Consider the following 72089-nt stretch of genomic DNA (forward strand, 5'->3'; position numbering starts at 1 on the left):
CGAAGGCAGACGCTTAACCATCTGAGCCACCCAGGCGCCCGACACTAACTTTTTCTGATAAGAAGTCAGTTGCCATTCTTTTATTCTTGTTTCTCTCTACAATGTGTTTTTCCTGTAGCTGCTTTTTTTTTTTTTAAAGATTTTATTTATTTGACAGAGAGAGACACAGCAAGAGCAGGAACACAAGCAGGGGGAGTGGGAGAGGGAGAAGCAGGCTTCCCTCTGAGCAGGGAGCCCGATCCCAGGACCCTGGCATCATGACCTGAGCCGAAGGCAGATGCTTAATGACTGAGCCACCCAGACGCCCCTTCCTGTAGCTGTTTTAAACATTTTCTTTACCTCTGGATTTCAGCAATTTGATTGATGGGCCTATTTAACGGTTTTCTTTGTGTTTTTCCCTCTGTAGTTGGCTAATCTTTCTGCTAATGTGGGTTGCTATCTGTAAACAAATTTGGAAAATTTTTAACCATATCTTTCAGATAGTCTTTTCTGTCTCATTCTTTTTCCTCTCCTGGACTCTGATTACAGATATGTTAGATTGCTTGACATGTTCTCTCAGGTCATTGAGGCTCTTTATAATTTTTGCAAACTTTTTTCCTCTTAGTGCTTCAGTATGTGAAATGAATTTACATGTCTTCAAGACTACTGGTCTTTTTTTATTGTGTCCAATGTGCTATAAAAATTATCCAATAAAATTTTGTGTTGTATTTTTCAGTTCTATTTCCATTTAGTCCTTTTTTATAATTTCCAAAGATCCTGAAATTATTCATCTTATCACCCATTATATCCATTTGGAATCTTTATCCATTTTGAATCATTTTAGAATCTTTAAATATTTATCATAGTTATATTTGGTGACTACAAATTTGGGGGTAACTATCAGATCCAGTGGTGCAGGGGGTATAGTTGATTGATGACCCTCCCTACTATATACTGAAAATCATTACCTTGTTCACACTGAAGGCACAGGTCCTATGGGACAGTCCATATAATAATAGCTAAAAAGGAGAAAAAAGAGCAAACTTGATTTATAGATAGATTCCTTGGCACATGGTTGCAAGGCTAAAACAGACAGAGGTTTCATTATAACCACATTTAAGAGCTTCTGTGAAAGAGAGCAAGGAGGAAAAATCTTTCTAAAGAGCAGAACTGCAAGTGTGTACCTAGTCATCCACTTTGGTTGAAGAGGTGGCCCAATATGAGAATATATATATATATATATAGTTTCCTGGTTAGGGCATTTAAAGGAAAATGACTAGAATATTGGAGGTGAGAAGATATAGAGTATATAGGGTCATTTGGATGGACATATGGGGTGGTCGGTCATGAAAAGAGATTTTTGTATCCTATGTGAATACCTACCAGAAAGAGCCCAGCACTGAAGAAACATTGATCAGTGATATATAGATCAGTTGATGTAAGCCAGCCTTCATCATTGGTCCAAACCAGCATGATGGACATATGAATGCAGTGTCATGGTGATAGACAAAGAAACTTTTATGAACCCAATGCCATGGGCTCTCATTAAGGCCTTCTTGCCACTTCTGCCTATGAATGTTCATGTTAGCAACAGTGAGCAATGTGGCACCTCACATATGACACAATTCCTCAAGGACACCACTTGGCCACTGGTAGCAACTCAAATGCACAAGGTCCTTTTATTCTAGAAGGACCAGCAGTTCATACTCAAAATGATAGATTATCATTTAGGTATGATTTCAGGTATGAATTTTTTTCCCCATCTACAGAACTTCAGTCTATGTAGGGACTTATCAATCTTCACATAGCATAACACGTGACCCAGGGAACCCACTTCAAAGTGAAAGAGATACAAGAATGGATACAAGACCATGAGATCCACTGATTATAACACATATAGCACCACCCAGAATTGGTGGTGCTCATAGAATGCTGGAACAGTTTCTAAAGGTACAACTATAACACCAGCTGAATGACAACAATATGAAAAGACAAGGTGTACTTCAGAATGTATTAAATCAGAGAACTTGCTATGACACTGTGTCCCTAATAAAATAATACATGATTTCAGATACAACTAAGAGATGAAAACAAGAGTAGTCTTTCTTACCAGTACTCTCAGTGCTTCACTGGGAAATCTGTGCTTCCTATCCTGATTGTTCTGGACTCTGTGGTATTAGGGGTTTTGTTTCCAAAGAAATTATACTCTTGCCAAAGGACATAGTTAACGATCCTATTGAACAACAAGTCAGGCTGCCAGTGGGGCACCTGTTGTATCCAGGCAACAGCAGGTAAGAAGTTACCATAACGTCAGAGGTCATTGACTCTGATTGGCAGGACTAGACGGGCTGCTTTTATATGAGGACAGAGAAGAATAAGTGTGCAACACAGGTGGTTAATTTGTGTTTTTGGCAATCCTTTTCCCAAATGACACTGTCAGTCAATACATACAGCTATCTCAGATTGAGAAAAAAAAAGTGATTTTCAGTGATTCAAAAGCCTTAGGATTGAAGGTATGGATCACATGATCAATTAAGCCAACTAGACTTGCCAAGGTGATAGCTGACCATGAAAGGAATTTCAAATTTGAGTGTAAAAGGCAAAGGATGAATATTAGTTACAAGAATGTATCAACTACAATGACAGAAACTGTAGTTTGGGGGCGCCCGGGTGGCTCAGTTGTTAAGCATCTGCCTTCGGTTCGAGTAATGATCCCAGGGTCCTGGGATAGAGCCCCACATCGGGCTCCCTGCTCCTCGGGAAGCCTGCTTCTCCCTCTCCCACTCCCCCTGCTTGTGTTCCCTCTCTCACTGTGTCTCTCTCTGTTAAATAAATAAAATCTTAAAAAAAAAAAAAAAGAAACTGTAGTTTGTCCTGCTAACTAATTTTCTCCTCGAGAGAGGTGGTATGTTAGAACCACGAAGGAGCTGCTCTTCAAACTTATGTGGAGAATTAAATCTCTGTGTGGAAGAGTGGACTGTGGCAGCCATGAGAACATGCTACCCAGATCTCTGACTGTGAAGAGTGTGATAGATTTCCTACAAGTGGCTCCCAGCCAAAGACTAAGCATGACAAGGTGTTTTAAGGGAGACCTCTCCTGGCATGTGCAAGGCTCTTCTAATGGGCAAATATGGCTGGAGGACAGTCTTCCTTAGAACTTCACTTCAGTCTAAAATACCAACACCCAATCTTTCCTTCTCTCTCTCCCTCCCTCAGAATCAGACCTGCATTAATCTAGTGGCTCTCCCAGGCTTTCTCAATTATCTCCTTTTTTTTTTTTCTCCTAGGCCCTTCGTTTAATAAATTCCTTTCTCGTTTAAGTTCATCTTGGTGTTTGCTTGATAGAGGACCCAGACAAACATATTATTTCATAGTACTTGTACACTTCTTCTAATATCTGGGTTATTTGTGGATTTTTTAATGGATTCTTCCCTTAACTATGGGTCATATTTTCTGCTTATTCACATATCTAGTAATTACTTCATTATATACTTATGCATTAGTCATAGGTTGTAAACACTCTGGATTCTTATATTTTCCTCTGAAAAATACTGAATTTTGTTCAGTGGGCTGACCAATAACTGATGGACTGCCTTGAACATACAAATGTGTAGTTTTATGTTCTGCTAGGCAAGTCAATTTTTGTTTTGCTCTTAGTCTTACGGTGAATCCTTTAGTCCTGAGAAATCGTTTTAAAGTATGTCCCTTCTGGAATATCAGTGGAAAACTTGAGGTGCTTATAGGGTTTCTCTAGTTTGGCAAGACTTGAGTTTACTACTCTTGTCACCCTTGTGGTGGGGACTAACTAAATTTCCTCCTCATCTCCATCAGTCTCATAGCTGTTGCTTTCTGCTGGGCTCCTTGGAATCCTGTTTGCACAAACAAAACAGTTCTGGAGTTAGCGAAGAATTTGAAGAGATTTATATGCAGAATTTGGGACTCCTCCTATAAGGTTCCTTTTTGTTCTAGGATTGTACCTTTCGGTTTTTAGTCATTCTAGCATCCCTGAGCTCCATACTCTGTACAGTCAGGTCTATAAAAGCACCGCTTTCTGCTTAAGCTTTATCAGCTATTGCTGGAGAGAGTACTTGGGTGAAAATCTCCCCCATGGTGTTTCCTTTGTTGCCAAGGTTGGATTCTATTTTCTGGCTGATTTTTGTCTCCAGGGCTTTCAGTTGTACTTTATATTATTTTCAGAGTTGAATATTGCTATTTGTTAGAGAGTTAATTCAATAACAGGAACTCCACAATTACTAGCAGCCCGAACTCCTAGTCAGGTTGTTACCTAGGGCAGCTCAAACCTAGGGCAATGCTTTTTTTGTTTGTTTGTTTAATCACTATCTTATGGAACAAAGTTGTTCAATATACAATAGGTGCTCAATAAATATTTGTTGAATTAATAAATATGACTGGATATTCAAGGATCATTAAACAATTCTTTTAGAAACCAAAAACATGAAAGAAAATCAACACAATGACAAGAAAAGAGCCAGGGGAAACAGTACAGGTTGCCAAAAGATAAAGAGAGATAGTGTATCTATAAAACAAGAAAAGCTATACATGGAACCAGTAGATAACAAGATAATAAGAAAGAATTCTTGGAAATTTAAAATAGGTAAAGGTACTTCATCCTTACTGCTGGAAAACAAACTAAAGGAGATCTTCTAAAAATGGAATAAAAGGAAGATGTTAAAAATGGACAACAAAGATGACATTTAAATGATCAATTTAGGATGTTCAACAGCTTACTAAACAGTAGGATAAAGAACAATATAAGGGAAAATAAATAATGGAAATAAAGGAATGAACAAAAATAAAAGTGAAAGAATAAAACCCAGAATGAAATGACATAAAACTTTATATTTAGTAAGCTGCTGCCTAGAACAATAAATGGGGGGAAAATAGACATAATCCAAGGCAAATCCAAGTGTAATTTAGAGTGCAAGGATTAAGGCATTCTTAAATCTGCCAGAGAGAGAAAAATAAGTTACATACATGAGATCAATAGTTCAAACAGCACCCAAATTGAAAGCTATAATACAATAATGGATTATTTCAAAATTCTGAGTGAAATTATTTTAAATTTTTATTTATTTAAATTCCAGTTAACATACAGTGTTATATTAGTTTCAGGTGCACAATTTAGTGATCCAACATTTACAACACCCAGTGCACATCACCACAACAAGGGCACCCCTTAATCCCCATCACCTATTTAACCCATCCCCCAACTCACCTCCCCTCTGGTAACCATCAGTTTGTTCTCTGTAGAAAGAGAAAGAGTCTGTTTCTAGGTTTGCCTCTCTTTTATTTTCCCCATGCTCATTTGTTTTGTTTCTTAAATTCCACATATAAGTGAAATTATATGGTATTTGTCTTTCCCTGACTGACTTAATTCACTTAGGATAATGCTCTCTAGCTCTATCCACATCATTGCAAATGGGAAGAATTTTCATTCTTTGTTATGGCTGAATAATATTCCGTTGTATATATACATCACATCTTCTTTATCCATTCATCAGTAAATGGACATTTGGGCTGTTTCCATAATTTGGCTATTGTAGGTCATGCTGCTATAAACATTGGGGTGCAGGTATCCCTTCGAATTAGTAGTATTGATTTACTTATTTGAGAGAGAGAGAACATGTGAGTGGGGGAGGGGCAAAGGGAGAGGAAGAGAAAGAATCTTATGCTCAGCACAGGGCTCTATCTCACAACCCTGAGATCATGACCTGAGCCTAAATCAAGAGTCAGACACTTAACCAACTAAGCCACCCAGGCGCCCCTGAATAGGAACTTTTGTATTCTTTGGATAAAAACCTAGTAGTGCAATTGCTGGATCATAGGGTAGTTCTATTTTTAACTTTTTGAGGAACCTCCATACTGTTATCCACAGTGGCTGGACCAGTTTGAATTCACACCAACAGTGTAAGAATGTTGTCCTTTTTTTCTCACACCTTTGCCAACACCTGTTGTTTCTTGTGTTGTTAAGTTTAAACATTCTGACAGGTGTGAAGTGATATCTCATTGTAGTTTTGATTTGTATTTCCCTGATGATCAGTGATGTTGAATATTTTTGTATGTGTCTGTTAGCCATCTGTATGTCTTCTTTGGAAAAATGTCTATTCATGTCTTCTGCCCATTTCTTAACTGGATTATTTGGTTTTGGGTGTTGAGTTTTAGAAGTGTTTTTTAATATATTTTGGACACTAACCCTTTATTAGATATGTCATTTGCAAATATCTTTTCCCATTCTGTAGGCTGCCTTTTACTTTTGTTGATTGTTTCAGTGTGCAGAAGCTTTTTATTTTGATGAAGTTCCAGTAGTTTATTTTTGCTTTTATTTGCCTTGCCTTAGGTGACATATCTGGTAAGAAGTTGCTATAACCAATGTCAAAGAAGTTACTGCCTCTCTTCTCCTCCAGAATTTTGATGGTTTCCTGTTTCACATTTAGGTCTTTCATTCATTTTGAATTTATTTTTGTTTATGGTGTAAGAAAGTGGTCCAGTTTCATTCTTTCATATGTAGCTCTCCAGTTTTCCCAACACCATTTCTTTAACAGACTGTCTTTTTACCATTCAACATTCTTTCCTGCTCTGTCAAACATTGATTGACCATATAGTTGTGGGTTCACTTATGGGTTTTCTATTCTTTTCCATTGATCTTTGTGTCTATTTTTGTGCCAGTACCATACTGGGTTGATCACCACAGATTTGTAATATATCTTGAAGTCCGGAATTGTAATGCCTCCGGCTTTGCTTTTCTTTTTCAATATTGCTTTGGCTATTTGGGGTTTTTGTGGTTCCATACAAATTTTAGGATTGTTTGTTCTAACTCTGAAAAATGCTGGTGGTATTTTCATAGGGATTGCATTAAGTATGTAGATTGCTTTGGGTAGTATGTGCATTTTAACAATATTTGTTCTTCTAGTCCATCAGCATGGAATGTTTTTCCATTTCTTTGTGTCATCTTCAATTTCTTTCACCAGTGTTTTATAATTTTCAGAGTACAGCTCCTTTCTCTCTTTGGTTAGGTTTATTCCTAGTTATCTTATGGGTTTTGGTGCAGTTGTAAATGGGATCAATTCCTTGATTTCTCTTTCTGCTGTTTCATTGTTGGTGTATATAGAAACGCAACAGATTTCTGCATGTTGATTTTATATCCTGGGACTTTACTAAATTCATGTATCAGTTCTAGCAATTTTTTTTTTTTGGTGTAGTCTTTTGGGTTTTCTGTATATAGTATGTCATCTACAAATAGTGAAAGTTTTCCTTCTTCCTTACTTATTTGGATGCCTTTTACCTCTTTTTGCCATCTGATTGCTGAGGCTAGGACTTCTACTATGTTAAATAACAGTGGTGAGAGTGGACATCCTTGTCTTTTACTGACTATAGAGGAAAATTTCTCAGTTTTTTCCCATTAAGGATGATATTAATGGAGGGTTTTTCATATATGGCCTTTATGATGTTGAGGTACGTTCCCTCTAACCCTACTTTGTTGAGGGTTTTTAACATGAATGTTGTTGTACTTTGTCAAATGCTTTTTCTGCATCTATTGAGAGAATCATAGGGTTCTTATTCTTTCTTTTATTAATGTGGTATATCATGTTGGTTGATTTGTAAATATTGAACTACCCTTACAGCCCAGGAATAAATCCTACTTGATTGTGGTGAATGAATGATTCTTTTAAAGTATGGTTGGATTCGGTTTGTTAGTATTTTATTGAGAATTTTTGCATCCATGTTCATCAGGGATATATGCCTCTAGTTATCATTTTTAGTGGAGTCTTTGGTTTTGGTGTCAGGGTAATGCTGGCCTCATAGAATGAGTTAGGAAGTTTTCCTTCTTTTTCTTTTCCTTTCTTTTTTTTTTTTTTGAAATAGTTTGAGAAGAATAGGTATTAATTCTTCTTTAAATGTTTGTAAGATTTGCCTATGAAGACATCTAGCCCTGGGCTTTTGTTTGTTGAGAGATTTTTTTTTTTTTTATTACTGATTCAATTTCTTTGTTGTTTATTGGTCTGTTCAAGTTTTCTATTTCTTCCTCTTTCAGCTTTGGTAGTTTATATGTTTCTAGGACTTTATCCATTTCTTTCAGGTTGTCCAATTTGTTGGCATATTATTTTTCACAATATTCTTTTATAATTGTTTGTATTTCTGTGCTGTTGGTTATCCTCCTCTCTCATTTGTGATTTTATTTATTTGGGTCCTTTCTCTTTTTGATAAGTCTGGCTAGGGGTTTATCATTTTTTATTTTTTTCAAAAAACCAGCTCCTGGTTTCATTCATATGTTCTATTACTTTTTTAGTTTCCATATCATTTATTTCTGCTCTAATCTCTATTATTTCCTTCCTTCTGCTGGTTTTAGGCTTCATTTGTTCTTTCTCTAGCTCCTTTAGGTGTAATGTTAGGTTGTTTATTTGAAATTTTTCTTGTTTCTTAAGGTAGGCCTGTATTGTTATATACTTCCCTCTTAGGACCATTTTTGCTGCCTCCCAAAGGTTTTGGATCATTGTATTTTTGTTTCTATGTATTTTTTTTTTAATTTCTTCTTTGATTTCCTGATTCACTCATTCATTCTTTAGTAGCATGTTGTTTAACCTCCATGTATTTATGGTCTTTCCAAATTTTTTCTTGTGGTTGACCTCAAGTTTCATAGCACTGTGGTCAGAAAATATGCATGGTATGATCTCAATCTTTTTGTACTTGTTGAGCCCTGATTTGTGACCTACTGTGTGATCAACTCTGGAAAATTCCCATGTGCACTTGAAAAGAATGTGTATTCTGCAATTCTTGGATAGGATGTTCTGAATATATCTGTTAAGTCTGTCTGGTCCATTGTGTCATTGAAAGCCATTGTTTTCTTGTGGGTTTTCTGTTTAGATGATCTATCTATCCATTGATGTTAGTGGGGTGTTGAAGTCCCCTATTATTATTGTATTATTATAATGAGTTCCTTTAGGTTTGTTAGTAATTGTTTTATATATTTGGGTGCTCCCATGTTGGGGGCATACATACTTACAATTGTTAGATCTTCTTGTTGGATTGTCATCTTTACTATGATACAGTGTCTTCCCTCATCTCTTGTTATGGTGTTTGTTTTAAAGTTTAATTTGATGTAAGTGTTGCTACTCTGGCTTTCTTTTGACAGCCAGTTGCATGATAAAGTTTCTCCACTCCCTCACTTTCAAACTGCAGGTGTCTTTAGGTCTGAAATAAGTCAGCATATAGATGGGTCTTATTGTTGTTGTTGCTACAATTTTTCCCATTCTGACACCTTATGTCTTTTGATTGGAGCATTTAGTCCCTTTACATTCAGAGTAATTATTGATAGATAAGTATTTATTACCATTTTATTACTTGTTTTGTCATTGTTTCTGGATATTTTCTCTGTTCCTTTCTAGTCTTTGTTGCTTTTGGTCTTTCCTTCCCACTCAAAGAGTCCCCTTTAATATTTCTTGCCTGGCTGATTTATTGATCACAAACTCCTTTAGTTTTTGTTTGAATATCTTTCTCTCTCCTTCTCTTGTGAATAACAGCCTTCCTGGATAGAGTATTCTTGGCTGCAGATTCTTCCTATTCAGTATTTTGTATATATTATGCCACTCTCTTTTGGCTTGCCAATTTTCTGATGAGAAATCTGTAGCTAGCCAATGGGTATTCCCCTGTAAGTTAGGGACCACTTTTGTCTTGCTGCTTTTAAGATTTTTTTCTTTTTCACTATATTTTGCAAATTTATTTATTTATTTATTTTTAATATTTTATTTATTTATTTGACAGAGAGAGACACAGTGAGAGAGGGAACACAAGCAGGGGGAGTTGGAGAGGGAGAAGTAGGCTTCCCGCTGAGCAGGGAGTCCGACGCGGGACTCGATCCCAGGACCCTGGGATCATGACCTGAGCCAAAGGCAGACGCTTAACGACTGAGCCACCCAGGTGCCCCCGCTATATTTTGCAAATTTAATTTAATATATCTTCATGTTGGCCTGCCTTTTCTTCTTCTGTGATTTCTATAATATGAATGGTATTATGTTTGATGGAGTCACTGAATTCCCTGAGTTTATTCTTGTGTTCCATAATTCTTCTTTCTCTCTTTTGCTCAGCTTCATTATTTTCCATTATTTTGTCTTCTATATCACTAATTCCTTCCTCTACTTCTTCCAGGTTGCTGTCCACTGCATCAAGCCTATTTCCAATCTCAGTTACTGCAGTCCTCATTTCTAACTGATTCTTTTTTAATTATTTTATCTCTGTGCTAAGGGTCTCCCTCTTCCATTCTTTTCTCAAGCCCAGTGAGTATTCTTATGATTGTTGCTTTAAATTCTCCATCAGGCATGTTACTTATATCTGTTTCATTTAGATATGTGGTCATGACCTTATTTTGTTTCATTTGGGATATATTCCCCCATCTTGGCATTTTGTCTATGTCTCTGCCTTCTCCTGTGTGTTAGAAAAACCCATTATGTTTCTTGCTTCTGAGAGTAATGGCTTTATGTAGAAGTAATATAATGTCCAAGGATGGGCCCTTCAGGAAATGTCTCTGGTGTGTGTGCTGTGTGCACCCTGCTGCTGTGTTTTGGCTGCTCTCCCCCTCAGGTCAGTCCTCTTCAGAGTTTCTCCTTGCCTGCCTTGCACTGCAGTTGCAGTGTTTGGTTCTTGGCCAGAATGTGGTGAGTTTTATAACTAGGTGTGCTCTGTTCTGTGTGTGTGAAATGAGACCTGATACTCCTTCCAGTAGAACTGAAGCCCTGAAGAACTCTCTGGTTGGGAGAGGTGGTGTGGGCAAGGGTTTCTGCTGGTCTTCTGGGGAAGGGACCCACAGCAATGGGACTGAGACAAGCTTGACTGAGAAGGGCAGTCCCATCAGAGCACTGGGGTGTGTGACTTGGTGTAAGCAAGTTAGGCAGCCAGTGTAGGTGCTGAGCTGCTTCCCACAGGTGGCTCTGTGTTTATGCTGAGGGACTTGGGAGGGAAATGGTGCCAGCCAGCTCCTTTGTTCCCAGAGAATGTCTCTGTGAATGCTGCCTCTCAGGGAAGTGCTACAAGAAGAGTGAGTAATGTGCCCCCTTGAGTCTCAGGTATTTTTCACAGATCACTATTTCCACACTCTGCCTCTGAGTTGTTTGTCTGCCTTTTCTCCAGGAGCAGCACAGTGCCCTCTGGGCTCTACCCCACCCAGCCCTGCTGACTTTTAAAACTCCAGGCTTTAGGGATGTGGTTTGGGCAGGGACTTGTGCTAGTATTCCAGAGGAGGCGCCCCCATATTGGGACTGAGGCAAGCTTGACCAAGAAGGGCCATCCTGCCAGAGTGCAGGGGTGTGGGCCTTGGTGTAAGGCAAGCTAGGCAGCTGGTGTCGATGCTGTGCTGCTTCCCGCAGGTGACTCTGGTATTTATGTTGAGAGGTAGGGTGGGGAAATGGCACCAGCCAGCTCCTTTGTCCCTGCAGAGTCTCCATGAATGCTGCCTCTCAGGGAAGTACTCCAAGAAGAGCAAATAATCTCCCCACTGTGTGCCCCAGGTGTTCTTTAACTTGTTCTCTCCACACTGTCTGTCCCTGGGTTGGCCTGACTTCTCTACAGGAGCAGTGCAGCTCCCCGAGGACTCTCTCCCAGCCAAGCCTACTGACTTTCAAAGCTCTAGGCTTTAAGCCCTGCTGGTTGTAAGAACTCACAAAAATCAGTCCTTCTCATTTTCCCAGCCAATGGCTTTGGGGAAATGTTCTCCTTGTGCATTCCCCTATGTGCTCCTCTCTCTCTCTGTCTTTCTCTCTCTCTCTCTCTCTCTCTCCCCCCACTCCTTCTAGACCTTCTTTATGACCATGGCTCCCTCCCCTCTGCACCCTCTGCAGCACCCACCATCTCCATTTCTCCCCTGAACCATGTCTCTGCACTTCCTATGTTCTTCCATGTGGTTTCTTCTCTCCCTTTAGTTGTGGAGCTTGTTCTGTCAGTCTTCAGGTTAGTTTCTGTTAGTTAGAATGATTTCATAGTTCCCTAGTTGTGTTCATGAAACAAGATGACCCTAAGGTCCTCCTACTCTGCCATCAACTTCCTCTCGGAATGGAGGTTCCTGCTTTAATAATTGGAGTGAAATTATTTTCAACATAGAGTTCTATACCTATCAATCAAATATGAAAATAGAATAAAGCATTGAGACATATGATGACTCAAAATGTTTATTTTTTAATGTTCCCTCTATTGGGAACCTGTTGAACAGTGTGAATCATAAAATGAGGATATAAAATTTAGGATTTGGCAAGAAAAGAAGTCTGTCACAGAGGCAAAGATAATATTCAGATGGTGGCAGTTGAAGAAGCCTAAAACATAACCAGTCTAGATTGGAACTGAAGAAAAGAAGACCATTGGAATGATGACTCCAAGAAAAGAAAACAGAATTGGAAGATGGCATATGGAAAATATTTTAAATAGGGAGGTGGCAGAACATTTTGGGACTTGGAAAATTATAGTGGGTACATTAACAAAGTAAAAAAGAAATGAAATAATTGTTAACCTCAGGGGAAAAAATTAAATGGTGCATAAACAGGAGGCATAGACATAATTTATTCCTTGACTCAAGAGTAGAAAAAATATACTGAGGAAGAGAAGACAAGATGGGAAATCTACACCTACAAGATGGGAAATCAGGAAATAATGCCTAAAATACTTTTGCCAACATGTGTCAATATAAACATTATTTAGAAAAACATTTGTAAATGAGAAGTGCCATATGAGTTGAGGATGGTTTATGCTGGCAAGCAATAGTTTGGATGAAATAGAAAAATGTAAGAGATTGCTATTTTCACATTTTATGTTCTTCAGCAATATTTTAAGTGTATTACTTTGATAAAAATTTTGTATTTGAAAACTTTGTTTAATTAAAAGAATTGGAGAAAAGGAGTAAGTGCCAAGGAATTGGCTATGGAAAGAACGTTTTAAAAGGCAATGAGGGGCACCTGGGTGGTTCAGTCAGTTAAGCGTCTGCCTCTGGCTCAGGTCATGATCCCAGAGTCCTGGGATCAAGCCTCACATCAGGTTCCCTGCTCAGTGGGGAGTCTGATTCTCCCTGTCCCCCTGCTCATGCTCTCTCTCCCTATCTCTCTCCCTCTCGAATAAATTTTTAAAAAACCTTAAAAAAATAAATAAAAGGCAATGAAGATATAAGCCCGATAGGAGTAGTAGATTTGTGTGTGTGTGTGACATAGTAGGACATTGTGTTGGAAAAGATACCAAGCTTTCCCTTGCCAAGATGAACTTCATCCTGTAGCATGGATGGGCAGCTAGTGATCATTTCTGATCAGAGAAGTTGTTCAATGAACTTAAATGGGCACCACTGTGAAATAAGAACAAACTGTAGGCAACTAGGTGTAAGGTCATTGATGTAAGGATTAGATTTTGGTTTAGAAGGGAAGAAGTGTGTCTCAGAAAATAGGAAGGAATAACCATCAGACAGGACTTGGATGAATGGGTTGACTATTAGATCTAAAGAAAGCATGAGCAAAGAAGATCCAGAAATCTAAGCTTAAAGCAAAAATACAAATACATACATGCGTTTATCACACATACATACAAAAAAAAAAGCAGCTGGTCTTGGATGTAGCAGATTCTGTTTGGATTTTCAGAGTGGAGACTGGGATAACAGAGAACTATTCAAAGAAGCATTTGTTCGAATAGCTTAATGCATACTTAAAGCAATGAGGTGACTTAATATAACAACTTCATTGAATATTTTAAAATAGCAAAAATAAATAGCTAATGGGTTTAGTTATTTCTCCTTCTAATCTTCCCTGTCTTTATATTTACTGATGTAAAATCTTTTTTATTCTCTCATTAAAAATATGAAGAAGAGTTCTACACAAATATAAAAGGTATCCCCTTGAAAGAAAAGAGCATCCTAAAATGTCTTTTTATTGCTAAGAGAAACAGTCTACATTTAAGCCAATAAAAAAATGAGATAAATTTAGTCACTAAGTGAATTTGTAAACATGAGCTATTCCTAAACGGAGTAGCTAATGCTCCATAACTATCACAGTTCCATCAAGTGCTATAGTCTCAGATAAACCTAGAGTTATCAGAACACAGAAAAGATCCATTTCTTTCCTCTTTTTTTTTTCCAGAGTGAGATAAGAGAGTATCTGATTGTTTATGAGGAGGTCAGGAGTCAGTGAAATCTGATATGCCTTTTTTTATTTAGATGGATTAGTCTACTTAAATTCCAAAAGAATGCCCTAAAACGAAATGGCAAAGCCTGGAGTCAGGCAACACTAGCTGTTTGTCCTCTTAAAGTGAAAGCACTTCTGAAAAGTGAATGATACATGACAGCAAATGAAAGTATAAAAAAAAAAAATAAAGGAAATTGAAAATGGATTTTTCAATAATTGCCTGAGAGAATACTGAGGATAGAAATAATATGTAATGGTGAAGTCAGACTTGATGAAGGGCCAGGATAAAATTGTCCTGCATCCCTGGGTTGCTTGCATATATACAACAATTTTCAGAAGGAAGACAAAAACAATAGCTGTGCAAGGGCTCTCAGTACTACTAGGGGTCTATATACAAACAAACAAAAGACAATTTTTGAAAGAAAAAGAAAGGTTATAAGCAAAATATAAAGGAGTACCTTCCATTGGTTGCTAAAGCTTTACACAGAGCAGTTTTTCCATAATTTTCATTGTCTGCTGTCTGCTAAGTCCTACATCATGTCTAAGGGCATTATGATTGCTAAGATCGTATTTTCTTTCTGCTCAAAATGGCATTCCTGGTCATGTTACCATCTCTGAGCACATGGATCTCAAACAAAGGAGTCTTATGTTAAAGAGTTAAACTTGTATCTCCCATTACATTTCTTAGAATTTCATATTAACCATATATTTGGAACTCAATAAAATATTGTTTTGACATTTTTCAAATTGCAAATGAGACAATATTAAAAAGGGGAGAATAATAAAGTACTACACATAAATTTCTAGAAAGGAAGTAGCACACATGTATTTTTTTATGTTGACTTCATTACCTAAAACATAGCTATTTAACTGACAGTAATATCCAAGACAATAAATAATGCTTTGGAAAGAGTTCTAAATTTTAAAGCACTATTCAAACAGAAGCTGTTAATAATCTACCAACCTATAAATAACTTGGTTTGGAAAACTAGCTTGTGATTTTGTGATTTTCCGTATTAAAGAATCAATAAATATTCAATCAATTTTAAATGCTATGGTATAGGAAGAGAGCTATCGGGCCTATTTTGAAGGAATCGTCTACAAATTATTACACAGGAAAATAACCAGCATTCAGGAGCTATGTCAAAAGGACACAAATCTTTTACTCCAAGAGAGCCAGTTCTTTTTTGTTGAGCTACCCTTGAAGAAACTGTCCATTACAATGCTGGTATTCAGAATATGAAGATCTAAACCTTAAGAGAACCTGGAATATGCAGGGTAAGGAAGCAGAACATTTGAATTTAGCAAGTCCTTCTACAGTCAGGGGTATGGAAGATCAGAATCAGCAGGGCCAAAACAAAAACAAAAACAAAAAAACAATCCTGGCTAAAGTTTACTGATTCTCAATACCATTGAATACTTCGGCAGTGCAAGACCAAGGCTTGTACGTACAAAAATAAGCCACTGAAGGAAGTAAAGTAAGGAAGTGTTATAGGAAACTCATTCTTGCTGCTTTAGGAAGTATGGATCGGAAGTGACAGTATGAAAGTGGTCAGAAAAATTTCCACTGTAGTCACCCACATGAAATGGACAATGGTTCTTCCACTCCAGTGTCTGTATGTTCTCCTTCTTCCTTTCTGGTGCTCCCTCTTCACTTTGCCTTTTAATTTTGGAGGATCCTATTACCTTTTTTATTTACACTCACTCTTCAGATGATGTCATCAAGCCCCAAGGTTTTAACTATCAAATATTTTCCAATAATTCCCAAATGTATATTTCCAACTCAGACATGTCACCTAAATTGCAAGCTCATCTATCCAAATGCCTACATGACATATTTGCTTGGAGATGTAATAGATGTCTCAAATCCGAATGCTTAAAATGCAACTCCAGGGGAAAGGACAGTATCTTCAGTTAATGGTGCTGGGAAAACAGGACAGCCATAAGCAAAAGAATGAAACTGGATCACTATCTTAAACCATAAGCAAAAAATAACTCAAAATGGATTGAAGACTTGAATGTAAGACCTGAAACCGTAAAAATCCTAGAAGAAAACGTAGGTGGTGAACACTCTGACATAGGTCTTAGAGATGATTTTTTGGATTTGACACCATGATCAAAGGCAACAACAGAAAAACTAAACAAGTGGGACTACATGAAACTAAAAAAAAAAACTTCTGTACGGGAAAGGAAACCATCAACAAAATGAAAAAGTAACCTACTGAATGGGAGAAAATATTTGCAAATCAGATATCTGATAAGGGGTTAATATCCAAAATACTTAAAGAACTCACACAACTAAATAGCAAAAACAAAACAAAACAATCTGATAAAAAATGGGCAGAGGCTCTGAATAGACATTTTACCAAAGAAGACACAGAGATGGCCAACAGACACATGAAAAAGACCCATAATATCCTCCCATGCAATCTGACTTTCCATTGAGCTGTACACAGTTGAAGATCAAATGCCACAAGGCTTCATTCCCCGATGAATTTTAATATTGGTTAGTATTAGTAATCTGTTGCTACATAATAAAGTAGCCAAAACTTAGTAGATTTAAACAACAAAAGTTTATTATTTCACAGTTTCTGTCTGGAGACTGCTTAGCTGGGACATTCTGGCTGAAAACCTTTCCTGGAGTGGTTGTTAAGCTGTCAGCCCTGGCTTCAGAGCCAGCTGAAGAAGGATCCATTTCCAAGATCACACATGTCTTGGTTGGGAGGCCTCAATTCTTTGCGGGTTGTTGGCCAGTCATTTCCTCACCACATGAATCTCTTGATAGGCTTCCATAAGTGCCCTTGTAAGATAGTATCTGGCTTCCCGAGGGCAAGTGATCAAAGAGATGGGGAACATGCAAGAAGTCCCAAGACAGAAGCTTTAGTCTTTTTATAATGTACTTTTGGAAGTGACATAACCTCAATTCTGTTGTATTCCATACTAGAAGCAAGTCACTAAAGCCAGCTCACATTGACGGAGAGGGGAATTAAGCACCATTTCTTAAAGGGACAAGTACCGGATTGGCTAAGTGGTAGTCTCAAACTTAATGGAATCATTGTCTTTTTCCCATGGTGGAAATATTCCTCCTTTTAGAATTACAATTTCTAAACCAGATGAGTCTGAAGTAGTAGGGGCAGGAAATAAAAATTGTCAACAGTAAGAGGAATCAGCCCCGTTGCCACATTTTTGACTTTGAAGCTATGAGTGCTGGCTATGGAAATAAGTCTTAGTAGACATTTAATTCTTGAACAAAGGAAACAAAATTGCCATAAGAGCTTCCCATCAAGAGTTTGGTGTTTATCGGTCCCATCAAACTATAAATTTGGTTGTATGTAGCAGCAATCCTTCACCAAAAGGAAGTGGTATATACAAGACATGCTCAAACAGGTCTTTAAGGAACAAGTACATTGCATGACGAAGTGGCTCAAATACCATTAGCCCTTTTGTTAGCTACACATATTACTGTTTTTCTCCAGTGCTCTCCTATTACCTTATGAGGAATTCTTGATAACCAGTGACCGAGGAAGCAACAAATCAGGCTTGGTTTACAGATGGTTCAATACAGCATGCCCAAACCATCTAATAGTGGACAGCTGCAGCATTATAGTCCCACTTTTTATTGTTGTTGTTGTTTTATTTAAATTCAATTAGCCGACATATAGTACATCATTTTTTTTGGATGTAGTGTTCAATAATTCATCAGTTGCATATAACACCCAGCGCTCATCACATCATGTGCCCTCCTTAGTGCCCATCACCCAATTACCCCATCCCCCCACCCACCTCCCCGCCAGCAACCCTCAGTTTGTTTCCGAGAGCCAAGAGTCTCTCATGGTTTGTCTCCCTCCCTGATTTCTTCCCATTCAGTTTTCTCTCCCTTCCCTTCTGATCCTCTGTACTGTTTCTTATGTTCCACATATGAGTGAAACCTTTTGGTAATTATCTTTCTCTGATTATACAGTCCCACTTTGAATTGGCCTGAAGGACAGGAAATATTCACTGGGAAGAACTTTATGCAGTGTATCTGGTTGTTTATTTTGCTGGGAAGAAGACATGGCCAGACATATGACTGTACATTGGATTTTGAACTGTGGCTAATAATTTGGATGGATAGTCAGGGACTTCAAAGGAACATGATTGGAAAATTAACAAGTAGGTTTAGGGATGAGATATGTGGATAAATATCTCAAAATGGTACAGAATGTGAAGACTTTATGTCCCTAGTGAATGTTCATCAAAGGGTGACCTCAGCAGAGCAGGATGTTAATAAGGTGGATAGGATGGACATCGATCAGCCATTTTCCTCACCTACTCCTGTGACTGACCAATAGTCTCATGAACAAAATGGCCATAATGGCAGGAATGGAGGTTATGCAGGAGCCCAGTAACCTGAACTTTCACTCACCAGGGCTCATCTGGCTACAGCCACTGCTGAATATCTAATCTGCTAACAGCCGAGGCTAACACAGAATTCCTAGTATGGCACCATTACCCAGATGAATCAGCTAGCTACCTGATGTCAGGTTGACTAAAATTGATTGCTTCCATCATAGAAGGGGAAACACTTTTTTTCTTACTTGAATAGATTTATTCTGGAAATAGTTTACTTGATCATGTTGCCTTTGCCGAAACTACTATCCATGGGCTACAAAATGCCTTATCCACCATCATAGTATTCCATTCAACATAATTTCTGATCAAAGAACCAATTTCACTATAATTGAAGTGCAGTATTAGGCTATACTCATAGAATTCACTGGTCCTTACCTTGCCCTGTCATTATTAAGCATCCAGATTGATAGAATGGTGGCTAGCCTTTTGAAAACTCAGTTACACCACCAGGTAGGTGGCAACACTTTACGGTGCTGGAGCAATATCCTCTAGGTTGTGGTCAGTATATGCTGTAAATTAGCATGGAATATGATTCTCCCTTGGCTAACATTCATGAGTTTGGGAATCAAGGAGTAGAAATGGGAGTGACTCCTCTCAGACTCCTCACACTAGTGAACCACTAGCAACAGTTTTGCTTTCTTTCCCCAATATATCTGTATATGGTAATATACCTGATGTATCTGTATATAGTAATATACCTATATATAATAGATTTATCATATATATGTATATATATATATAATGTATATATGTAAATATTACTAAATACTAGATATATCCTATACAGAAGCCAATGGTCCAATAGAGTTTAGGGTCTCTTGATTACTAGGAAGGGAGGGGTGATTTCTAGCAGCTCTGAGTATACTAGATCGAAGATATTTCATGTGTACCTCAGCCAATATATTCACAGGGATTAGTTTGTTTTGAACCTTACATTTTCCTGAGATTAATTTCCCAGCCAAAACTATGGAGATGCATCACTTCTATACCTATATGCCTTCTATACTGTACTTCTTTGTATTAAGTGTGATGTTGGTGTAACGATATACTGTGGCTGGTCAGAGCCCTGTGTCTTCCTTCAAGTCTTAACAGAGAAATGTTATAGCAGTTAAAAATAATGATTTATTACACTTTCAAGGTCATAACACAAATGGGTATTCAATCTCCTCTTGGTTAATTAATTTTGTTCCTGGTTCATTACATTCATATTCACCAGGATGGGGAAGGAGGCATTGATTCACTCAATTGCAACCCTCCCAGTCTTGGTGATGTGTAGGGTTGTGACCTCTGCAAGGGCAACTTTGGTTAATTCCCTGTTTGCTTTGTTTCCACATTCAGGCAATATGCCTACAGCCCAAAGTTCCCTGCACTTCTACCATAATAAAATGTATTAATTGCCCCTTCTCTTTGATCATATGTTTGCAAAATTTAGGTTTCCAAGCACAGCTTCTAACTTCTCCCACTGGCTGTTTCCTCATCTTTGCCTTGTTCAACACTCTTATGATAATCTCCCTGGGGATAATTAGGTCTCCACCTTTTTTCTTTTCTTCTGGCTTCAGACAACCCAACTGCTTATATTACCTGAAAGGGCCTTAGGTTTGTTGCTATCAATGGATGACTGAGGTTAGGCCACTGTGAGATTCAAGATCTCATACATACTTATACTTTTTTAAAAGATTTATTTATTTTAGAGATAATGAGAGAGAGCTTATTATCGAGCAGTGAGTGGGTGGGGAGGGGCAGAGAGAGAGGGAGAGAATCTCAGGCAGACTTCCCACTGAGCACGGAGCCTAACGCTGGGCTTCATCTCAGAACCCTGAGATCATGACCTGAGCCAAAATCAAGAGTCAGATGCTCAACCAACTAAGCCACACAGGCACCCCCATACTCACACTTTTTAATCTGTGACCTCTTGCATCGATTTTCAAAGCTGGTATTTGCCATTATCTTGTTTTTGACACAAGTAAATGAGACTCAGTGATGATTGTGTGTAATAACATTCTATCACACAAAATTTATTTAAATTGCATCTCTAGATGAACAATAAGTTCAAAGAATCTTATTTCAATAGAAGATAAAAAATGATACTGGCTGATAGATGCTTAATGAGTGAAATTCTGGAGTCCCTCCCAATCCCGTCAGAGGGAAGTCCTTATAATCTACCCATATTGTTCAGAAATTCCAGAATTAGTTACTTCCTATGATTGCAAATATTGTTTTGTTGAGCCACATTACCCAGTTCTAACTTCTTGGTTGTTGGCATTTTTCTTACCAGTACCACATTGCTGGTTATCTATAGGTTATATAATAATCTCCAGACATCACAAATAGCTGCTAGGTTGGAACTGTAAAATTAACATCTGTCTGTACAGTCATCTGTCTATGGAGCCTAGGACAGGGCACAGCTGTCCAGCTCTTGACCGACCACTGTGTCCATTCAGATTTGATTTTCTGATATATAGCGAGAGAGAGAGAGAGAGAGAGATCACCAAAATATTAATCAAGGTCACTTTTAAAATATTAAATAAAATCACTTTTCTTCCTTAAAAAAAAGATATTTGTAACTGGAGGGTGTTATGCTGAGTGAAATAAGTCAATCAGAGAAAGACATGTATCATATGACCTCACTGATATGAGGAATTCTTAATCTCAGGAAACAAACTGAGGGTTGCTGGAGTGGTGGGGGGTGAGAGGGATGGGGTGGCTGGGTGATAGACATTGGGGAGGGTACGTGCTATGGTGAGCGCTGTGAATTGTGCAAGACTGTTGAATCACAGATCTGTACTTCTGAAACAAATAATGCAATATATGTTAAGAAAAAAAAAAGAAGAAGAAGATAGCAGGAGGGGAAGAATGAAGGGGAGTAAGTTGGAGGGGGAGACGAACCATGAGAGACGATGGACCCTGAAAAACAAACTGAGGGTTCTAGAGGGGAGGGGGGTGGGGGGATGGGTTAGCCTGGTGATGGGTATTAAAGAGGGCACATTCTGCGTGGAGCACTGGGTGTTATGCACAAATAATGAATCATGGAACACTACATCAAAAACTGATGGTGTAATGTATGGTGATTAACATAACAATACAAAAATTAAAAAAAAGATATTTGTGGCACATTTTTCTTTTCATTCAACAAATAAGTAATGAGTATCTTTTTAAGTACCAGGCACTGTGTTAGAGGCAGGAGTAGAGGAGTTGAAAGGACAGTTCAATGATAGATAAGAGAGCCAGTCTCAGCAGCTTTCATGAACTTTACTTTAGCTGGAAAGAATAGAAGCAAATATGCAAACTACAGTGATAAATGGTGATTGCAAAACTCGGCTTCCTGCCACCAGGAGCACATCTGTAGTCACAACTTTCCTGTTTCCCTTGAGAATAATGATCTCATATAAAAATAGCTCATGTTTTCAAGATATATAAAGATAAAAGAACATCTTTAAGATAACACTGAAGGAAAATCAGAGTGCACAATAGATTAGACATTAGGAAACTTGTGTTCCAAAAAGTTTTCTCCTTTAATCTCATTGAGCACCCCTCCACACTTTTTTTTTATTTTTTAAGAGACAAAATACAATCTTAATTTTTTGAAATTTTCCTTTTGATGAAATTTTGTGGCTAGGAAGTATGAAAAAATGAATTAGGAATGAATTAAAATCAGATATTATCGCTGCTATTTACAAGTTACCACAAATGTAGTGACTTTATTTTCTTTAATATTTTATTTTTTTACTTGAGAGAGAGAACGAGATAGAGCATGAGGGGGGGGAGGGTCAGAGGGAGAGGCAGACTCCCTGCTGAGCAGGGAGCCCGATGTGGGACTCGATCTCCGGACTCCAGGATCATGACCTGAGTCGAAGGCAGTTGTTTAACCAACTGAGCCACCCAGGAGCCCCTGTAGTGACTTTAAAAACCACAAAAATATCATCTTACATTTCTATAAGACAGAATTCCAACACAGGTCTCACTGGAATAAACAGTCTTAGCAGAGCTACATCTTTTTCTATAAGCAACTCTAGGAGAGAATCTATTTCCCTGCCTCTTCCAGCCTTTAGAGGCCTTTCTGTTGTCTTTCCACATAAACCCCTACCTTTCAGAACCAGCAATGAGATATCAAATCTCATTGTTTATTTAAAATAAACATTTAAATTTGGGAATCAATTAATCAATACATACAGAAATAGAGGATATTTTAAAATAACTCTTCTCAGAATCTATAGTCCCCATGATAGGCCAATAATAGCCCTCCAAATAAGTCCTCATCATAATGTCAGCTCCAGTTTGGTCATATACTCTATGTGTGGCAATGGATTAGTACCACAAGTTCAGACACCAATTTCTTTCTTTTTTTTTTTTTTTTAAGATTTTACTTATTTATTTGACAGAGAGAGACACAGCGAGAGAGGGAACACAAGCAGGGGGAGTGGGAGAAGGAGAAGCAGGCTTCCCACGGAGCAGGGAGCCCAGTGCAGGGTTCGATCCCAGGACTCTGGGATCATGACCTGAGCCGAAGGCAGACGCTTAACGACTGAGCCAACCAGGCACCCCCAGACACCCATTTCTAACAGCCCCCTGATATGATAGTGTCCAAATAAAAGCAAATAAAGGTAATATTAATGTTTACCAATTTTTAAGTAAATATGAGAAGTATTAATTATTTAGATTGGCTGTCTGTAACAGTCTGTCCCAGCAAGCTGCCAAATCTACCACTTAATTCTAACTTTTGACAGGAATGGTAGAATACATAAATTAGTCACTTTCTCTTCATTTTCTAAATCACAAGGTAAATGGTACTTTTCTTTTTTTAATAAAGCATTTAAAACTGAGTCTGAAATTTATCTGGTAATGGAAAATAAATAAGTCAAATTAGCAAATGTTTATTGAAGCTCTACTACCAGGGAAAGGCATTTGCTTGACAGTTAATTAAAAAAAAAAACTGTATTATGTGTCACACTTAGAACCCATAATTAATATGTGCATATAGTACATGTTTTATTAATAATAAACTGTTTTATCAAACTCTTTAGTCATCTTCATTCCACAAGATGAATGTAGAAAACATGGTAATAGTTGACTATGAGACCAAATTTGGTCTGCATAGCTATCTATAGTTCTGAGGATGAATGGCTGCCATATGCAAGGTCAATTTGAAGCAAATCACAGATGAATGACCTGGATTTTTCTTTGTTTTTGAATTCTAATGACTCACAGACGGAAGTAATTGTTAGGCCCTGCTTTTTATATAGAATGTGAAGAAAGCAGAAGAGCAAATTCCTTTCATCTTCTTTCACCCACCTAGACCTACTTCTTGGTAGAGTTCCATATCTTGTATATTTTGGTCAGAAATAAAATGTCTATGTGAAATAAAATCTAGCTTTGCATAAGCAATATGGCCACCAAATGATCCTTCATATGCTTGTTAGTTTCATGGTAAGTCTGCTTTGTCCTGGAATGGTAAAATTTATGCAAGGCTACCACCACCGGGAAGCTCATCAAGCTGTGTTCACTGTAACTTTTGATCTTTTAAGGTCCCTTCATTGGGCATAATCCCTCTAAAGTTTTCAAATCAATGTTTTTACAGTTGCCAACGAAGAAAAGGAGATTTGACAGTAAATGAAAAAATTGAAGCTATGATTATTCCTAATATTCTGACTGCTCTAATCGGTTGTCCCAGGAAATGAAAATAAGTGAACATATTGGTTGTGAAGCATTATTGTTTGTTAGCTTTAATTTTTTCCATTTGGCCAGTAAATCAATTGCCTAAGATTGGAGGTGTAATTCTAACAGTGTTTGGGGAACTATCCTGCAGACATGTGACACATTGCAAAAGCTAAGAAACCTTTAGCCAACAAAAGGGGCATGAGAAAGAATAGTTAAGTGATATAATTAAGGAATGCACTTAGAAAAATATTCACAACTTAACCCAACTTGATATTTTGAAACCCAAACTTCTAATATTTCAGTAAAAGTGCAGTTAATACGGGATCTAATGATCTACTTTTTTTTTGAGTGTGTCCAGTTGTCCTTTTGATTTTGAGAGCAACTTATACTTGCTGAACTTTTCATTAAATGGACTATGACTTAAATTTCTAACTTTGGACTCTCATTACATATATAAATATTTTTCCTCTTGATCTCTCTTGATACTCTAGCACAGTACTTTAGCATGAGGCATATAGATCATGTTACTCTGTGTATTAAAATAAGCCGACAATTCTGCATTGCTTAATGCAGAGATTTTCTACATCAACTGTATTCAAACTGAAGGGAGGTGGGATGCATGTGGCTCAGTTCTACACCAGTGCTGGGCTTATTTGTCCCTGGAATATTCCTCATGTTTTCCTGCTATGCTGGCTTCCACACGTCATAGGAAGCATTTCCTAGACTCAAGTCAGCTGCCTCCTGGCACTGTTTAGCCTATTGGAAGCACTGGCAGGAACTCCTGGCAAAGGCATTCTACTGCAAAGACTTTTTTTTTTTTTAGTTACAGGTACACAGAACAGATTCATCTGGTTTCATATTCTCCTTATACTGCTGGCTCTTTGGTGCCACCTAACACCACCTTCTCCCTTTTGCTTCCAGTTCTTTGTCCTAAATGTGATCATGGTTTCCAAGTAGCTTCTAGGTACTCCTCTATCCCCTCTTTGAGACTCAGGTTTTCAGCACCTGTGTATCAAATCCCTGCACCATGTTCACTCTATTAGAAATATTTGCAGTGTATTCACCTTTCCTGAGTAGCCTTTGATACAGGACCCTTGCATGCTTTGTAACTAGATCTGCTCCTTGTTTACACATTGTGATGCTGGATTTCTAAGGAATCCTTTGGATGAAAAGGGAGTTCTGAATCCACATAAAAAGTCTGAAACTCAGTTTAGATGCAAAATCCAAATTCTCTAAGAATTCAACACTTCTAATCTCCGTTCCCATCCTGATATACCATTCTTATTCCTGGTTTCTGCCTGAAATGTACTCCAGGAACTCTAGCCATATACTTACTTGCCCATGATCATAATTTTGTTGATACCATTTTCTCTTACCAAATACCCTTCCTTCTCAACTATCCATGTTAAAATCCTACCCAAAATTCATGGGCATGAACAATTCTAGTTTCTCAGTATTTACAGATTTCATATTTGCAAATTTTCCTACCCACTGTCATTTATTCATAATCCCCAAGTCACTCTCACTGTCATTTGCAGATAGGTGGAATAGGGAAAAATTTCCCACTATGTCCCAAAGGCAGTGTTCCTAGCTGAGGTAGAACAAAGGTGGTGTTCTGCCTTCTTATTTCAGTTCTCCTACTATACAGAGAGTCCTTTTCATAGTCTACTTAGTACCAGGCTTTTCACATTTTTTGTGCTTTTTTGTTGCTGACTTTACTATTTAAAATGGCCCTCAGGTGTAGTGCTGAGGTGCTGTCTGCTGTTCCTAAGTGCAAGAAGGCTGGGAGGTGACGCATAGAAAAATATGTGTTATATAAGCTTTGTTCAGGCATGAGTTATATGCTGTTGACCATGAATTCAGTGTTGATGAATCAATACATAAAATAAGGTCCTTTTACTTAAAAAAAAAAAAAAAGATATTTATTTATTTATTTTTAGAGGGAGGAGGGGCAAAGGGAGAGGGAAAAAGAGAAATTCAAGCAGACTCCTCGCTGAGCACAAAGCCGGCACAGCTCAATCTCATAACCCTGAGATCATGACATGAGCCAAAATCAAGAGTTGGAGGCTTAACTGACTGAGCCCCATATTAAATAAGGTGTTTTTAAAAGGAAATACACATAAAATAAGATTATGTATTGATTGGTTGACAAAAATGCCATGATTAGATGCTTAAACTAACCCAGTTTTCTCCTAGAAGCAATGTTTTAATTTTTGCAAATTCATTGCTCTTGGTGACTCTATAGAGCTAAACAAGAATAACTAAACAAGAATAATGTGGATCTACTGTACTCCCCTGTCTAGGAAGTTTCCTCCGATCTCTCTTCCTTCCAGTTTCCTCTGTTTTAATTTCCTATAACCCTTTTCTGTAATTCCTTCCCCTCTTCTGACTAAGACATGCTTAAATATTCAGGGTGAACAATAGAAATATCTCTTAACAGAACAAATTCAAAGATGAAAGGCAAGCCAAGAATAGTGGGTAGCCAAAGTCAGTAAACCAGAAAAAGAAGGGTAAGTACTGTGTCAAAACATGGAGGCATGATGAAAGATGGAAAACAAATCTGTGGCCAGAATTAAAGAAAGCTCAGAGCAAATAGCAAATGAGGATTCCAGAAAAAAACCTCCAGTTGGTGGTGTTGTGTATGACCAGCTTTTATGTATTCACTATAAAATGGTTTTGAGGAAGAGTGACTGCATTGAAAGTGCCAGAAATTAGGCAGACACCTGCCATCACTTTGTGCCTTCTATTATGATTCTTTATGGCCATGCCATAATCTAGTAAGCTCAGGATCTGAGTATGATTCATTTGTGTTAATGTCTAATAATCTCCCACACATAATCACTATAAATATTTCTTGAATAAGTACATGCAAAAATAGATCCTACTGTATCCTCCATTAATGTAAACACTGCAACTTTACTTAATAATAATCTGATTTTCAGGGTGAACTTTGTATTGCTTACGTGTCAGTCACATAGCTCATGATTATTTTTCTTTTAATTTTTGAAAGACTAGACAAACTCCTTGTGTAACCTAATATAAATCAAGTGTAATACCACCAGTATGAGTATTAAATAAATTGCAGTTGTTGTGTTATCAGTGTTACAGGATTTTTGCAAGAAGTTTAGTAAATATAAAATGTATTATTATTGTTAGTAGATAATACTTTTTACAGAAATCATGAGTTTAAAGTTTACGAAATGGACTTCAAATAACTAACGTGTTCATAAGGAAATGACGCTCTGTTGGCCAATGCCATTACTTTATATTCATACCTATCACATTTTCTCAAAAGTATTTTTGGCTTTAGAGAATATAAAATACTAGGTATAGATTGAATTTTAGCCTAAAGGTGATCATTACTAAGAAGATTATTACTTTGGTTCTTAGTCATTGTACATGTCTCGTGTAATAAAATGGTAACTTAGCATTAGTCTAAGTCTGTTCTTCATAAATTTTTTCTAAAATTTTAAAAGACCTTTCTTATATGTTTGGGCCAATATATTATTTATTATCTCAGACATTTCCTAGGGGAAAAGATGCCAAATTGATTTGAAAACAATAATTCTCATAGAAATACATGGAATTGGCATAGTCAAATATTCCTTTCTTATTCTTTCTTTACTTTGAATAATTAACTCCAGTAAAAAAGCTGTTATGAAACTCCATCTGCTTATTTTAGTTCTAATCATATTTGTGGAAACTAAAAGTTGAAAATTAGCCATCTTACAAATCAATATCTTTATATCTAGCCATCATTTTCTTGGTCTAAATGATAAGGTTTTCCACAGTAGAAAAGCTATAAGCCATGCTCAAAAAAGCTCTTTTCTAGCATTCTTCTGGTTTCAAAAATTATGATTGGATCTTTTTTTCAATTCCAACTTCAATGGGCCCTTTACATTAAATTGCTGCGCTCAATAGCATAGAAAGAAAAAGCTTCATCAAGGAGATCTTTTGATGTTCATTCCCTGAAAAGCTACATTGTGTCTTATTGCTACTTAGATTTGCTGAGGAACTAAATGGATTGTAAGGTGATGATCTGGAGAGATGAGAGAACTAAAAATAGTTCTTTCCCATTATAGAATAGGAGAACATGAATTTATTTGGCATTTCTACCAAGGCAAATTATATGTGGTTCTACTTCTAGCAGCCATACATGTTTTTGCAATTTTAATCATATTCTGCTTCACTGTGCAGTATTGTCAAATGTTTCACTGAATCATGATCTGTAATTCTGGGAAGGAATCAAAATGTTCTATGAAAAGGCCTCTGTTCATTGAAAAGCACAGATATTGTTAAATAAATCAGAGTACTTCATAAAATCATTTGATTTTAGAAATCCAAAACTCATTAAATAAATTAGGGTACTTCATCAAATCATTTGATTTTAGAGATCCAAAACTCATTTTATGACAGATTCAACTATCATTGCTCTTAAACCTCTTTCTCTCTCTCTCTCTCTCACACACACACACACACACACACACACACACACACACAGGCTCATTGTTCTTAATCTCTCTTTAATGATTCCAGCAAATAAGTTTTTGTGGAACATGGAGGGAACAATGATTTGCCTGCCTTTCCCCCCATTTCCCACCTCAGAACCTAGAAGTAAAAGGAACATAGCTGACATTTGAGGAATGAACAACAAATTTTTAACTCATCATAATGGAAGACTCAAACCATGGAACTGTAACATGCACCTAACCCTAGATCAATCTGTGATATGTTAAAAGATAGGGAACCAAAAAGCAACAGTAGGGTTGGCAAGATAAAATGTGATGGTGTAGATCAAAGCATCGGCCGCAGTGGCACTGAGCCTGTGAGAACACAGTGAACTAGATCACAAGAAAGGAATTCCATGTGGGGAAATGAGATATTTTATCAAGTTTTATTCTGGCCTTGATAAATAGGTTCAACACATTTACCTTTGCTTTAATTCTATGCTTATTATGCTTAAACTTCTCTGCTCAGTTAGGTAGATTCTCAGGCATCTTATAGAAGAAACAGGAGAAATGTTGTGCTCTAGAAAATGGATGTGAGCAGCCTAGTGACTAGAAAGCTTTCGTCCCCATTATAAATTAATAAAGACACCAGTGGGTATTAATTCTATACTGGCATCAGGTGAATATAATTATTATTGGTTCATCTCCCTAATAACCAAATTATTTCTAGCCATATTGATAAAAGTTCTATTTCCTACTTATAAGGATGAAGACCACACATTAAACCTTGGTAAATTTAGCACAATAATGCCATTCTTTGAAGTCTACCTACTTAGATAAATTATGGCATAGCTACATAACTGTCTGCCAGACATTAATGACAAAAATAATATCTAATAGTAAATTATAGGGATGCCTGGGTGGCTCAGTTGGTTAAGTGTCTGCCTTCAGCTCGGGTCATGATCCCAGGGTCCTGGAATTGAGTCCCGCACTGGGCTCCTTGCTCAGTGGGGAGCCTGCTTCTCCCTCTGCCTGCCATTCCCCATGCTTGTGCATGCTCTCTCTCTCTCTCTCTCTCACACACACACACACACAAATAAACAAAAAAAAATCTTTAAAAAAATAGTAAATTATACAAGTTATTTCATAACATATGCAATAATTTTAGTCATTTTCTTTACATTAACATGAGAAAACTGCTCTTAGTTTTAACTCTACGACCTTCCAATATTAGATATGTTTAACCTACAAATAGGCAATTTCACATGATTTAAGTTAAAACTTAACACCATTTAATTAGTCTCACTCAACATGTTTTGCAATGATATATCTTTTCTTTGTTCCTTAAACTTCCCTCCTCTACTTACTTGTCCATCTTTTCCGTTTATACCAGAGATCATTTTGCACTTGTGGTGCCTGGGCCTTGTTTGCTCTAAGCTGCATTTCCTCCCCAATTACACTCTGATGGCAAAGAAATGATTTCTGGACCCTAATTTCCCCAGGCTCTCTTCTCACCTGGTTGCCTGATGCGTTTGCCAGTGAGAGGCACTGGTGGAAGGGTGGACGAGCAAGAAGGAAAAAACTAGAGCCCTTCCTCGTCTCCTCTGTCTCTATGTTTTGGGGTGTCTCTGGCAGCAGCTCCACCTCCTCCTGTGCCCACTGGACAGGCTTGCTCTATTTCTAGCTTCCATGGGATGACTTCAGCCTGGAATCAGTAACACCTCCGTTTCTCCACGACCTTCCCATTTAGGGGTATAAAAACGATTAAAGAAAACCTCACTTAAAATGAAAACAGGAAGCCCTGACGGGGGTCCTGTCACACACTACCACTTGCGGCTGTTCAGAACGTCCAACAGGAAGAAGTATACGGCACATCCCCCAACAGGAAGAAGCTTAAAGCACCACACTCAACCAATGAGAAGCCAACACCACCCTGAACGCTCATTCTACCCCGGTGAACTTTCATTCTAAACAGCCCCTGTCAACTCCCCTGTTTTCTCTATAAAAGAATGTTCCTCTCCTTCGTTTTTCAGACTTGCCTATGGTTCACCAGAGTTTGCTTGTCCTGAATTGCAATTCCTCTGCTATTCCCACTGTCTCAGAATCCCTACGCGGGGCGGGTGCTCTGCTGGTTCATCTCCTGCATAATTCTCTGCATTGTATTTTTTCTGTTGGAAACCTTTGAAGTGATTTCTCTTTTCTTCACTAGGCCCTGACTGATAAAATACCTAAAGAATACAAACTGATAGATTTGAATCCCATTTTATTCTCATCACCAAATCTACAAAATAGGAGTCTGAACTCATCTTCTTCTCCTTTCCTACTAAAATAAAGAAATTGCCCACCTATCAAGGCAAACTCCTCCACACACCCTTGGTATCCTGTCTCCTCTGCTTTTCTCAATTTCTTATTTCTAGTTTAAAATATTTAATTATGCATACAGTTCATAAATGTGATTAGTTCCTAGTAGAATCATTTCTCGAAAAGCCCTTCCTTGGCTGCAAACTCCTATCCAACAACTGCCTCAATTTCTCATTCTTTTCCCAGCAAATCTAACCAAAAAGTTGTCTAAACTGATTTTGTCTACTTCCTTCACTTATCAGTCTATTTCATACTGATATCCATCCTTATCACTCTACCTGAAGCCTGGTGTCAAGCTGGATCAACCTTTATTTTTTTAAATTTTTTAATTAATTAACCTCCAAGTTGGATCAACCTTTATTTTTTTTAATTTATTAATTTATTTTTAAAACCTCCAAGTTGGATCAACCTTTAAATGAAGAAAAGTGAACACTTTTTTGTCCTCATTTTAACTGCCTGCACAGTAGCTATTAACAAATAGCCAGTCTCTCTTTCCTGAAGGCTTTGGTCCCTTGCAGACTCTCAGATTCCATACTCTTCTGAGTTTCTTGTTTGCTTGCTTACTGATCTCATTATCTCTGTTTCATTTGCCATCTCTAGCTCCTCGATTTTACCTCAAAGTTCAGGATTTCCTAAAGGCTTAGAACAGGTTCCCTAAACCTCCCTGACCTCATCTTCTCACTCGGGGATTAAATCTCTTTTTAAGGTTTTAAGAGTCATCTCTATAGTGATAGCTCTGAAAATTTTAACTCAGTTAAGTCCACTGGTCTGAGACTCATATCCAATTCCTGATTGAAATCTCTACTTAGATATCTCATGGACATCTTACATTTAACCTGTAACAATTTAAATTTCCATGTTCCCAGTCTTACCCTGTCTCACTTGTTTCATAAAATAAAATCAATATAAACCTAGTAGGCCTAACCAGAATTTTCGGAGACATATTTGAGACCCTTCTAATTTCGATGCATTAGCCATAGAAGTAACATTTATGAAATGTGTATACTGTGCTATGCATCATAATAGATTCATTACAAACATCATTTAGTTCTCATAACCTACAAGCGAGGTATATACAATTACTTATTCCGTTTTAATGGATGAAGAAATTATATCGGAGAACGCATAGGTGATGTACCAAAAGACACGTAGCTAGTAAGTGATATAGCCAGGATTTTAGGACAGACCATCAGTTTTTGAACTCATGTTTATAAATATTACACTATATCTCAAATTATAATAAAGCCATAGTTAACACATTCATAGCACTTATTATGGCATAGTTGTGCTTTAGGTATATTAAATCATTTATGAGGAGCATACTGTTGTTATGCCTATTTTGTAGACCAGGAAATAGAGGTTAAATAATTTTCCCAAAGCCAGTAAAGTATAGAACCAGAATTTAAAACTGGCTACTCTGGCTCCAGAGTCTGTTCTCTTAATTACCATGATATATGTCCTCTTAATCATCTTGTGGCTTTTACCTGCAAAATAAATTTTTATGTTTTTTCATGGCTGAGGAACAAAACCATGCTAAGATTCTTAGAGAGGAAGCCAAAATGCATGACTTGTTAGGGATCTGAGATGACAATCAATATTCTAAGTTGGGTGAACTCAGGCTACAGAGTGCATGGGTACATTTAGGATTATTGTTAATGTGTTTGGATCCAGACAATTGACGAACATAGGCCTTAACATGGGAAAACCCATCACTAATTCTTCCAACAGGCAAGCTAAACATTACAGTTAGGCCAGAAGCAAGCAGAATGTCTCTTTTAACCATTATGAGAATGCGGTATGGATATGGCAGACAGGAATACCCATAATTTGTAGCCTTATTTTATAAGAACCGGGGAGGTTAAAGGAGGCATCTATATTGTTAAATTAATTTGCAATTGCTCTGAGACTAACACCTAGGTCTTGTGATTCGTACTCAAATGATCGTATTATGTCATGTGGACTTTCCTGTGGTCCCTTATTGGGATTTTTATAATAAGCCAAGAAATAAGGCAATAGGTTTGAAAGCAACAAAAATACATGAAAAATAGGGGCACCTGGGTGGCTCAGTCAGTTAAGCGTCTGACTTCGGCTTGGGTCATGATCCCAGGGTCCTGGGATCGAGCCCTGCATCGGGCTCCTTGCTCGGAGGGAAGCTTGCTTCTTCCTCTCTCTCTGCCTGCTGTTCCCCCTGCTTGTGCTTGCTCTCTGTCAAATAAATAAAATCTTAAAAAAAAATAATGATTTAGGAGTTTAGTATTTAAAAAAAAAAAAAATATATATATATATATATATATATATGAAAAAACAATGCCAGGTGTCAAGAAACAAGGGAATTGATATCTGGTAAACATCCTACCAGGGAGGAAATACTAAAGGTTAATGTCAGTACTCATAGATTTTGTGAGATATTCTTTTAAATAAGTTCATATAATTTGGGGGGAAAGAGGAAAGAAGTAGTGACAGAATTAACTTTAAAAAATTCTATTTATGTCCCATTTAGCTGAAATGTTTTAAACCAGGATACTGACAAGAGCTACCAAGGATATTTCCACAATTATAAAAATACATAATATGTGGGACCAGCTCATTTACATATGATTTGAATATGTCATGAGAGAGATGATCAACAGAAGATTTTAAATAGAAGTATCAGTCATACTAGTACCTAATTATAAAATCAAGATTTAAGCAGAAAAACTTAAGTGTCTTTGTACATAGACCACATTTTTTAACGAGTTAAAGTTTAGCAAAAGGTACATATGTTCTCAAAGTTTAATTTTTACATTGCCATATATTGTGAATGCTAAAAGAGTAAAGTTCTTGGTGCCAGAATTAGATGTAGCTGCCCTATGCAAAGACGGATGGTATTGGAGTTGTCATGGCTCTACAGAGCACAACTTAATGAATGCTTTGTTATCATGATCATCCTATTTCCTCAAAAATAATGAGGAGAGTGCTGTTGCAGGACAAGAATCATTTATCCAAAATGGTTGGAACAAGACAGAGAAAGACAAATACTGCGTGGTATCACTTATATTAGGAATCTAAAAAAAAAAAAAAACTGATTTCATAGAAAAAGAGAATTGAATGGTGGTTGCCAAGGGCTGGGGGGAGGAGGAATTAGGAAGGTGTAAGTCAAAGGATACCAATTTTCAATTATAAGAAGAAGTTCTAGAGCACCTGGTGGCCCAATCAGCTGAGCCTCCGGCTCAGTTTTGGCTCAAGTCGTGATCTTGGGGTGGTGGGATTAAGCCCCATGGGGCTCTTGGCTCAGCGCGGAGTTGGCTTGAGATTCTCTCTTCCCTCTCTCTCTGCCCCTTCCCACCTTTACGCCTGCTTTTTCTCTCTAAAAATAAATAAATAAATCTTAAAAAAAAAGAATAAGTTCTGAGGATCTAGTGTGTGGTATAGCATGATGAAGATAGTTAATAATACAGAAATTTACTGAGAGTAAATCTTAAGTGTTCTCACCGCACACACACAAAGAGGTACCTATGTGAGATCATGGATGTGCTAATTATCTTGATCTTAGTAGCCATTCCACAAGGTGCATGTATATAAAATCATGATGTACATTTTACGTATATACAATTATATTTGTCAATGATTTCTCAATAAAGTTGAGGAAAATATGTCTTAAAAAATTATTGGGCCAGATGTTTTCCAAAATCATAACCTGTTGTATTTGAGAAATGTAATGTGAAGCATATTTCAAGTGTTACAAATATTACATAACCCTCCCCGTGGGTTTTGGGTAGCACCCAGTAATCAATCATTGATATTTATACTAAGGGGAAAAGGCAGATTATAAATAGTCTATTGTCAGATCAAGTCCAATTTTGTCACAAAATAAGTTAAGGCCAGGTCAGGTTTTGCCCTTCCAGAATACATTTAAGGTAGTTCTTGGTTTTCTGAGATTTTGGATTTCAAAATTGCACATAAGGTTTGTGGGTTTAGCCAAGAGCATCATGGTGATTAAGAGCGACATCTAGTGGCGAATACATTGATCTCCATTAAATAAATATTTGCTATTAATTGTAATGCTGGTAAAATGTTAATCAAGCAAATAAGCAAGTATTTTGTGTCTTATAAAATACATAAGGCATATAAAAATACATAAGAAATTTTCCCTACATTGAAGAATTCTTGTCTACTATTGTATGGAGTCAAGTACATATCCTGTTAATACAATATGATCAGTGTAATGGAAGAGGATCACAGAGAACAGACCTTAGGGGTAGTGGTCAAAGAAGACTTTCTGGAAGAGTAGACACCTAGGTAAGGTCTTAAAAGAAGAGGGATAAGATTGTTTCTGCAAAGAAAATGCACAGAGGAAAGCAAAAGCAGGAAATTGAAATTGGTACAGGTACTGATATAAGATGCAGGGAAATGATTCATGATTCATTTCTAGTAGCATCCTGAATACCAAATGGTAAACATGTTTGTTTATTTCTATTTTTGAGTATTTTTTTAATGTGGCTATGAGTTTTTTTCTTTAAATTTTTTATTGTTATGTTAATCACCATACATTACATCACTAGTTTTTGATGTAGTGTTCCGTGATTCATTGTTTGTGCATAACACCCAGTGCTCCACGCAGAACGTGCCCTCTTTAATACCCATCACCAGGCTAACCCATCCCCCACCCCCCTCCCCTCTATTTTTGAGTATTCTGTTTAGCTTAATTTCATTGCTTTTTCATTATCAACCTTTAATAGAAAATAAAATTAAAACCACATATTATGTCCTATATCTATAAGACAACCTCAGATTTTTTTGGATATAGAAAGCTATTATTTAGAAATAGGGGTGCCTGGGTGGCTCAGTTGTTAAGCATCCACCTTCGGCTCAGGTCATGATACCAGGGTCCTGGGATCGAGCCCCGCATTGGGCTCCCTGCTCAGCGGGAAGCCTGCTTCTCCCTCTCCCACTCCCCCGGCTTGTGTTCCTGCTCTCACTATCTCTCTCTCTCTCTCTGTCAAATAAATAAATAAAATCTTTAAAAAAATGAAAAAAGAAAGTTATTATTTAGAAATAGTAAAAATGATGTAAAGTTATATTTTAAATAGGGGCGCCTGGGTGGCTCAGTTGGTTAGGCGACTGCCTTCGGCTCAGGTCATGATCCTGGAGTCCCGGGATCGAGTCCTGCATCGGGCTCCCTGCTCAGCGGGGAGTCTGCTTCTCCCTCTGACCCTCTTCCCTCTCGTGCTCTCTCTCATTCTCTCTCTTTGAAATAAATGAATAAAATCTTTAAAAAAATTAAAAAATATATTTTAAATAATTATTTGCCACAAATAATATACACTTTAAAATATGGTGAGTAATCCAGGCACAAGGGTAAAATGGCCCTCACTAAAAGAGGTGGTCAGATTATTGTGTCATAACAATTACCATTAAGCTAATTACACTACTGATAAAGTACTATACATTCTTATTTCATAACTTCTCATAAGAGAAACTAAACCTCTTTTTTTCCGTTTTATTTCCTACCACTTTTATTGAAACACATTTTACCCTCAATTATTTTGAGATGTTATGATATTTGGACATTTTGGCCTATATTTCCCAAATTATAGCTTTATTTTCCATTTTTGATGTAATTGGATTATTCCTTTTTCTATTTGATTGAGAATCTCTCAGCTCATTGCTCATGGAAACTTGGTTCCTTTACCTAGACATCTATGTGGGTTAAACCAGAATGACTCAGAATCACTGCAATTCAATGGACCCTTATTAAGTTAGAAAATTAATTGTCCACACTACCTGTACACAGACATTCACACATGCACATTCACAAATGCAACTTTAGTTTGATCAAATAATATTCACACTTACTAGATACATTACAGTTTGATATTTGGGATTCTATTTTTCCTTTTTGATTTTCTTTCTTTTATTTTTACTTGGTTGGTTAATGCAAATCACTGTCCTCTCTGTTGATTTCATGATCCACTAATAGATATTGATTGGGAAAATATTGCTCCAGAAGAGATGTTAATTTGTTTGAAAAGAATATATATACACATAAAATATTTGAATAATAAAACTGATATATAGAAAATTATGGTTTGGGGTTCAAAAGAGAGAGGTCAGAAAATGATTTTATTGGAGAAAATAAGTCTTGGTGTTAGCCTTGATAGATGGCTGAAAATTGGATGTACAGAGAGTGGGGTAGTATTGCATGAAGGATCCACCTCTTCTCAGTGAAGAATCAGCTGGGTTGAATTGGTATGTTTAGAGGACCAAAAGCAGATCAGTCTAGATAAGTGTGAAGAAATTTAGCAGGACTGGATATAGCTGATGACAACTATTCTTTCCGATTGCTTTTCTAGTGATTGGGATTTTGAAACACACATTACTTTATCTTCGCATCCACCCTGTGTGGTAGGTGTTCTTGGCCTCATTTTATATAGAGGAGGAATAAGACATTTAGAGGTTAAGTAACTTGAACCCAGACCTAGTAAATGATAGACTGCTATTTAAGGTCATTCTCTGATCCTAATGTCTATAATCCTAACTACTGAAATAAAGGCAGATTAATTAGGAAAAATGAGCTACTTTGTAGAATATCTAAAATTCTGAGATGAATAGTTTAGATTTTTATTTTATAGTTAGTTGGGATTATTAATAGCATTTAATTATAGAGTGATATAAAAATATTTTTAAAATATGTATTGCCAGAATGATGAACTTAGGTATGAGTCTAATGTTATTAAAGCATTATTAGATATTCTAGAGTTAATATGATAAGAATTAGACTGTAGTTCCTAAGAAGTCATGGATGGGCAAAGCATTATTAAGAGCATCACCAAACCAGAATGGCTACAGGAAGAAGGAAGTATTAGAGCTTTTTACTCTTATTTAGGTCTAAAAACAGATGGCAGGGTCTGGGATTTGAAGACTTAAGTTTCTAGTTTCCACTTTTTGAAGTACAGTGTATCCATAGCCAAAACAAGAAAAAAGAGATTCAGACTTCCAGTTTTTGCATGAGATTTAAAATGGCAGCAAATTTAAAAGACAAAGGGGTTACTTATTAATATTAGAGAGATTATATTATTTACCATATAGTAGGTTTTTAGTAAGTACTTGAATGAAGAAACAAGTTGATATTCAAGTTTTTAATTTTAATTTTTATGAATTAAAGTGATAGAGAAAATTCAAATATAGATAATTCAGTTCAATTAAAAATATGTTTAATCTATCTCTGGCCTAACTACAATTTGTATGTGTGTTTCACAAAATGTGAAATCAGTAAAAAGAAAGAATTGGAAAGAAGCATAAATCTTAAAACAAAAATTTCAAAGAGAAAAACAAATTTTGCTTGAACTTAATTCTTGGTAAGGAAGAATGAAGATACTCCAAAAGAGAAAAATAAATCAATTGCATCTCACTCTACTTATTGACAGACCATAAAAACCTTAATAAGATGAAGTCTTCCTAATTGTGAAAGGATTCTTCCAAAATATGGACATTTTTATCTCTTGGCATAAAAATTTTGTGGATTTTTAGAATTTCAACTAACATGCTAGTTTGATCACTAGTTTTCTTGCCATCACTAACAATGAATCCAAGATGACATTGAAATTTGGAATTTGACTGATTAAATTTCCACTATGGATTCTTGGCAAACTGGTGATATCAGGATATCAAATTATAAATGACCAGTAATTTCCTGAAAATTCAGGTCTAGATCTCAAATATGTTTTGCTCTTATTTTTGTCATAGTCAAGTTAAACAGTGATTCTTTGAATTGAGACATTACATCTATTTTATTAGCGTATTTCCCCCATTTTCTATCTGTTGAAATTGTAATTATGCTTCAAGAGCCACTTTAACGATAGACATTGATAAAGCTCTTCTTGCAGACTTTTACCACAGTTTTCAAAATGATCTCCTTTCCATATTCTTTTTCTACTCTATCCTCCTCAAAACCACCATAATGTGGATATCTATGAGCTTTGAGAATATCCAGTTAAAAGGCAGAAGACGGAAGGAGCAGCCAGGGTAGTGGGATCTAAAAGGATTGATAAATAATCCAGGGAGGGAAGTAATTTCCTAAAGCACGTGATACCAAGAATGCCATGCACCTTGAATCAGCAAAGAATGTTAAGTTTAGTAGAAAAGTGGGAATCAGAGCCAGACTGCAAATAGATGAGAAATGTCTCTTCATTCCCATCATACCTCTTTAGTAGAGATCTTGCTCTTCCCTGTTCTATTATAGTTATCCGTTCCTAGGTCTTTCTTCATGAGACTATAAGGCTTTATGAAAAGTCCACCTTTTGTTTACCTTTGTATCCCTAGTGTGTGGCATAGTACAAATGTATTTCATTTATTTGGATTTATGTTAACTTCAGATCATCTCTTTACTATTTTGCTCAGAGACTCACACACTTTGCCCCATTAATGACTCTCACACCCAAGAAGCTTGAATAAGGCTGCTGTGTATGGGAGAGCAAGAACAGGCTCTTCGCACAGCCCAGACCTCTAGCAATTCCATCAGAGGTCTCTGATTCCTTTTTTCATCACTGAAGCTATGTGCCTCATAGAAGTAGAGTACAATATCAAAGAATATTTTTATTACATCTGCCACTACTCATTAGTTTTTTTTTTTTAAATTATTTCATTTGTGGAACTGTCAAAACTACAAATTCACCCAACATGTTAAGACCTTATCAACTATTCTTTCTAATTTCCACCTTATGATGAAAATATGCAATGCTGTTCAACTCTTCCATAACTGAGATAATCCTTTATGACAACTTTAATTGAAAAATATAAGTTGGCTATCAGCATAATGAAGAAAGCAGTAAAATATTTTACAAAATATTTATTTTGGAGTTGGAGAAATAAAGCATAGTTATCCAAAGTGATGAGTTAAATAGAAGAAAAAAGAAGCAAAGAAAATTCAAATTAGGCCAGACTAGGAGTGAAATAAGAGGAAAAGGTTTTGCCTGTTCCTTGGGTATATAATTTTTATAAAGTATGAGACAGGCCTCATGGATTTGTACTTCTCAAATGTTTTACAACAACTCGAGAAGTTCTTAAAATATTTTCCCTGTGGGTGCCAAGATTTTCCTATACTTCCTTCACAAATGAGCTTCTTTGAAAATGCTGATTAATAAGACAGAGATGCAATTGTATTAGTCTTTTGATACCTCCTGTTTGTTTCTCATTTTCATGAAAAGTGGGATGTGATTCACTCTCTAATCAGCTTCTCTGACATACATTAATGTTCAGCATCACATCATCCCCTTGGCTCTTGTGTTATGGTTGTCCTGATGCTTTTTATTTCTTCTGCTTTTTCCTTTAGACAAGACTTCAGAGTAGCTGTAGCTTGTCATTATCTTTTTATATTCTTTGTCAAGTGGAAATCATATTGCTTACATCTACCCTTTTCATTTTCTTTGGATTGGCACCTTTTCATCTACCCTTTTATCCTACTTTATATTGATTTTATAGCATCTTTTATCTTTGTTTCCCTTACAGCTTTTATTTTTGTTTTTATACACGCAAGCATATAACGGGGCTCACTTTCCATCAATCTTGTGACAATTCATTCAATAATTCAACAAATCCTCTGATGACTTCTTGGATGTGGCTTTTATAAATCAACAAATCTTCTATCTTCTGAATGTGACTTTTGTGTCGTTTCCTTTTGGGTCCTGTGAATTTGCCTTCCATTGATTATGTCACTTTTTAAAAAATACTTTAAGAAATAGGAAATTGTTTATTAGTTTATTAGTCTATGTGCATTCAATTAATATTTCCTAAATTCTTGTCCTTTTCTGCCATGTTCTTCTTAGGTTATAAAATACAAAAATACTCATGTAAAAATCATGGTGTTTCCTCCTCTAGTGAAAGATACATTAGATATGTTTGTCTCATAGCATCATTAAAAAAATCTCTAAAATTACAATCTAAGGAAATTAGTTATTTAACTAATTTACATATAGACACATAATTCATTTTTATATTAAAAATATAGAAATTCATAAAAAGCAAATAGGTACCCATACTGTTAGCCCTTTTTAAAATTATGTGAGGAAATCTCTTCCTTTTGGCTTTTCAGTGCCTTCTTGCAAGTTGACAACTCTAAAGAGTTGTACATCCCCATTTTCTGCCCTACTTACACAGATACAGCAATATGCATATCAATGTGTATGTCTATTTTTACAAATCTCTCTGTATATACACATGTGCATACATATGTGTACACATTTTTATTACATATCAGTGTGCAACCTGCTTTGTTACTTTAAATCAGTTTATTACATATGATACCTGTCCTTTAAAAAGATGCATAACATTGAGGCACCTGGGTGGCTTAGTCAGTTAAGCATCTGACTCTTGGTTTACACTCAGGTTGCGGTCTCCCGGTGATGGGATCAAGCCCTTCCTCAGACTCTGCTCTCAGTGTGGAGTCTGCTTCAGATTTTTCTCCCTCTCCCTCTGCCTTTCCTCATTCACTCTCTCTCTCTCTTTCCAATGAATAAATAAAACCTTAAAAAAAAGATGCATAACATTGATGATACTTTAGATCACTTCAAGTTTTAGTTAATACAAATAATACTGCAGTGAAATTCAAATATATATGTATGTGAGTGTGTGTATATATATACATATATACACACACATACACCCCTACCTAAATATATATGTATATACATATATTCACACCTATTATTTATGTGGATAGATGATTACAAGAAGAATTGTTGGGTCACGGATATGTATTTTTTTATACTTCTATTTTTATTTTCAGAGTTTTCTGATTTTACAAATAAATGATTTAAGTTTGCTTTTTTTATATTATCGTTTCCCAACTCCTGTCTTATCTCGAAACTCTTAAAGTACACAAAGAATTCTCACCAACTCTGTCCCCATATTCATTTGTGTTACCTCCTCTCTTTTTATAAGAATTTTAATATCATGCCATGCTTTATTGATTCTTGCGACAATTGCCTTGTCATAGTCCCTGCATATTAAAATTTAATCCTTGTCTCTTCTCACTTTCTATTACTGTCAATGTGATATTGTCAGTGAAGGCCATACATAACCTCAGTTCATCTATCAGTCTCTGTATTCTCCTCCTTTCATGTTTATCCTTCATTTGTACTCTCACATATTTGCTCAAGAATGATTCTCATTCAGCTAAAAATTATATAAGCAGGCTTGTTTCTTTAATTTCCTTCCTTTGTCTACACATAGACCACAATCATCCGAGCAGCCTGTGTCCATGTTTGATCAGCCACTTAGTGAAGAAGGCATTTGGAAAATGAGGATTATAATTAAACGTTTCACTTTACCTGCAGTAACCATGATGACACTGGGCCTTTGTCCAAATCACTTCCATGTTCTTGGTTTTTGGCAATAATAGGAAGGCAATGTCTGTGGAACAGAAATGAAACTATTGCTTTTCCTTAGTGCCCTTGAAAGTTCAGCCCTATAAACCACTCAAATGGAGCTTAATGTCCTGATGTCCTGCTTAAGGAAAAAATAGCAACTTTGTATGAGGCTGGCTAAGATTCAGGTCAATATATAACATTCCTTTTTTCACTGCACATATGCCATTTCCCAGAAATTTTCTACTACTTTGGATTTTATATCTTATCAACAAACCAAAAATGTTTCTCATGGGTTCATCTTGAAGAATTTTAGTTCTAATGCTTGGGCAGCATGGATTCACTCTCCAAGTCTACATTTGTACTTTCTGGGTTTTTATCTGTTTTTCTTAATACATGCACCATTTTTGCCCAAGTTGATAAGTAGAAGTACCCTTTACTTGGGCAAGGATACAAACAAGTTTCTGTCTCTCTCTCTCCCTCTCTCTCTTTTTTTAATCATGTGGATGTTACCTTACCTTGCACACCTGCCATTTAAAGCACATGACTCCCACTTTAATCAAGAACACAAAATGTTTGAACTCCAGATGCCATAGAGAGATTAACTGTCTTATTTGATAATAGTAGGAGCCATCAATTCAGGTTAGGAGCCAAGTTTATTTTTGAGAAAGGTGAAATAAAATGCATGTCAAGCAACCATTCTTTCAATTTTTCCAAGTTTTGTGTTTATATAACTGTAATACTACATAGAAAGACTGCTCACTTAAAATATTCTTCCATAAGTGGTAATTTAAATATTATAAAACAAAGAGGCAGTCATGTAAGAAAATATTTCTGCACTATTTACCAAATCTTATTTCTGTCTGACCTGAGGCATATTGCTTTACCTTGTTAAGACACAAATTTCAGGGGTGTCTGGGTGGCTCCGTCATTAGGCATCTACCTTCGCCTCAGGTCATGATCCCAGGGTCCTGGGATCGAGCCCTGCATCGGGCTCCCTCCTTGACAGGGAGCCTGCTTCTCCCTCTCCCACTCCCCCTGCTTGTGTTCCCTCTCTCGCTGTGTCTCTCTGTCAAATAAATAAATAAAATCTTAAAAAAAAATAAAACACAAATTTCTAGAGGTCAAATTACAGTCTTAGATAACTTTCTTTTACTTTTCTAATGTTCATTTTCTATAATTCTATAAGGGAATATATTAAAGAAGCTCCATTCAAACTAAAAAAATCAGGGGGAATATTGCCTCTTCTAAAGAATGGGAAGGGGCACCTGGGTGGCTCAATGGGTTAAGCAGATGAATTTTGATTTCACTCTGGTGGAGATTGCAGGGTCTGGAGATCCAGCCTCACTGTGGGGCTCTGCACTCAGCAAGTAGTCTGCTGGAGATTCTCTCCTTCTCTCTCTTCCTCTGCCCCTCACCCCACTCATGCTCTCTCTTGCTCTCATTCTCACATACATACATATATAAATCTTTTAATTTTTTTAATTTTTAAAAATATTTTATTTATTTGAGAGAGAGAGAGCGAGCACACACAGGGGGAGAGGGAGAAGCAGACTCCCTGCTGAGCAGAGAGCCTGATGTGTGGCTCTATCCCAGGACCCCGAGACCATGACCTGAGCTGAAGCCAGACACTTAACAGACTGAGCCACTCACATTCCCCTAAATAAATCTTTAACAACAAAAAAAGTGCTTTTTAAAAATCAGAAAATGGATAGAAAATCACTCTGGTGCTTTCCCTCCTTGACTGCTAGAAAACTCAAATTTTATGTTTAGTTGTTATGGTTTTCTTATTCTAAGTTCCTGCCATGATACCTACCAACTCTACAATTGGCTTTATTTTTATTTTTTGAAATGCATTTTGGCTACAGTATATGTATTTTACTCTAAGCTACTTCAAATCTTTTGAGACTTAGATACATTATAAATATGTAGAATGCATTTTTACTTTGACCACCCAGCTATATTGCTTGATTTTTACATTTTTTTCTTACAAATTTCTTACAAATTTTATTTATTTATTTATTTATTTATTTATTTATTTTTAAAGATTTTATTTATTCATTTGAGAGAGAGAATGAGATAGAGAAAGCATGAGAGGGGGGAGGGTCAGAGGGTGAAGCAGACTCCCCACTGAGCAGGGAGCCCGATGCGGGACTCGATTCCGGGACCCCAGGATCATGACCTGAGCCGAAGGCAGTCACTTCACCAACTGAGCCACTCAGGTACCCCTCCTTACAAATTTTAAATGAAAATCATTTTGATTATAAAAATTCTATATTTTCAATGTACCAATTTTGGATGATTCAGAAAAGTACACAAAAGAAAATTAAAATTATTCACCATCTCTTTGTGAATTGTTTAGTTATAAGAAACCTAACTTTACTTAAACAACCTAATGCCAGAAGGGGCACTGACTGGACAGATGCAGGGACTTTTATGAAACCCACAGCTGAAAAAGACAGAAGAGGCTTACAAAGGAAGAGTCAGGAGCTCTCGAGATCTTGTTTCCCCTATCCCACTTGCCAGCTTTATTTCCTTTCCGTGTAAATATGTTCTTGCTGCTTTAGTATACAAGTAAATGTGTGTAGTAGAAAATGACTGGCCCAGTCTTATTTTTATCATGAATTCCAGTTTCAATTTCCCAAGGACTGAGTTTTTGATTGGCTTAGCTTGGATTGGGTGCCTACTGGCAGACACATCTAAAAGCCTAGCTCTTGGGCGCCTGGGTGGCTCAGCTGGTTAGGTGCCTGCCCTCGGCTCCGGTCATGATCCTGGAGTCCCGGGATCGAGTCCGTGGAGTCCCAGGATGGAGTCCCGCATCGTGTTCCCTGTTAAGCAGGGAGTCTGCTTCTCCCTCTGACCCTCCCCCCTCTCATGTTCTCTTTCTTTCTCAAACAAATAAATAAAATCTAAAAAAAAAAAAAAGAACAAAAAGCCTAGCTCTTCAATAGCAGCTGTGGGTAATGAATAGTTTTCAAAGAAGAGGCTGTGGGAGATTCATCTTCCTCTCCAAAAGACGACCACAGCTTCTATCTCCTTATTACATAAATCACCGTTTATGTATATTTTTGATAAATTTAGTTTTAGATTTTTCTAAGGTCATGAATATAAATAATATGTAAGGTCTGGATCCTATAATTTCCACTTAACTGTAGCATAAACACTTTCTTTTCTTATTTAAAACTTTTCGAAAACATTTTAGGCCACAAAGTTTTCTATTACTACGTAACAAATTACCATAAACATGGCAGCTTAAAGCAACAGGAACTTATTGGCTGATAGTCCCGTAAGTCAGATGCACAGGCAAATTCAACTGGATTCTCTGCTTAGGATCTCAGCAGGCTGAAAGCAAGGTATTGGCTGTGCTGGACCCTTTTTGGAGGTTTGGGGGAGAATGCTTCCAAGCTCATTTAGTATTTTGGTAGAATTGAGTTCCATGCATTTGTGGGGCTATGGTTCCCATTTCCTTTTTTGCTGACAGCCAAGGGACCTCTTTCAGAGTTTTAAGGCCACCCCCACTTTTTCTTACTGTCCTGCTTAGTTGTCAAAGCAGGGAGTTGAACCCCATGTTCTTGGGATCTTTCTGACTCTTCTACTGTAGTAGAAAATAAAAGGCTCTACTTTTAAAAGAGCTCATGTGATTAGATTAGGTTCACCTGTGTGATTTCCCTATTTTAAGGTTAATTGGGGCCCATAACATTGAATAATCATGGGAATAATATTTCATTATAATCAGTTTCCAGGATTAGATATGAAATCTTGAGGACACACCACAAAGAGAATATAAGTAGGTTTGTTTAAATAAACAAACAAAAAAACCTAGTCAATTGCTTCAAAATCATTTATTTCTTTGGTTCCTAATGATTTGTAATTACATATTAACAAACTCTTAATTTATATAACTATTAATGGAATAAGTTGTATTTGCAAGCTATTTGTTCCATTATAGTCTTCTCATGGTTGCTGACATATTTTAGTTCCTTAGTAAGGGTATCATCATAATATAATACCTAGAAAGGCAAATTTTCCTCAAACTTTATTTGCCAAATTCATGTTGGCAATTTTTACTTTTTAAATCATCTTAGCTACATATGCTTGTGTACCATGCTAGATGATTTTATGTATTTTTTTCACAAAATCTTAACATTTGGTTGTCACTGTATTAAACTATCATTATATGTGGGCAAACTTGAAATTCAATCCAGGAACATTAGTCAAGGTCCATACTTATCTTTCAAGGTAATTATAGAAAGCTCCTAATTTTTTACACATTATATTCTCAAAAATATATGCAAGGTCTTATATCTGTAAGTGGGCACTATACCCATAAATTAAAAGAGAATTCTGAAAATCTCAAAGAAGGATCTCCAAACCTGAAATCTTATTATGTAAAATTTTATATAAAATTCTGTTTTGAGTTCAAAAACACCAAATTTCCTCAACACTAAAAATAATCACAGGATTATTTTAGAGAAGGGAACTTTTGAAAATGATACTACATTTTATCAAGGGAAAAATGCAAGAATTTTCAAAACAATGCTAATAGTTTAATTATAAACTTACAGTTTTAACTATAAAATCTTATCCTATAATGAAGCTATAAAAATTAACACAGATTTGGTGTACAGTCAACTACAACAATACAATATAAAACAATAGAAAAATAGATACAGAGATGTATCAGGATTAATAAAACAATCACTTCTAATCAGTGGGTAAAATCTATATTTTTGAATTAACAGTTTTCTGATGACTGACTAGCCATTTGAAATATTTAATGAATGAAGCTCTGTCTTTGCCTCACTTATTGCATCCAAATAAATCATGAATCAATCTATTTATTTATTCAACACATGTTTTTGAGCACTTTTTGCCCAGGCTCTATTCTAGGCACTTGTGATACAGCAACAAAGATTTAGAGAAAAAGCATTAAAAGTAATAGAATAAAACATTGTAAGATCTTCATATACTTCAGAAAAGGAAAAAAAATCTTTCTATGGCTGACATGAATCCAAAAGCCAGGAAGAAAAGAAGGAAAAGAAAAAAACACAAAACAGTACATTTAACTATACACATAGTTAATATTGGTGCTGGAAATGTTATAACATTTCATATCAGGAATGTAATAACAAGACATTAAAAAACAGAATGGCAAAAATGTTTCCAGCATTTATTGCAAAGCAGTAATTTCCTAAATACAAAATAAAATACTTTTAATTGAATATGAAGATTAACCAATAAAAGTGCACACCACCACATTAAAGAAAGTTTCACTCATATTTAAATTAAGGCAAATTTCTAAAATGAGAGGCTGCTTTTGTCTGTTATACTGGCAAAGACTAAAAAAAAATATTGTATTAGTTTTCTGGTGCTGCTGTAGCAAATTGTCACAAAGTGAGTAACTTAAAACAACACACATTTATAGTGTTACTGTGATGGAGGTTAGAAGTCTGAAATGAGTTTCATGAGTCTAAAGTGAAGGTCTTGGCAGAATTGTGTTCCTTTTGGAGCCTCTAGGGAAGAATCCGTTTCTAGAGGCAATCATGTTCCCTGACCCATGGTCCCCAACCAGCATCTATATCAGTCCAATCTCTTCCACCCTCATTCCATCTCCTTCTCTGCCTCTTTCCCTCTTTCTCTTGTAAGGCCCCTTGTGATTGCACTGGGCACACATAGGTAGTCTAAAACAATCTCTCATCTCAAGATCCTTACCTTGTTCACACCTGCAAAATCTTTTCTGCAAACTATGCTACTGTATCCACAGGTTCTGGGCGTTAGGATATGGGCATCTTTGGAGAGCCACCATCCTGCCTATCACACTAACACCCAGACGGTGAGGAAAGATTGTGAGGAACCAGAAGGAATAGATGCCATCTCTAACAGAGCCTTTCCACAGCCTTCAAATTAAAATCTCGCATACTCTTTGACCCAATGATAAATCATACATTCTCCTAGTTGTGAATCATACATCTATGCTCTAGACAGTACTCAAAACGTATGTAGAGGGAAGTTTAGTAAAGCACTGATTGTGCTAGCAAACACTTGTAAGAATTAAATATTCACTTATCGGGAATTGATTTGATAAATTATGGTATATCCATATAATGGTTTTCTGCATTAGTATAAAAATATTCAGGTATATCTGTATGCCCTTGTATAGAAAAATGCTTACACTAAGAATTAATTGCATAAAAACAAGTTAAAGAACTCTATGATCTCATTAGTGTGAAAAGATCCTGTTTATTTTACATATTTTCCTAAGATGCTAATATTTTTGCGATTACCAAGAATGACTTCTATTACAAAAACCAATTCTAACACAGTGTTATGAATCACTCACATTGATTCATGGCTTATAAGCAGAGGCACTGACAACTTTTTATGCTGGATGATCAAGGGTGTTTGTTTAGTGAACAACTTTAGAAGACAGAGATGGTTTCCCTTTAGAGCAGAGGGCAGATTTTTTATTTTTTTAACTACCAGTATAATAATGTCTCCCTCCGGTGAAGAGATTGGGCCAATTTGCTTGCAGTTTTCTTAGAAAAGATTGAGCTTTTCCTAATTCTGAATTCTCCAGTTGTGACATAAACTCACTGCGTGTTCAGCATCCACCTGTGCCCACCTGCACCTCACCCCCATGAGGCTTGGTTGGCAGCGGATAAGAGGGGCAAGCGTTGGTAAAACATAAAGCTCAGACTGCTTGTTGTGCGTTGAGTAAAAAACTCTTTTTTCTCCAACCCAAGAGTCTTTTGCCTTCTGCCAGAGTCCATTAAAGTGTCTCTTTGAAGAGGCTAAATTATTAGCTTCCGAGTATGGTAAAATCTCTCCATGTTTCTTGACCTGTGAATTACACAAAAATATATTTCAAATAAGATACACAAGATTATAATCTGAATCACACAAAAATTTAATTTATGAATTAAAGAAAATATAACATTTTGACACATAGTACTCTGGGTGATCAAATTTTCCATTAGAAGAAAGAAAAAGAAGCATTTAGCATCCAAGTTATTGTTAATATTCCAAAAGAGGTTCGTTTGAAATAGTATCTGCCATAATGTAGCACATTTTTGTTAAAGTGGTATGAGGAACTAACAGCCCTATCTTTTGGCATTACACTGGAGAAAAAGCTCAATTGTAATAGGATGCACTATATCGGTATAGAATTTGAAGGGTAATATAATAAGCATCGAGATTTCATGTGTTTCTCCAAAAAAAAAAAAAAAGGCAATTCTGATTAATTGGGGGTCCTAGCAGCAGATTCTTAGAGATTAGCCTTGGGTAACAGTCTTTTTTTTTTTTTTTTTTTTTTTTTAGAAATTAATCCTAGTACTATCAAATAAAAAGCAAGCTTTTTGGTATTAGCATAATTTTGTTGAATGAACTGCATTCTCTATGTAATGAAAATGCATTCTGCTTTTATGAATAGTAGTTACATGCAGGAGTTGAGAGAACTGAAATTAAGTGGTCTCATTTACAGTCATTTAATTCCTCATCCACTCCTACAAACCCTCGAGAGCCTAGTTAGGACTCTTTCCATTTGGCTCAGAATGTAAGGCTTGGACCAGTCTGAGGGGAAAGGCACAGTTTGTTCTCCACAAGACAGAGGACACTATAAGTGTAACTGCTGTCAATCTGGTTACAAACTCCTGAGATTATCGAGATGAAAGATTGTGAGTTTGTGCTTTTGCACATGTGGGTGCTTCGGGTCACCTAGAGTTCTTCTGCTTGTTTGATTGAGTCCCCTCTTTCTCTTTCTTTTTCCTCGGTGTCTACATTTTTGAGTCAGATGATTTCACTCTTTGGTCCACAAGCCTGCGCTCAAAGCAAACCAGAGTTTTACCCGGTCTTAAATATCCTATGTGATCCTACTTGACCTGGCCACCCTGCTCTCTCTTCACTTCCACTTTCCTAAAAAGCAGAGCCCAAGGCAAGTGCTTACCAGCAAGAAATTGATTTGGGGAAGTAATTCTGGAGAACCAGAGTGAGGGGACTAGAGACACCAAAGTGGGTAAGAGAAATGAGCAAGGATGAGCTACTGAGCTGGTTACCTCTGTGGGCACCTGTGGCTCAATCCTTGGGACCCCTCTGAGGCCAGGGGTCCTTCGTGCCTAGATGCAATGGGGGAAGCTGTCGTCCTTCATTGCTCCTGTGCTGCTCTGGCGCATGGCGGCCAGGCGCTTTCAGTTTTGCTCAGGAGCGAGGAGAACAGGGCAGGACCCACAGACATACTCACAGTGCTACCCAAGCAGCCTAGGGATGCAGTGAGAGCAGGTCCTACCTGCCTGCTGAAGGAGCAATGGCCAGAGTGAAGGAGGGGTGAGAAGGAAAGGATGTTAGTTGGCACCCCAACACACACGCACATAATTACTCTCTGAGCTCCCCTTCCAAGATTTTCCCTCTCTTTGATGTCCCTTGACCAAACCAGGCACCCTCTGCCTTAACGCATTTGCTTCAGCTGTTTTTCCTATGTGAAAGGCTGTTTCCATAGTATCTTCAGGTCTTTGTTCAGCCCATCCTCTTAAGGATGCAGATATTGATCACTCCCTTGAATATCATATCACCCTCTGTGCTCTTGCCCACAACCCACATTCTCAATCCCCCAAACCTTCAATCCCCCACAAACTCAGTCCTTAAATGCTTCTCTATTTGTTCTCTTCTTTCCTTAGCAATTATCACCTTCAAACCAGCTTTATCACTTATCATTTATATTTATTACTTATAATCTTTCTCCCACTCCCATTCTATAAAACAGAAGCTTCTTTAGGGTTTTAATTTGATTTATTCACTGATGAATATATTCAAACAATCTTTGGATCCATCCCAGTTCTTTCCCTTCATATGTTTTTTTTTAATGTGTATGATGCATACTTTACATTCTTTTTTTTTGTGAATCACTTGACTGATTTTTGTAGATATAATGATTTTACTGTTTTTGTGCTTTAATTTCCGTACTGGATTTATAAGTGATTTCATAATCTGCTTCGATTCAAATAAAATGTGACATCAATTACACAGATTCAAAAAATAGAAATAAAGGGACCAAAGGGCTTACCTTTTTTGCAGTGACTATTAAACATCTTGCTCTTAGAGGAGAGTAATTAAAGTGTTCAAGATGAATTCAAAGCAATTGCACTTAAAAAATTTTATTTTATTATGTTAGTCGCCATACAATGCATAATTAGATTTTGATGTAGTGATCCACGATTCATTGTTTTCATATAACACCCAGTGCTCCATGCAGTACGTGCCCTCCTTAATACCCATCACCAGGCTAACCCAGTCCTCCACCGCCCTCCCCTCTAGAACCCTCAGTTTGTTTCTCAGAGTCCATAGTCTCTCATGGTTCATCTCTCCCTCCGATTTCCTCCCCTTCCTTTTCCCTTCCTTCTCCTAATGTCCTCCTGCTATTCCTTATGTTCCACAAATAAGTGAAACCATATGATAATTGACTTTCTCTGCTTGACTTATTTCACTTGGCATAATCTCCTCCAGTCCCATCCATGTTGATGCAAATGGTGGGTATTCATCCTTTCTGATGGCTGAGTAATATTCCATTGTATATATGGACCACATCTTCTTTATCCATTCATCTGTTGAAGGGCATCTCGGCTCTTTCCACGGTTTGGCTATTGTGGACATTGCTGCTATGAACATTGGGGTGCATATGGCCCTACATTTCACTACATCTGTGTCTCTGGGGTAAATACCCAGTAGTGCAATTGCTGGGTCATAGGGTAGCTCTATTTTTAATTTTTTGAGGCACCGCCACACTGTTTTCCAAAGTGGCTGTACCAACTTGCATTCCCACCAACAGTGTAAGAGGGTTCCCCTTTCTCCACAACCTCTCCAACATTTGTTGTTTCTTGCCTTGTCAATTTTTGCCATTCTAACTGGTGTAAGGTGGTATCTCAATGTGGTTTTGATGTGAATTTCCCTGATGGCTAATGATGATGAACATTTTTTCATGTGTCTGTTAGCCATTTGTATGTCTTCTTTGGAGAAATGTCTGTTCATGTCTTCTGCCCATTTTTTTTGACTTGATTATTTGTTTTTTGGGTGTTGAGTTTGAGAAGTTCTTTATAGATCTTGGATACCAGCCCTTTATCTGTAATGTCATTTGCAAATATCTTCTCCCATTCTGTGGGTGGCCTCTTTGTTTTGTTGACTGTTACCTTTGCTGTGCAGAAGATTTTATCTTGATGAAGTCCCAGAAGTTCATTTCTGCTTTTGTTTCATTAGCCTTTGGAGATGTATCTTGAAAGAAGTTGCTGTGGCTGATGTCAAAGAGGTTATGACCTATGTTCTCCTCTAGGATTTTGATGGATTCCTGTCTCACATTGAGGTCTTTCATGCATTTTGAGTTTATCTTTGTATATGGTGTTAGAGAATGGTTGAGTTTCACTCTTCTGCATGTGGCTGTCCAATTTTTCCAGCACCATTTATTGAAGAGACTGTCTTTTTTCCATTGCATATTTTTTCCTGCTTTGTCGAAGATTATTTGACCATAGAGTTGAGGGTCCATATCTGGACTCTCTCTTCTGTTCCATTGGTCTATATGTCTGTTTTTGTGCCAGTACCATGCTGTCTTGGTGATCACTGCTTTGTAATATAGCTTGAAATCGGGCAACGTGATGCCCCCAGCTTTGTTTTTCTTTTTCAGCATTTCCTTGGAGATTCAGGGCCTTTTCTGATTCCATACAAATTTTAGGATTGTTTGTTCTAGCACTTTGGTAAATGTCATTGACATTTTGATCGGGATGGCATTGAAGGTATAGATTGCTCTGGGTAGCATAGACATTTTAACAATGTTTATTCTTACGATCCATGGGCATGGAATGTTTTTCCATCTTTTTGTGTCTTCAATTTCTTTCATGAGTGTTCTGTAGTTTCTAGAGTATAGATCCTTTACCTCTTTGGTTAAGTTTATTCTGAGGTATCTTACGGTTTTTGGTGCTATTGTAAATGGAATCATTTCTCTAATTTCTCTTTCTACAGTTGCATTGTTAGTGTATAGGAAAGCAACTGATTTCTGGGCATTGATTTTGTATCTTGACACATTACTGAATTGCTGTATGGGTTCTAGTAATTTGGGTGTGGAGTCTTTTGGGTTTTCCACATAAAGTATCATGTCATCTGTGAAAAGAGAGAGTTTGACTTCTTCTTTGCCAATCTGAATACCTTTTATTTCTTTTTGTTGTCTGATTGCTGTTGCTAGGACTTCTAGTAAATGTTGAACAATAGTGGTGAAACTGGGCATCCTTGGCGTGTTCCCGATCTTAAGGGAAAGGCTCTCAGCTTTTTCCCTTTGAGGATGATATTCACTGTGGGTTTTTCATAGATGGATTTTATGAACTTGAGGAATGTTCCCTCTACCCCTATACTACGAAGAGTTTTAATCAGGAAAGGATGCTGTATTTTGTCAAATGCTTTTTCTGCATCAATTGAGAGGACCATATGGTTCTTCTCTCTCCTCTTATTAATGTGTTTATTTAATTTGTGAATGTTGAACCACCCTTGCATCCCGGGGATAAATCCCACCTGGTCGTGGTGGATGATCCTTTTAATGTATTGTTGGATCCTATTAGCTAGGATTTTGTTGAGGATTTTGGAATTGGAATCCATATTCATCAGGGATATTGGTCAGAAATTCTCCTTTTTGATGGGGTCTTTGCCTGGTTTGGGAATTAAGGTAATGCTGGCCTCATAGAATGAGTCTGAAAGCTTTCCTTCTGTTTCTATTTTTTGAAACAGCTTCAGGAGAATAGGTATTATTTCTTCTTTGAATGTTTGGTAGAATTCTCCAGGGAATCCATCAGGCCCTGGACTTCTGTTTTTTGGGAGGTTTTTGATCACTGCTTCAATCTCATTGCTGGTTATTGTCCTATTCAGGTTGTCAATTTCTTCCTGTTTCAGTCTTGGGAGTTTATAGGTTTTCAGGAAGGCATCCATTTCACCCAGTTTGCTCAGTGTATTGGTATATACTTGATAATTTCTAATAATGGCAGGGATAAGTCAACAGTATTATAAATTTTACATTGGAAATATCGATCTATCTTTTTAATGCCTTTTGATACGTGGTTTATTTCATGTTTTTACAATTTTACCATTTTAAATGTTACACTTTAATATAGTAAAAATGAATTCCCTTTTTTCTTTAGCTCATTTGAATTAAGTTTCTTTAACTTTCAATTAAAAATCATACAACACATAGAAGGTTACTTATTTCTCCTAATTTTGGATTTGTACGTATGAGCTGGGATCTGATTGCAAGTTGTTGAATGAACTAAAATATGTACCAGATAATAATCTTATACAGGATAAAGAGACACCAAATTGAATTTTTCAGATGTGAAGAGCACTTCATATTCATGAATATAATTTCATTTTCAAATTTTATAAGGTCACATAATGGTGGGTATATAAGAAAGCAATGGCAAAAGGAGTATATGAAGGAATATCCCTATATCATATTATTATTAAAGCTGGCCAAAATATTTTAGGGATTTTGAAGGGTAGGAAAATATGCATCTCAGAATGGATGAAATATAGCATGTCCAAAATATTTTAGGGATTTTGAAGGGTAGGAAAATATGCATCTCAGAATGGATGAAATATAGCATGTCACTTGTCAGAGACAGATAAGCATCAGAGGAATGCTACAACAAAAGCTTTCTGAAAGCTCAAGGTAGGAAAGAGAATTTTTGTTGGGATGATCAGGAAGGTATTTCTGGAGGAAATGGTAGCTAAGATGAGCTTTGATAAGTTGGTATTTGGCAGCCTGAGTCTGTCTATAAATGTGGTGGCATATAGATAGAGAAAATAGTAAGAACAAGGCAAAGAACACATGGGCATGCTCAGGAGATACCAAATATGTGGAGAAAAACCTAGATAAATGAAGTTATTATTATGGACTGAATTGTTTTCCCTCAAAATTAATATGTGGAAGCCATCACCCTCAATGTAAATGTATTTGGTGACAGGGCATTTAAGGAGGTAAAGTTAAATGAGGTCATAAAGGTGGGGCCAAATCTGATAGGAAATATTGTTATAAGAAGAAGAGACACCAGAGTTCTCTCTCTCCACATGCACAGAGGAAAAGACAGCCATCTACAAATCAGGAAGAGAGATCTCACCAGAAACTAACCCCAATGGCACTTTGATATAGACTTCTAACCTCTAGAACTGTGAGAAAATAAATGTCTGTTGTTTAAGCCACCCAGTCTGTGGTGTTTTGTTACGGCAGCCTGAGTAGATTAAGGCAGTGATGTGATAACCATAATAAGAGATAATATTCAGTGAGTGTCTATTCAGTGAGTGACACTGATAATATTTAGTTAGTGTCTATTATTTGTTACTATGCACATTACTTTACACATAAGACCTCTATTTCTCAAAAAAATCCCTACATGGTGAGTTATTTTATAGATAGAAAATAAAGAAATGAGATTTAGTAGCTTGATCCAAGTCACATAATTCATGAACAGAACAAAACTTCAAACTGATTCCAGTACGCTAATGGGTATTCTGGAGCTGGCTTGTTCCAGATCTTGAGAACTGATTATGGAAATCTCTTCCCAAAGGATCATGCTTGAAATCAACCATGGTTGGAGTACTTACACCACAGAAATTGGCAAACACTAAAAATTAGGTCTTCCCCAACCACCTCCCCCCTCCCCACAGAAAGCTAGTTGCTAAACATTTACCATCATACCACCAATGGCAATACATTACCTCCTACATAAAGAAGAGGAGGAAAAAAACTGCAAAGACAGGTTGAAATCACTGTAGAGGGTTTACTTTATTTTTTTAGAAAGGTAAGAGCTTTTTATCTTTTTTTAAAGATTTTATTTATTTATTTATTTTAGAGAGAGAGAGCATTAGCTGAGGGAGAGAGAGAGAGAATCCTAAGCAGACTCCATGTCCAGTCTTGGAGCCTGATGCAGGCCTCAATCTCAGGACCCTGAGATCATAACTTGAGCTAAAATCAAGAGTCCAACACTTAACTGACTGAGCCACCCAGGCACCCAAACTGTAGAGGGTTTAAATGTTGATTATACTTGTTTATTGTTGCTGCAGAGTAGCACTAACTATTCAAGTTTAGTTGAGTGCCAAAATATTAATTGCATTGAAGATTACAGTTAATACATATTTTTTCTTATTGCCTGTTAACAAAGAATATGGAGTAATATCTTATGTTCTCAGCCAACAGGAGGACCACCACTGTGGGTTTTTTCCAATTTAGTGGCTTTTTATAAATGCTTTCTTATTCTAATTTAGTCTCTCCTTTTGTGTTGCATTCTAGAGAAAGTATGAACTGAAATGGCTGGCAAAGCAGCTGCAGCAGATAGTACTAGAAGGATATTGAAAATGTCTGGAAAAATTGCCATACTGGGTGTAAAAATGCAAATTTTATGGATGTTCAGAGCAGATGAATATTCCAGGGATTGGTGGAGAAAACAGATGGTGACAAGAGCTTATTAGGGATTACTGCACATTGTCTTATATCTTAAAGGGCATCATAAAAAAGTACTACAATCTGAGCAGAAGCAAATAACAATGCATGAGTGGTATCTAAAAGAAACTATGGCTGAGGGCCAAATCTCAGACTCTGAGGAGCTGATAAGAAGGAAACACCAAATGTCTTGAGCACATTGCTATAACATCTATACTCTAAAGGAATGGACTACTGTGTAGCTCATTATGATCACACCCCACCTTTGATGAGCATCATTTGTCTACAGTTTTAATGTTGTTACATGAATGAAGAGATGCTGATTGGGTTTATATAAAAAAATTAAGTTGCTTTGAGTGTTGAGAGAAACAATTAAGTTCAATTTTATTTAATGTTATGATTTGCTATTTTGGTTGCCAACACTGTACCTCTGTATTGTACTTCACTGTAACAGTCATGTGTACATATTGATAAGCATAACCACAGGATTGCACTTTATGTTAAAAAGTTCAACTTCAAAGATAGATGAGGTCAGCTGAGTATGTATGCTTTACAAGGAACCCAATTAGTCCAAAAGAATAACTGATAATAGTATCAGGCATAGTTTTGATTACTACAGATTGTAATGAATCTTGAAATCTGGAATTGTAATACCTTTAGCTTTTTGTCCTTGTTTCTCAAGATTGCTTTAGTTATTTGGAGTCTTTTATGATTTCATATAAATTTTAGTATTATTTGTTCTAGTTCTGTGAAAAATGCTGTTGGTATTTTGATAGGGATTGCATTAAATTTGTAGATTGCTTTGGGTAATGGACATTTTAACTATTAATTTAATAATCCATGAGCATGGGATAGCTTTCCACTTGTGTCATCTTCAATTCCTTTCATCAGTGTTTTATAGTTCTCAGAGTACAGGTCTTTCTTTTCCTTGGTTAAGTTTATTCCTAAGTTGTTTCTCCTCCTCCTCTTCTTCTTTTTTTAAAAGAGGGAGGAAGAGGGGCAGAAGGAGAGAGAGAATTGTAAGCAGGCTCCACACCCAGCACAGAGTCTAAGGCGGGGCTGTACCTCACAACCCTGACATCATGACCTGAGCTGAAATCAAGAGTCGGACACTTAGGCGACTGAGCCATCCAGGCACCCCCTAAGCCTTGTATTCTTTTGGCTGCAATAGTAAGTGGAATTGTTTTTTAAAACTTCTCTTTCTGCAGCTTCATTAATAGTGTATAGAAATGCTATCAGTTTCTGGGTATTAATTTTCTATCTTTCAACTTTGCTGAATTCATTTATTCTAGTAGTTTTTTGGTGGAGTCTTCAGGGTTTTCTATGTGTGGTATCATGTCATCTGCAAATGGTGTCAGTTTAACTTCTTGTTACCAATATGGTAAGAATTATCTTATCTTATCTGATTGCTGTGGCTAGGATGTCCAGTACTATGTTGACTAAAAGTGGTAAAAGTGGACATCCTTGTCTTGTTCAGACCTATACATATAGAGAGCAAACTGGTGGTTGCCAGAGGGAAGGGGGTGAGGGGTTGGGCAAAATGGGTGAAGGGGAGTGGGAGGTACAGACTTCCAGTTATGAAATGAATAAATCCTGGGAACAAAAGATATAGCATAGGGAATATAGTCAATGATTTTTTTAAGTTTTTATTTAAATTTCAGTTTAACATACAATGTAATATTAGTTTCAGGTGTACAATATAGTGATTCAACACTTCCATACAACACTCAGTGCTCATCACAACTAGTCAAGGTATTGTAATAGCACCTAATGGTGTCAAATTGTAGCTACACTTTGTGGTGAGCATAGCATAACTATAGAGCTGTTGAATCACTGCTTAAACTTGAAACAAATGTAACAGTGTGTGTCAACTATACTCAAAAATAATTTAAAAAACTAGTATCAGGCAATTGAATAATGGCTTCTTAAAGGAAGTTTAAGATAGTCTGTGATATATTGTCTTAGAGTTTATTTAGCATATTTTAGTTGCAATGAAGACATTTTGGTGGAGAAAAAGCTATCATGCAAAGAAATAATGGAAACAATATTTCAATCACATAGTTTATGGTGATAGTTAAAAATATTTTATATTAATTTCTTTTTCTGTCCATGTTTCTAAGCAAAAATAATTAAAAGGATTATACTCTAGAGAGGAAACTCATGTAGAAATAACTGTCCTGTAATGTTTTATCAACTGAAATGTTTTTAACTGGAATACTAACATGGCTATTTTTTAATGAATATATGTGTGATTTTTAAATGTTAAATAGTTAAATCTTAGAATCTGATGAAAACACATGTGAATACAGTTGACCTTTGAACAACACAGATTTGAATTGTGCCAGTCTACTTACATGTAGATTTTTTTAATAAATATAATATAGTGCTCTAAATGTATTTTTCTCTTCCTTACAATTTTCTTAATATTTTCTTTTCTCTAGCTTACCTCATTGTAAGAATATAGTCTATAATACATATAACATACAAAATAAATGTTATTGACTGTTTATGTTATTGGTAAGGCTTCTGGTCAACAGTAGACTATTAACAGTTAAGTTTTGAGGGAGTCAAAAGTTATACTCAGATTATTTTTCTTTTTTTTTTAAAGATTTTATTTATTTATTTGACAGAGAGAGACACAGCGAGAGAGGGAACACAAGCAGGGGGAATGTGAGAGGGAGAAGCAGGCTTCCCACCAAGCAGGGAGCCCAAATCAGGGCTCGATCCCAGGACCCTGGGATCATGACCTGAGCCAAAGGCTGACGCTTAACTGCTTAACTAACTGAGCCTCCCAGGCACCCCCAACTCCAGTAATGTGATCCAATTATTTGAACAATGGCAACATAAATAGGATATGTACAATGGAACAAAAATCAGGTTGCCCTCAAAATGTGCTGGCTGCCTGGGTCGCTCAGTTGGTTAAGCATCTGTTAAGAACTTGCTAAAAAAGTGAGAAATGAATGAAAATTAGGAACTCATTATCTGGGTTATTATGATTGAAAAGAATTTGACTTTAAGCATTAAATCAAATCAACATACAGAGCTAACCTAATTTATTATAAATTTTAATGCAAAGTTAAATAAAAAAATGAAAAAAGGGAAAATTGGATAATAATTAAATCCTGAGTTAAATTAATGAAATTGTGTAAAAGGATAGAGACAGGGGGTGCCTGGGTGGCTCAGTTGGTTAAGCGACTGCCTTCGGCTCCGGTCATGATCCTGGAGTCCCGGGATGGAGCCCTGCATCGGCCTCCCTGCTCGGCAGGGAGTCTGCTTCTCCCTCTGACCCTCTTCCCTCTCGTGCTCTCTCTCTACCATTCTCGCTCTCTCTCAATAAATAAATAAAAATCTTTAAAAAAAAAAAGGATAGAGACAGTGGGGATACTGTTATTCCAAAGGGTGGAACAAAATGCTGTATTTCTGATCTTTCTTATTGGGTTTTCAAAATGATTGTTATACTCTTCATATTTATAAGAAAAATGGAAACATGAATTTTTAAATCTTTATTATAAAAAGTATTGAAACATTTTGACAGCAGAAAAGGGCTCCTAGAATTTGTCATTAAGAAATGATCCCATATGTAGAATAAAGTGCATGAATATTTTAGTGCTACATTATTTTTAACAGCAGAAACTTGGAAATAACCTCTTTAATGCTAGGGAAATGGTTACATAAGTATAGTTATCCATAATATAGTTAATAAGTAGGCATTAAAAGTGATGGTGAGAAATAATTCATAATACTATGAGGAAATGCTTAAAATTTGGGGGAAAATTTAAGTGTATGTAATCTATATGTGTATGCATGCACATGCACAATACACATTGCATACTTATTTCATAAAATATTTGCTACCTACCTAAACTGTATGTTGAAATAAATACACAAAAATTGTTCCTGTCGTGTAATGGTCATGGAACTTTAGGTAATGTTTCCTCTTTAGGTAATGTTTAACACATACACATAAAACATAAAGTCACAAACATTGAATTGGTCATATTAAGCTATTACTCCCCAGGAAAATACAAAATTACATCCTATAAGTTTTTGGTCACAACGTTTCATCAATTAATCTATACATAAACTTGTTTTATGTGTTTCTACTTAAAAACACTATATATATATATTTCTTACAAGTAATTATGTTCAGTATTTCTTTATAATAAAGCACTAGTCATGGAAGGTTTAACACTATCTTGATTCTGGGTACGTGGCTGTAAATTACTTTGGCTTTCAGCCTCACAACAGCGATGTCCAAACCCCTTTTTTTAATGTCATCGTCTCATAAATTCACAAGTTTAGCCATTTTCTCTTTTTTCCATAACTTCATCAAGTGTGATAGGTGTTACTTTAGCACTTTCTGGAGCAGCCTCATGTACAAATCACTGAATTTTTTCTTCTTTATCCTGGATATGTCATGTTGTTGGTTCATTAACATTGGACTCGAGGCCAACAGCACTATAACTCATGCTTGTATGAAACTTATCCAACACATGTATTTTGTCCTCCTTAAGACACAGCACAGCTTCTTGTCCTTAGGAACACTAGACAGAACTTCAGTCCTGTATTTGGAGCCCATTTGAAACAACAAATCACCAACAAAAAGCACACGAATGCAAAACACAAGGCACTAAACTGACTAGGAAAAGGATACATGCTTACAACATAAGAGCTGAAGCCAGAAGGCAGAGAATAGCCTTCTTTGACCTCAGCTGGTAATGTGTATTGCAGGGTAAATCAAATTTTCACTACTTTGTGCATGTCCACAAATGATCTGGAATGATTATGAAAGCATTGGCAGTATTGATTTGGGGATTACAAATAAATTTTAGTGAGTAAGTGAATATGCAAATGTAGAATCTATGAATAATGAGGGTCAAGTGTGCGTGTGTGTGTGTGCATGTACATGTATATAACATAGTTTATTGTATTCACATGTTTTTATACCTAGAAAATAGAATTGGCTGAGAAATAAAGTTTTTGTCTATAAAAATTATCAATTTTCTTATATATAAAGAAAAAACCTCGTTCATAATGGCAACAAATATAAGTGCATTAATATTCTATTGATAGAAATTCTTAATATTTAAATTAACAATTTTTCTTTAATTATAAATTTAATTGGTTCTAAAATTTGATTGGTTAGTTATAAATTTAATTGTCAATAATTTTGGTAGGGAAATTTTTTAAAAATATATTTTAGAGAAATCTGGAATGTAAAAAAATGCCAAATGGTATTTTCAGAAAAAGAGTATAGAATTTCATAGCAAATATTAAAACAAATTTTAGTCACAGAAGACTAGACAGAAAAAAAATGGAGCATAATAGAGAAACCAGAAACACCCCTTGTTATATGTAAACATTTAATAAGTAATGAAGAGACATCATACCTTAGCAGAAAAAATAGTCTGTAAGTACAAGCATACCTCATTTTATTGTGCTACCTTATTGCACTTCATAGATACTATATTTTTTTTAAACTTGAGACAGAGCAAGTGCAAGAGAGAGCATGAGTGTGGGCGGGGGGAGGCAGAGGGTGGAGAAGCAGGCTCCCCACTGAACAGGGAGCCCTACACGGGGCTCGATCCCAGGACCCTGAGATCATGACCTAAGCAAAGGCAGATGTTTCACCGACCCAGGCACCCCAACAGATACTATGTTTTTTACAAATTGAAGGTTTATTGCCATCCTGCATGGAAAAAGTCTATTGGTGCCATTTTTCCAACAGCATTTGCTCACCTCGTGCCTTTTTGTCACATTTTGGTAATTCTTGCAATATTTCAAACTTTTTATTTTTTTTAAAGATTTTATTTATTTATTTGAGAGAGAGAGCACATGAGAGGGGGGAGGGTCAGAGGGAGAAGCAGACTCCCCACCAACCAGGGAGCCCAATGCGGGACTTGATCCCAGGATTCCAGGATCATGACCTGAGCCAAAGGCAGTTGCTTAACCAACTGAGCCACCCAGGTGCCTGTCTGTGATCAGTGACTATGACATGCTAAAAGCTCAGATGATGGTTACTATTTTTTTTTTTTAGCAATAAAGTATCTTTTTAAGATTTATTTATTTATTTTAGAGAAAGAGCACATGGGGGCAGGAGTGGAGGGTTAGAGGGAGGGGGGAGAGAGTCTTAAACTAACTCCACGCTGAGTGGACTCTGAGATCACAACCTGAGCTGAAACCAAGAGTCAGATGCTTAACCGACTGTGCCACTAAGGTTTACCCAGTAATAAAGTATTTTTAAATTAAGGTCTATGCATTGGTTTTTGGATATAACAGTATTGCACACTTAATAGACTACAGTATAGTGTAAATATAACTTTTATATGAACTGAAAGACCAAAAAATTTGACTTGCTTTACTGAGATATTGGCTTTATTGTGGTGGTCTGGAACCAAACTTGGCAATATCTTTGTGGTATGCCTGTAGTGTTAATTGATGTGTTTATGTGCATGTGTGTTTGATTACACATATATTTTATCTCATGTGCTGCTTCAATATTAATTAAAACTATTGTTCTAATAAGTTATTTTTATTTAAAACAAGTCCCTCAAAACCTCTGCATCTTGAATTCTCCATTTATAAAATGAAGTAGTAGATCTATAATTCTATAACTGATGATTGATAGCCTTAATATTTAATGGGTTTTGGAGCAGGCTGTCAGGCACATGAAAGCTGATTGGACATGTCTTTTCCAAATTCCATTTTTAGTGACAGCAAATTGGTAGCTTGAAATTGACCATGTTAGGAATATTTTCACCAGGGAAATTAGCAGATGCTAGAAATCAGGTTTTTTTTCTCCCAGAAAATCAGTGTTTCAACATGTGTCCACACACTACTGTTTATACTTTTATAGATTATATCTGTGTTATAATATAAAACATTTATTAATCCAAAATAATTTCTAATGAGTAGCAATTTCAATAGCATGAAGGGACTCTTTGTGAAAACCTGAATTCTGTGAAATTATATTTTGGTATAAACATAAAATAAAGACAGAATAATATGGAGATATTTGGGATATAAAACACTAGGTGTTACCCTTTCAAGCATGTGAATGATCTAAGGTAGTGATACTCAGTTCTGACTACACATTTGAAACACATGAGGCACTTCCTGGGACCTCTGCCCCCAACATTTTATGATTTAATTGATTTGGAATGGGACCCAGGCATCCATGTTTGTTTAAAAGTCCCTGAAGTGAATCTGTGTGGTCAGATTGTCCTAAGGTAGTTATATAGTGGTAAGGTAACAATAAGGTAATTATATAGTGTTCTCTAACTATATAATTAGGGAGCTGCACCTTCCAAGTTCCCATTTATGCCAAGATGTGCTTGAGAATAAAGGTTTGTTTAGTTTTATTTTATTTTTTTAAAGATTTTATTTATTGATTTGACAGAGAGAGACACAGTGAGAGAGGGAACACAAGCAGGGGGAGTGGGTGAGGGAGAAGCAGGCTTCCTGCCGAGCAGGGAGCCCGATGCGGGGCTTGATTCCAGGAGTCCGGGATCATGACCTGAGCTGAAGGCAGACGCCCAACGACTGAGCCACCCAGGCGCCCAAGTTTTGTTTAGTTTTAAAAGTTGCACTTAGAAATTTCAGTTTTTGTACCTCTGCCTTTACAGAGTGACAAGGGAGAATATGGTAAATGAAGGAGCTCAAAGCTACTTTCTTTGGCTATTAAAAAAAATCAATCTGTTGCTTAGATTAGCAAATTAAGCTATGAATAGAATGTCTATAATTCGTTTTTTAATATTCTCTATAGTTTCACAGATTTCTTTTTTTAAGTTTTTTTCTTTTTTATTGTTATGTTAATCACCATACATTACATCATTAGTTTTTAAATTTTTTATTGTTATGTTAATCACCATACATTACATCATTAGTTTTTGATGTAGTGTTCCATGATTCATTGTTTGCGTACAACACCCAGTGCTCCATGCAGAACATGCCCTCTTTAATACCCATCACCAGGCTAACCCCACCCCCCTCCCCTCTAGAACCCTCAGTTTGTTTCTGAGTCCATAGTCTCTCATGGTTCGTCTCCCCCTCCGATTCCCCCCCTTCATTCTTCCAGATTATTTATTTATTTATTTGACAGAGAGAGAGACAGCGAGAGAGGAAACACAAGCAGGGGGAGTGGGAGAGGGAGAAGCAGGCTTCCCGCTGAGAAGGAGCGCAATGCGAGGCTCAATGCGGGGCTCGATCCCAGGACCCTGGGATCACGACCTGAGCCGAAGGTAGACGCTTAACGACTGAGCCACCCAGGCACCCCTAGAATGTCTATAATTCTAAGGCTGACATATAAATTCCGAATCAGCAGAGAAGAGAACTGGAAAAAAGGAAAGTTAAACAATCTAATAGAAAACAAAAAAGGGAGTGAAGTATATGATGCATAGAAATATCATTTCCTGGGCGCCTGGGTGGCTCAGTTGGTTAAGCGACTGCCTTCGGCTCAGGTCATGATCCTGGAGTCCCAGGATCGAGTCCCACGTCGGGCTCCCTGCTCAGCAGGGAGTCTGCTTCTCCCTCTGACCCTCCTCCCTCTCGTGCTCTCTATCTCTCATTCTCTCTCTCTCTCAAATAAATAAATAAAATCTTAAAGAAAAAAAGAAATATCATTTCCCAAACCACTTAGGTGGTCAAAATAACATCATTGACATAAATCTACATGAACTAAACATGACAATTAAAAGATGAGAAAGACTTTATTAAAGAATATCCCAATTATATGTTATATGTGTACATGAGAGATACACAGAAACATAAGGAAAAGAGAAAGTTTTAGTCATTTGCTCATTTTTTCATTTACCAATTTTTTTTTTCCTGAGTGCCTACTATGTGCTGGGCGATATTCTCTGTTCTAGCAGTACAGCCATAAAACAAATCCTCGCCCTCTTGGAGCTTCTGTTCTTGGAGGGTGGGGGTGAGGTCCAAGGATGACAGATGGTAACCAAAGTAACTAGTCTATACTATGTTAGTAGAGGGAAGTGCTTTATAAGGAAAAATAAAGCAGAAAAAACTGATAGATAATTTGAAGAGAGTGCAATTTAAAATAGAATGATTGGGCACCAGGGTGGCTCAGTCAGTTAAGCATCTGCCTTCGGCTCAGGTCATTATCTCAGAGCCCTGGGATGGCATCCTGCATCAGGCTTCCTGCTTGGCGGGGAGTCTGCTTCTCCCTCTGCCTCTCCCCCTACTTGTACTCACTCACTCTCTCTCTCTCTCTCTCATGCTCTGTCTCATGATCTCTCTCTCTCTCAAATAAATAAATAAAATCTTTAAAAAATAAATAAAATAGAATGATCAGGGAGGCAGAACAGAAAATGAAATTTGAGTAAATTCAAAAGCGGGGGAGGGTGATGTTTCAGCAGCATGGATATTGGGAGCTGGACCCTGGAAGGAACTGGCCACTGGGGAGCTTGCCTGGGTGTTCAAGGATTGGTAAGGAAGCCTGAATGAGCAAAAGGAGAGTAGAGGAAATGAGGACCCGGAGGTCATGTCCAGATGGCACAGAACTTTCTGAGTCATATAAGGATTTTGCCTTTTATACTGAGTGGAATTAAAAGCTACCAAAGTGTTATAAACAGTGGATGAAACTGGCTTTTAAGCTAAGAGATGTGCCCTGCTAGCTGTGTTAATGAGGAAGGGACCAACCAGGAGGATGTTGTGTTAATCCGCATAAGAGAAGATGGTGATTTAGATCAGGATGGTAGCAATGGAGGTACCAGCAGGTAGAGCCTGTGGGAATCTTTCATAATTGCATAAGAACAAAGAGGAATCAGAGATAACTCTAGTATTTCTGGCCTGAGTAATGGGACATAGGAAATTTACATTAACTGAGATAAAGTTTTTAGGGGTTGCAGATAGGAGAGGGAGAAGGTAGGATTTTGAGTTCAAGTCACTGTGAACTCACAGGAGTGTCAATGGAGATTAAGGCTGCATATAGTGAATTTGCAAAGAATGAAAGAGGAGGAACTCGAGTGAGTTCAAATAGTTTTATAGTAAAGAAAAGAAGAATGGGGCAGTAGTTGAAGCGCAAAGTAGTGCCAAGACTTTTTACTCACGGGATATATAAGAGCATGTTTGTCTGATGATGGGTTAAATCTCAGGTAGGGAAATATTTTTGAAACCTTTTATATGTATTGACAATAATCCTCAAATTTACATGACATTACCAATATTCAAGTTGAAAGAAACTTTTCTAAACTTTCAATAATAAATACAAGATGTATCATTTTTTCCAAATTTCTTATACTTGAAATCTATGGTGATTTATTCTGTTTTAGATAAATTCTACATTTATACTAATTTTATATTATTTTGTACTCCTTTCCTAAAAAGGGCCCTTAAAATTTGTAAGCTCTGGCCCCACAAAAACCTGGATCTGCCCTTGGCAAGATGTCCTGGAGAGGTTAAAAGTAATAGAATTTAGAATACGAAAGGAGCGTTCATTTGTCGAAGTTAGAGATGAGGTAGAGTATGTGGATGAAAATGCAGGGAAGTGGGGGAAGAGATAGTGGGTGCTTCTGGAAGCTTTCTGATTAGTTATATTTTCTCAGTGAAATAAGAGCCCAGGTGGTTATCAGGGAATGAGAATGAGAAAGGATATGTTAGAAGTTTGAGGATTGAAGTGGGTGTCAGGGTGGCTCAGTTGTTAAGCATCTGCCTTCGGCTCAGGTCCTGATCCCGGGGTCCTGGGATCGAGTCCCTCATCGGGCTCCCTGCTCTGTGGGGACCATCTCTCTCTCTCTCTGTGTGTCTCATAAATAAATAAATAAAATCTTTTTTTTTTTTAAAGAAGTTTGAGGAATGAGGAAATGACATGAAATCAATGTGAAACAGAGTGAGAGAGTGAATGGATTGGGGCAATACACCATTCTGAAGCAGCATTGAGAGCCCACTTGAGGCTGGTGATCATGAGTATGAAGTATCACTTAGCCTGGCCTTTTGGCTTCCCTCTCTGTGGGAAGATGCACAAAAAAGCCAAAACGGCTTTATCTGTATCATTTCACCACATTAAGAGAGAAGGGCAAGATAGTTGAAAAAGTATGCCAGAGAGTATCAGAATGCATAGTAAGAAAGTTCATTTGGCTGAGGAGGAGAATGGAGGACACAAGAGAGCAGCGATAAGAAGTAAGGTTATTGATGGACTATAGGTCCTTGTGGGGCATAAATAATGTTGAAGTTGAGTTATCAGAAATATAGTCAGTAATGTATGGGAAGCTGGATATTTCCATAGAGATAAAAGGAAATGTCACCATTATTAGTGATGACATAGTCTATTACATGCCACGAGCCGTGGAGGTAGGGTGGGGGAGAAATCAAGGAACTGAGTGAGCAGTATCCTGGAATTATTCATCAAATGGATATTGAAATCACCAAAAATTATGTCAGGAATAATGTTGTAGAGAATGGCAATGAATCTAGATTCTGTTGATGACCACAATGACAAGGGACTGTAGATGACATAGTTAGATGACATGACATTTAAAGCTGAGGAGGTTTTGAGAGGAGGGGGTCATGAATAATCTTAAAGCCAGAATGAGGAACAAGGGGAAAATCTTCCTTACCCTCTAGCCCAATGGCACTTGAAGATGGAAAAGGGAACTTCTAAACTGCAGAGGAAAGCCCTGTTCCAATGGGAGATCGGTAGAAAGTGAGAGGCACAATAGGGGAAGTAAAACGATATAACTGAAAAAAAATTAAAACTAATTGATGGCGCTATATTAATCCAGCAAAACTGACGAAGGCAAATGAACAATGTTAGGGGTGATTTCTAAGCTTTTTGGCTCCATCTGTTCCTGTAGACATAGCCATGATGATCGTTCCACATGGGAGTTGAAACTAATGTCCAAGTCCTCGAGAGAATCTACTTGGCACCCACCAGTGCACCTTCTGAAAGTGCAAAGGAATTAACACTGGTGAAGCCCTTCTTGACCACTGAGGATGGACATGTTTTTGTGTCCTGGGCAAATAGTTCTGACATGCATTCATAAGGTAATTAAGAACATCCTCTGGAATGTAGCATTAGGTGCTAAGAGTGATGATCAACTCCACAAAGCATCCTTGACTGGCTTCCCCTTCCTTTCTTCCTTATTCCACTTGGCTTGCTTCCTCTTGCTTCCCGGCATCATCCCCAAATAAACTACTTGCCTGGAAGCCTGTATCTCAGGCTCTGTTTTTAAAGGGAACCAAGCTAAGTATGCAATTATAATATTTTGTAGCCAGGTTACATACATGCATATGTGTTAGAAATAGAACTTATAATAGCTAGTTAGAAATAGTTGGAAATGAATCTTATAATAGCTCTTATTGTGATCATTTATGTGCACTTTGTGTACCTTTAGCGGTTCCAAAAACTTGAGAACCTGATATATTAGTCATGTGGTTTCAGTTGAAGAAGAGAATCTGATGAAATATTTGATAGATTTATAAAATCAAGATCTTAAATACTAAGCAAGACTATGACAGCTCCTCTTTGTGCAAAAGATATCTCAGATACTGAAGATACTGCAACAACTCTAACCACTTTTTAAAGAGGTACAGAGAACTTTTAGCCTTCCTTGGGAATTTTTAAGAACTTGGGAGATAAGCAATCCAGGAAGCTGAGGGTGATGGGCTCTGGGCCTCAGAGCAGCAGAGCCCGAGCCTTAGGAATCCTGAGGAGGGGGGATGTCCTCTTTCTGTGGCTCCAGTCATTCCTTAAACTTGGTCTGCACCTCCCCCCACTATAACACAGGCCCACGTCACTGATTCCTTGCCCTCTCTTCCTCTTTTGGAAGTCTCGTGTCTCCGCTTCCCTGGAGCTTATCAGTGAATCTCCAACCTCAGGGGCATCATGTTGCTCATTTTCTCCCCAAAACTGGATATTTCTCTTTACTCAGTTTGGTCTTTCTTGCACAAGGAAGCTCAGAACAAATATTCCAAAACCTGGTTGTACTTTTTTCTGAGAGCAAAGAGACAGGTTAAAAAAATTTTTTTTTTTTGCTTATTAGTTCATAATGGCAAAATAACCAAAAAAAAGGTGTGTGTGGGGGGGAGGATTCACGAATCAATTAGCCAACATGTTATTCAGTAATGAATATTTTCTCCTATTTTGAAGTATTTCTTGAGGAGAGATTCCCAGAAATGAAATGCTGAAGTAAAAAATATATATAATTTATATTTATAAATTTATAATTTATAATAATTTATATACATAAGTGCACTGTGTTTGATGCCCACCAGCAAATCGAACCCCTTACATTACTCACAAGAAAGCAATAAACACACCAGTTTGCCTTCATTATAGCTGGCATTATTTTTTTAAGAAGTGGCTGATTTGATAGTAAAAATGAAAATAAAGACTGACCACACAACCATTAGCGTTCTCTCTTACAACTGCCACTTTTGGATAAGGATATTCTGTAATTTTTCTAAATTATTTTTATTAACAGGCAAGTGGGAGCAACCCACTGTTTGTGTACAGTGTTCATTTGAAACAAAAATTATTGTTTAATTATATCATCATCCATTGAGAATAGTCATCTGAGCAATTTACAAGCAAGGATCCTCATTATCTGTAAAAGCCTAGTGTAATCAATTAAGTTAAATGCTTCAGTGAAGCTGGAAGAATTGCCCCCTAAGTATTTATTCTGATTACCTGCTATGAGAATAATGTATACATAGCTAAGGCATGAGCTTCAGAATGACAACCCTATGCAGATTGGTCTCTCTAAACCTTAGCATTAAGCAGTTATTTATTTAGTATCAGCCACTATTGGCTAATAATATGAACAGCAGGCTAAAATGATTGAACACATTGGGTCATCAGTAGCAGGAAGTTTCTTCTCTTTCCAGATCATGAGGTGCATTCAATCTGGACAAAGTTAAGTTCATGGGAATTAGAGCTCAAACCACTTAAAGCGTTAGTTCAATATTTAAGTAGCAATGTTTTTGGGAGCACTCTAGTTTGTCTTCATCTGGCCAAGATATAATTGGGATACATACAAAGTGTGTCTCTGAATTGTTCCAGTCTGTACCTGTACAAAAATCTGTAGATCTAATTTTAATCTTCCTTTTGAACTTCAGGTTTCCGTATTCAGACTCAAATTCAAAATATGCAAAATTAAAATGTTATGTTTTTTTTCTTTTAAGATTTATTTATTTATTTATTTGACAGAGAGAGACATAGTGAGAGAGGGAACATAAGCAGGGGGAGTGAGAGAGGGAGAAGTAGACTTCCTGCGGAGCAGGGAGCCCGATGCGGGGCTCCATCCCAGGACTCTGGGATCATGACCTGAGCTGAAGGCAGACGCTTAACGACTGAACCACCCAGGCGCCCCTAAAATTTTATCTTTCAACCCATACATTTGCGCACCCCTGGTGTTCCCCATCTCACTGAGTGGTTCCACCCCCTACCCCCTTGCCTAGTCCAGAAACTCCATTACCACCCTTGAGTATCCTACATTCGAATGAAGGGAGACAGAAAATATACAAATATATCTGAGGAAAATTAACACTATGAAAATATAAAGCAGAGTAAACGGGTACAGTATGAAGGTGAAGCTGTTATAGTGTGAGAACATGCAGAGACGGCACACAAATGAGCATAGGTATTTTCCAATAAAGTGTTAGCAAAACAGGTAATGAGTCCGATTTGGCTGCCCAGATCTATTCTAATGTGTTGTTCTAGAGTGTTGACCAGAATATGTTAACCAAAAAGCATGTATTTCATTTATACTTAGGGATACAGAATAAATAAACCAATATTCACTCAGTAGAGTTTATTTTTTTCACAACTTTTTCTTAAGATTTATTTATTTGAGGGAGAGAGAGAGAGAGAGAGTTGTGGGACAGTGGCAGAGGGAGAAGGAGAGAGAGAGAATCTCAAGCTGACTCCTCACTGAGCATGGAACCTGATGCAGGCTTTGATCTCACAACCCCAAGATCATGACCTGAGCCGAAATCGAGTCAGACGCTCAAACGACTGAGCCACCCAGGCGCCCCGATTTTTTTCACATACTTTTTGATAGTCAGCAAATTTTATGCTAGCAAACAAGTTTAATGTAGGCTTTGATATTGCAAATGTTGAAGATACTTTGTATTAGAGTGTAACTTTTCTTTGTTTTATAAATATTTCATTCCCTCATGTATCTGTGGTTTCAGTGGTAAGATTATTTAGATAAAATAATAAAATGTTACATTTTTTCTTGAGAATTGAAACAAATAATTATCACTTACCCATGATGCAGAGTTCGTTCCAAACAATTTCATCATGGAGTATAATTTTTTATTAGTCAATAAATTCTGTACA

This window comes from Zalophus californianus, chromosome 1 (genome assembly GCF_009762305.2).
Source record: "Zalophus californianus isolate mZalCal1 chromosome 1, mZalCal1.pri.v2, whole genome shotgun sequence".
Lineage (NCBI taxonomy): Eukaryota > Metazoa > Chordata > Mammalia > Carnivora > Otariidae > Zalophus > Zalophus californianus.